Source organism: Monodon monoceros, unplaced genomic scaffold (assembly GCF_005190385.1).
Source record: "Monodon monoceros isolate NGI ecotype Baffin Bay Population unplaced genomic scaffold, NGI_Narwhal_1 Super_Scaffold_20, whole genome shotgun sequence".
NCBI lineage: Eukaryota > Metazoa > Chordata > Mammalia > Artiodactyla > Monodontidae > Monodon > Monodon monoceros.
The window spans coordinates 59,777,398-59,849,486 of NW_021703777.1; the positions used below are offsets into that span (position 1 = coordinate 59,777,398).

At 35.4% G+C, this 72,089-nt stretch overlaps 1 pseudogene; it reads right to left on the minus strand.

Annotated features, from left to right (window-relative positions):
- Positions 1-8,214: 8,214 nt before the first annotated feature.
- Positions 8,215-58,330, minus strand: LOC114902402 (annotated as a pseudogene).
- Positions 58,331-72,089: the final 13,759 nt, after the last annotated feature.

The following is a 72,089-nucleotide window of genomic DNA, read 5'->3' on the forward strand; positions in this document are numbered from 1 at the left end:
CTGTCTTGCGCATAGGTTTTTAGTGACCATTTCTTTTTTTTATTTTAGTTTCCATATATATGTGTTAGCATACGGTATTTGTCTTTCTCTTTCTGACTTACTTCACTCTGTATGACAGACTCTAGGTCCGTCCAACTCACTACAAATAACTCAATTTCGTTTCTTTTTATGGCTGAGTAATATTCCATTGTATGTATGTGCCACATCTTCTTTATCCATTCATCTGGTGATGGCCACTTAGGTTGCTTCCATGTCCGGGCTATTGTAAATAGAGCTGCAATGAACATTTTGGTACATGATTCTTTTTGAATTATGGTTTTCTCAGGGTATATGCCCAGTAGTGGGATTGCTGGGTTGTATGGTAGTCCTATTTTTAGTTTTTTCAGGAACCTCCATACTGTTCTCCATAGTGGCTGTATCAATTTACATTCCCACCAACAGTACAAGAGGGTTCCCTTTTCTCCACACCCTCTCCAGCATTTATTGTTTGTAGATTTTTTGATGATGGCCATTCTGACTGGTGTGAGGTGATACCCCATTGTGGTTTTGACTTGCATTTCTCTAATGATTGGTGACGTTGAGTATCTTTTCATGTTTGTTGGCAATCTATACGTTTTCTCTGGAGAAATGTCTATTTAGGTCTTCTGCCCATTTTTGGATTGGGTTGTTTGTTTTTTTGATATTGAGTTGCATGAGCTGCTTGTAAATCTTTGAGATTAATTCTTTGTCAGTTGCATCATTTGCAAATATTTCCTCCCATTCTGAGGATCGTCTTTTCGTCTTGTTTATGGTTTCCTTTGCTGTGCAAAAGCTTTGAAGTTTCATTAGGTCCCATTTGTTTATTTTTGTTTTTATTTCCATTTCTCTAGAAGGTGGGTCAAAAGGATCTTGCTGTGATTTATGTCATAGAGTGTTCTGCCAATGTTTTCCTCTAAGAGTTTGATAGTGTCTGGCCTTACATTTAGGTCTTTAATCCATTTTGAGTTTCTTTTGTGTATGGTGTTAGGGAGTGTTCTAATTTCCTTCTTTTACACGTAGCTGTCCAGTTTTCCCAGCACCACTTATTGAAGAGGATATCTTTTCTCCATTGTATATTCTTGCCTCCTTTATCAAAGATAAGGTGACCCTATGTGCATGGATTATCTCTGGGCTTTCTACGCTGTTCCATTGATCTATATTTCTGTTTTTGTGCCAGTGCCAGTGCCATACTGTCTTGATTACTGTAACTTTGTAGTATAGTCTGAAGTCAGGGAGCCTGATTCCTCCAGCTCCGTTTTTCATTCTCAAAATTGCTTTGGCTATTCAGGGTCTTTTGTGTTTCCATACAAATTGTGAAATTTTTTGTTCTAGTTCTGTGAAAAATGCCAGTGGTAGTTTGATAGGGATTGCATTGGATCTGTAGATTGCTTTGGTTAGCAGAGTTATTTTCACAATGTTGATTCTTCCAATCCAAGAACATGGTATATCTCTCCATCTATTTGTATCATCTTTAATTTCTTTCATCAGTGTCTTATAATTTTCTGCATACAGATCTTTTGTCTCCTTAGGTAGGTTTATTCCTAGATATTTTATTATTTTTGTTGCAATGGTAAATGGGAGTGTTTTGTTAATTTCACTTTCAGATTTCTCATCATTAGTGTTTAGGAATGCAAGAGATTTCTGTGCATTAATTTTGTATCCTGCTACTTTACCTAATTCATTGATTAGCTCTAGTAGTTTTCTGGTAGCATCTTTAGGATTCTCTATGTATAGTATCATGTCATCTGCAAACAGTGACAGCTTTACTTCTTCTTTTCCGATCTGGATTCCTTTTATTTCTTTTTCTTCTCTGATTGCTGTGGCTAAAACTTCCAAAACTATGTTGATTAATAGTGGTGAGAGTGGGCAACCTTGTCTTGTTTCTGATCTTAGTGGAAATGGTTTCAGTTTTTCACCATTGAGGATGCTGTTTGCTGCGGGTTTGTCATATATGGCCTTTATTATGGTGAGGAAACTTCCCTATATGCCTATCTCCTGGAGGGTTTTTATCATAAATAGGTGTTGAATTTTGTTGAAAGCTTTCTCTGCATCTATTGAGATGATCATATGGTTTTTCTCCTTTAATTTGTTAATATGGTGTATCACATTTATTGATTTGAGTATATTGAAGAATCCTTGCATTCCTGGGATAAACCCCACTTGATCATGGTGTATGATCCTTTTAATGTGCTGTTGGATTCTGTTTGCTAGTATTTTGTTGAGGATTTTTGCATCTATGTTCATCAGTGATATTGGCCTGTAGTATTCTTTCTTTGTGACATCTTTGTCTGGTTTTGGTATCAGGGTGATGGTGGCCTCGTAGAATGAGTTTGGGAGTGTTCCTCCCTCTGCTATATTTTGGAAGAGTTTGAGAAGGAGAGGTGTTAGCTCTTCTCTAAATGTTTGATAGAATTCGCCTGTGAAGCCATCTGGTTCTGGGCTTTTGTTTGTTGGAAGATTTTTAATAACAGTTTCAATTTCAGTGCTTGTGGTTGGTCTGTTCATATTCCATGCAAATGGAAATCAAAAGAAAGCTGGAGTAGCAATTCTCATATCAGACAAAATAGACATTAAAACAAAGACTATTACAAGAGACAAAGAAGGACACTACATAATGATTAAGGGATCAATCCAAGAAGAAGATATAACAATTGTAAATATTTATGCACCCAACAGAGGAGCACCTCAATACATAAGGCAAATACTAACAGCCATAAAAGGGGAAATTGACAGTAACACAATCATAGTAGGGGACTTTAACACCCCACTTTCACCAATGGACACATCATCCAAAATGAAAATAAATAAGGAAACACAAGCTTTAAATGATACATTAAACAAGATGGACTTAATTGATATTTATAGGACATTCCATCCAAAAACAACAGAATACACTTTTTTCTCAAGTGCTTATGGAACATTCTCCAGGATAGATCATATCTTGGGTCTCAAATCAAGCCTTGATAAATTTAAGAAAATTGAAATCATATCCAGTATCTTTTCCAACCACAACGCTATGAGACTAGGTATCAATTACAGGAAAAAATCTGTAAAAAATACAAACACATGGAGGCTAAATGATACACTACTTAATATCCAAGAGATCACTGAAGAAATCAAAGAGGAAATCAAAAAAATATCTAGAAACAAATGACAATGAAAACACAAGAACCCAAAACCTATGGGATGTAGCAAAGGCAGTTCTAAGAGGGACGTTTATAGCAATACAATTCTACCTTAAGAAACAAGAAACATCTCAAATAAACAACTAACCCTACATCTAAAGCAATTAGAGAAAGAAGAACAAAAACCACCAATGTTAGCAGAAGGGAAGAAATCATAAAGATCAGATCAGAAATAAATGAATTTGCATTTTGCATTCACTCAAAAGTGAATTTGCATGTGACATATAGAGGATAAAAGGCCTGCTGTTACTCTAGGCCCCAAATAAATATTCAGAGTATGTCTGCCCAAGCCTGCAATGTTACCTGAGAAAGAATTACAGCATTTTTAAAATAATTAAAATTTGGGTACTGTATTAGTCAGGATTCTCTGGAGAAACAGAACCAATTACATACATATGTATATATAGAGAGAGATCTGTATATAATCTGTATATATCTATATTTTTATAGGAATTGGCTTATGCAGTTGTGGAGGCTGAGAAGTCCCACATCTGATATCTTCCAGAGAACCAAGTCTGAAGGCCTGAGAACCAGGGAAGCCAATGGTGTTTAAGTCCCAGTCCAAGTATAAAGGCCCAAGAAGCGGGAGTGGGGAGAGGGGGAGGATAATAAGTCCCAGTCCAAGTCTGAAAGCCAGAGAACTAAGAGCACCAGTGTTAGAGAGCAGGAGATGATAGACGTCCCAAATCAGGCAAAGAGCAAATTTTCTCTTCCTCCATTTTTTTATTCTATTCAGACCCTCAGTGCATTGGATGATGCCATTTGCATAGGTGAGTGCAATCTTCTTTACTCAATCTATAGATTCAAATGCTAATCTCTTCTGGAGGTACCCTCACAGACACACCCAGAAATAATGTTAGCTAACCTTAACCCTAACCCTAATCCTAACTGGTTAGCTATAAGTTTAGCTATCTGGACATCCCTTAGCCGAGTTATGTTGACATATAAAATTAACCATCACAGGTACTATATTTCACCAAAATGTAGATTATCCTAACTAATGTTACGTGTCGTTCTCAAAACAAAAACTTGCAGTAACTTCTAACTGGAAGTTGTATTTCAAGATCATTTTGTTCAGTTCTGCTCACTGCATTTTAAGCAAAGCATGGACTAATGAGCCTGCACTCAGATGTTTAACCAGACAGATAGTAGACCTAATATAATAAGATATTGGAGAACTGATGACTATTCAACTTGAAGATAATGCTTACAGAGCTCATGACTCTTTTATTCATTCATTCATTCAAAGTTAATTTACTGATTGCCTGTAAGTTTTGATTTTCATTTTAATTCTTTGCCCTGGAATCGAAAAGATGATTTAAGCATGATACCCTTACTCAAGAGGCAGATAGCATTGTGGGTAAAATAAGATTAAATAATTACAATAAATTATAATAGATAAGCTAAGGCATGCAGAGAACTACAACTCGGTAGAAGTCATGATCAACACAGCCAGGATTTGAGGTTTGCAGAATTTTTAGATAGGTAATGTTTGAGTTTATCCTTGTAGGATATGTAAGAATTCAAGAAAAACAAGGCTTAGATGGGCAATTCAAAAGAAAAAGTAGTATATTAAAAGCATAAAATAGCTCTCTTCAAATATTTTCAAGTGCTGTCACATGGAAGAGAGCACAGAATTGTTTTGCTTTGTTCAGAAATATCAGTAAGGGCATTTTCTGTGGGAGACTGAACAGAGGATGTTTAAAGCCAGTCATTTTCATGGTACTAAAACTGGACTTGATAGATGAACACAAAAGGGCCTAGGGAAAAGGCCGGAAATACCAAAAGTGGTTTCCTAGATGATAGCAACCAAGTCAAGCAGAAAAGTGAACCCAAACCTGGTCGTTCATCAAAGGAGCCAGACAAATGCTAAGTATGAAGATGTATTTACAGAATAAGAAGTTGAAGAGCAATTTTTTTAAACAGCAAGATCAAGCATATAAAGAGGAGTTGGTCTAGATTAATTTTGGACAGTGAGTACCAGGGTGGCTTTCAAACACCACCAGCTAGAGTTGGGTGAACAAATGGTCCTCATAAATGTGATGTATAAACAGAGAATCTAGAGAGAGAATTTTTTTCAATATAAAAAAAAATTAATTTTTTAAATGATTTTTCTATTTCTTGCAATATATTTCTTCCTCCAAGGGGTTTCATTGTTATCCCTCAAAAAAGATATGTTGGAGCCCTAACTCCTAATCTCCCAATATCTTTGATTTTGACTTTATTTGGAAGGAATTTTTACAGAGGTAATCAAGTTAAAATGAAGTCATTAGGTGGGCCCTAATTCAATGTGACCAGTTTTCTTATAACACGTGGAAATTAGGCACAGGGACAGACAGGCACACAGGGAGAATACCACGTGAAGATAGAAACAGAGATTGGAGTGAAGTATCAGAAAGCCAAAGAAGGCTAAAGATTGACAGCAATTCACCAGAAGCTGGGAAGGGGCATGGAGCAGATTTTCCCTCACAGCCCTCAGACCGAACCAGCCTTGCCATCACTTTGATTTCAGACATCCAGACTTTGAGACAATAATTTTTTGTTGTTTAAACCACCCAGTTTATGACATTTTGTTATGGCAACCCAAAGAAACTACTAATACAATAATAACTTACTGAAAATTTAACACTTGTTATATGCTCTATTAGGCACTTTCCTATAATGTTATAGGCTATAACTTTATTAAGATATATTAGTACAGTAATTAGCACGTATAAATATTTTACAACTTTATGTAAACGGAATCATAAACTATGTACCAATGATATTGATATTTATCCTTGCTATTGCATGTATCAATAAGCCATTTCTGTAATTTTCTTTTTCCTTTCCTCCCTCCCGCCCTCCCTTCCTTCCTTGCTTCCTTCTGTATTTCCAATTTCTTTGTCAGATTTTAATATCAGGTTTATAATGGCCTCATTAAAAGAACTGATCAGTCATCCCTCCTCATTTATTTTTTGAAAAGATTTATTTTAAATGTGTTATTTCTTCCTTAAGTGTTTAATAAAATTCACCAGCAAAATCATCTGGATCTTGAAAATTTTTTGGAGTTATTATGATAACAGATTCAATTTCTTCAACAGATATAGAGCTCAAATTTTGCGGGGGAGGGGTTGTGTCAATTTTGATAATTTATCTTTTTCAAGAAATATGTCCATTCATCTCAGTTATCAAATTTGTTGGCATAAAGTTGTTCATAGTATTCAGTTATTACATCTTAATTCCTATAATATCTATAACAATAGCCCCCTTAATAATGATGATTTGTGTTACCTCTTTTTCTCTTAATTAGTCTACCTAGGATTTATGGATGCCACTGATCATATCAAAACACATTTTTAGCTTTTCTAATTGTCTTTGTTGCCTGTTTTCATTGCATTTATATATGCTCTTCTATTTATTATTTCTTTCTTTTTTTTTTTTTTTTTTTTGCGGTACGCGGGCCTCTCACTGTTGTGGTCTCTCCCGTTGCAGAGCACAGGCTCCGGACGTGCAGGATCAGCGGCCATGGCTCATGGGCCCAGCCGCTCCGAGGCATGTGGGATCTTCCCGGACCGGGGCACGAACCCGTGTCCCCTGCATCGGCAGGCGGACTCTCAACCACTGCGCCACCAGGGAAGCCCTACATATCTTATTTTAATTTAACTCTCTTTTGGTCAGAGAATAAAATCTTTATGTATTTTATCCTTTTAAATTTAGAGTATTATTTTATAGTCCAGTATATGGTCAATCTAAATAGCATTCTTTTCCATAGAAAAGAATGTGTGTTGAGTATACATTATATTGAATGTGATAATGTAATAAATACTATTTCTAGTGCTGAATAGTGCTAAGATCTCCTATATCTTTAATGATGTATTTGTCTTGTTTTTCTATCAGTTGTTGAGAGAGGGATGTTAATATCTCCTATGTTTGTTGAATTGTCTCTTTCTGCAATTCATTCAATTTTTGATTTGTATATTTTGAAGCTATTTTATTTGAGGTGCATATACATTTTGAATTATGTGTTGTTGAAGATTTCTAACTTTTATCATTATAAAATGTCCTACATTATTTCTGGTAATATTCTTTGTCTTGAAGTCTGTTTTATCTGATGTTAAGACAGCTACTCCAATCTTATTAAGCTTACTGTTTGTATGGTAAGACATTCTACTTCCTTACTTTTAATCGACCTGTGACTTTATATTTAAAATCTTTTTCTTGTAGGCCACATATCATGCAGTTCTACATTTTAATCTACCTCTGTCAGTCTCTGGTTCTTGGTGCTTAGACCATTAAAATTTAATGTAATTATTGTTATGGTTATATATAGTCTCATGTGGTTGATATAGTCTCATTTATTGCTTGTTTTCTGTTTCTCTCTTCTGATTTTTGGTGCTCTGTTTTACCTTTTACCCCTTCTTTTGGATCACTGTATTTTAAGGTATCTATTAGATTTTTGGCTATATCTCTTTGTATAACTTTTTCTTACTCTAGGAATTTAAATACACATATTCAAGTGTTCACAGTCGTCTCAGAATAATGTTGCACTACTTCAATAAAATATAGGATGTTTGCTGCCATTTAAGTCTCTTTATACCCCCATAAGCTTTATCTTATAGTTGTTAAATCTATTACATATGCTGAAAGTCCCATTGGACATTGTTATACTTTTTGCTGTCAATATGTGTTTATATTTTAAAGAAATTAAAACAAAAAATAGTCTACTGTATTTAACTAGGTGTTTAGCATTTCTGGTCTCTCTTCATTCTTAAAGATCCAGGATTCCCTCTGGTATTATTTTCCTTCAGCCTAAAGAAATTTCTTTAACATTTCTCATACAGTAAGTTTGCTAGTGCAAATGCTCTTACTTTTCATTCATTTCAGAATACCTTTTTTTATTCCCTTAATATCTTCATTTCCCTAATGTGCTCGACTTCTCCAAATTTTTTCTTCCCTCTACAATCTGATTATACTTGTTTACATTTATCATAAACAATTATGAGGTAGAGGAGGCTGTAACTGGTGAGGCTCAGGTGAACTGCAGCAGGATCTCCATCTCCATGAGGAAGGTGTCAATGGGCACGTCCCCCGTGAGCTTGAAGAAGAGATGCTCCAGGCATTTCAAGCTGATGGAGTGCAGGACCGGGGGGCACAGCAGCAGTTTTGCAAAGCTGCCTGGTTGTTCCAGATACTTCTGCTTGGTATAGGCCTCAAGAATAACATAAACTTCCACAAACCTCTGGGAGCTTGGGCAGACCCTTGGCTTCTGGGTTAAACGCACAATGGCTTGCAGGATTCCCAGCTACAACTTATCCATCTGCTTCATTTTGAACACCAGCTCAGTCAGAACTCTGTCAAAGATGGAGCCAACTCCAGCATTATAGACACTGCTCAGGTGGATGTATAAGCCTATGGCCAGAAGGATGCCATCCTGCACAGAAACCAAGTGGAAAGAGGAGGTAATCAGTAATCCCTTCTACCCTGCCCAGAACAAAATGACCTGGTCCTCCAACTTGAGGTCAGAGAAGTAGGAAATGTGCCTGGTCCATTCAAAGAATGAAAAGCTGCTTATTAACTTTTTTTTTTCTGACACAGGGCATTAATTGTGTCTTTAAAACATCATAAACAGGGCTTCCCTGGTGGCGCAGTGGTTGAGAGTCCACCTGCCGATGCAAGGGACACGGGTTCATGCCCCGGTCCGGGAAGATCCCACATGCCGCGGAGCGGCTGGGCCTGTGAGCCATGGCCGCTGAGCCTGCGTGTCCGGAGCCTGTGCTCCACAATGGGAGAGGCTACAACAGTGAGAGGCCCGCATACCGCAAAAAAAAAAAATATATATATATATATATCATAAACAGGAATCATCCAGCACCTTACTGTTTTTGTAGCTGGACAACTTAGGTCTTAATCATCAGCCTGCTGAACATCCTTTTTCAGCAACATAAATACTATGCAAAAATTTTCTGATATCGGTGTTTTTAACTGTTGTGGTTTGCTGAATCTGATACAAGTTTAATATCATTTCCTTCAGGAATTAACATATTTTTCTGGTGCTTGAGATACTGAAGAAGCAATGCCTGGCCTCATCTGAACCCTGTGGATATATTTTTGCCCAAGAAATTTGAAATTTTAACAAGAGACCCGTTGTTTTGAATAACGATGCTGATGGGGAAGTGAGTATACACAGGCCTCATCGTGAAACAGAAGGCCAGTGTAATGCCTTTTGATCATGTTCTGTTCATGACTACAGAGAGTGCAAAAGGTAGGTAGTTCCTTTCTATTTCTCTACAATTTGTCAATGCAGAGTCTCTTTTTCTTTCCAAGGAGATTTTTTGTATTTTATCCAAAGATTTAGTTGTAAGCCGAAGAGGCTTCAGTGATTTTATGCAGCCATATCATATGTGTAACTCTAAATAAACCATGTAAGAGTGATGTGGGAATGCAGTGATGGAAGTGTGGGTTTCAGGTATGGGAAAAGGCATGGGCTATTCAGTATGAAAATCCTTATGGAAAAAAATGAAACTTGTGACCCTAACTCACAGCATACATAGAAAATAATTCCACATTGGTCACTGATTTAAATTTAAATACTGTAAGCAATAAAAAATTTTAAATATAATATATGCTATCTTTATAGTCACAGGGTATAAGACACGATGCAAAAGCACAAACTGTAAATGAGAAAAAACAATAAATTAGACTACATTATAACAAACAGCTATCTAACGAGACTATATGAGCCATTGCTTCATTGAACAAGATAGGCGAAATTTACAAATAATATTGAACAAAAGAAACAAAACACTATAATTCTATTTATATAAAATTCCAAAACAGGCAAAAGTGATACAGTGTGTAAGAAGATAGGGAAGTGGTTACCATTCAAAGAAAATATTGACTTAAAGGGGGAATGAGTAGCTTCTTGGGTGCTAGTAAAGTTCTGTTTCTCCATCTGGGGATTGTTGTTATTTTTTGGTTTTTGTATTTGTTTTGCTTTATTGTGTAAGTGTGAAAATCATCAAACTGATCGCTTACTTGTTTCTTATATGAATATTATACTTTGAAAAATATTAAAATGAAAAGTAAGGGAATGATACACACAGCTTGGGAATAATAATTAAAATAAAATGAGGCATTTGATGGTAATTTGGAGAAGCACAGAAGATGATGCAGTGTTATTGGCAAAGTTCCAATTAAGTTGGATTGTGGATTAAAAGATGTTCATTTTAGGGCTTCCCTGGTGGCGCAGTGGTTGAGTCCGCCTGCCGATGCAGGGGACTCGGGTTTGTGCCCCGGTCTGGGAGGATCCCATATGCCGCGGAGCGGCTGGGCCTGTGAGCCATGGCCGCTGAGCCTGCGCGTCTGGAGCCTGTGCTCCGCAATGGGAGAGGCCACAACAGTGAGAGGCCCACGTACCACAAAAAAAAAAGATGGTCATTTCATTGCTTATTTTTACCATGTAGATATATGTGTACCAACTATTTGCACAACTATTACAAAATAATTAATAATCGTATGGTTGCATAATAATGACATAAAAAAGAGAAAGAACCACATGATTGACACAGTGTGGAGTCTCAAAGTATTTGTGAAATAAATGATGAAATATGATTAATTCATTTCAATATGCTTGCATGATAATAAATCATATATTATTACCGCATATTTTAATAAACATCCTGATACTATACTAAGTATTTTACAATGTTTTGTTTGCTGTTTCACACTAAATTCTAAACATCTGTTTGTTGTTGCTACAAATTGATATAGTCATATGGGTGGGTCATATTTCATTTATTAATCTACCAAAGAGGAAGAGCACAAACAATGATGTGAAAAACTGAAAACCTTCTACAGTTGACCTTGAGCAACACTGGTCTGAAATGCGGGTCTACTTGCATGCAGATTTTTTTTTCACTAAATATGTACCACGGGTCCTCAGCTGGTTGGTGTAGAGGGTTGGTGCCCCTAATCCCAGTACTGTTCAAGGGTCAACAGTATATAGATGCCTGTACTGTCCCATTCATGCAAATATGTTTGTGATATTCTAAAGATGAGAATGTGGCAAGCTCTTTAAAATGTTTGTCTTTTAATAAATGATTTAAAATGATGTAGAAATTGAGTTCACATTCCATCAACAGCATATAAAGAGATTTGTTTCTCCATGCCAACAATAATTTTGTCTTTGCTTATCTTTGCCCACCCATATAAGATTGACAAAAATAATTAAGACTGTTGTTGGCATGGAGAACAGAAAGTTCTTTTATGTGACTGTTGACGAAATGTGAACATATATATTGGTATAGAGAAATATAAATAGATAGATAGATGGGGAAGGTACTTTTTGAAATCTATTTTTAACTTCTTTATTAATGAGGTTGATCATTTGTTGTATAATTCATTTCATTTTTTACTCTCATTTATTTGGGATGTTCCTTTTACTGATTTATTACTGTTTATTTTATAATAAAAAGAATGTGCATATTATCTCTTTTAACCATAGAACTAGATTTTGAATTTATCTTCCATAACTTTTTGTGATGATTTTATTTCAACATAAGGCTCTGTTGGAATTTGTGTCACTTTTCCACAATGAATATTCACTCATAATTTATTTAGTAGCTGCCTTTTTTGTTTAAAATTCTGAGTCAGCCAGAATTATTTCTGATATAGAGACAGAGAAATCCAGCTTCATTTTATTCTTCAAATAGTTACCCAGCTAAAATTAGGTATTTATTAGACCTTAATTTAATTTTCACTAATTTCAAAGGTTTGCCGTATATGAAATGTATATATTTTATATTCAAAATCTTCATTTTAAGATATGCATGAATATGCAATTCTTATTTACTTTGTAGTCATAGCAAAGTTTAACCCATTTAAGGTAAAAAAATTGAGCCTATTTTGAAAAGTATATAGTTGTATATCATTGGATTCAATACATTCTTCCATTTCTCCACCCTAAATCCTCCTGCACTTTGAAAATCTTCACTTGTGCATAAATAGTTTTGGTAACAACACACAAACATCTAATGTTGGAAAGGGAACAACAGATTTATAATAAATTTTGTAGATGCTCAGGAAACATAATTTTTTTAGCCTTATTTTTTGATTTACTTTTTATATATAATATATCTATGGAGGAAACAAAACTCTGCAGTAACACAAGTATAGGATCTTTATTCTTACATATGCTTTTTCATCTGATACCTGAAAACAGTCTTGAATTCATTTCAGGGAATGTTTAAGCAAATCTAGCCAACGACACATATTCACAAACGTAAAAATCAGCTTGAAATCTTGTGTTCTTGCCATGTAAAAATTATTATTTTCTTCTCCTTTGCATGATAGTCAGTTTGTAACAAACTTGTATATTAGGAAACAGGGAAAGTACTGAAGATTATAAAGTATGTATCAGTAAATGGGTTGAAAATGTTTTTTGATTGAACCTTTCTTTATAAATATGATTTGGGATTTCAGTAAGGCCATATTGCAAATGCCACCCAGTACATGCAGCAAATGTTACCTTCTATCACAGAAGACAGGCTCCAAATGTGATTTGAGTAAAAAGGAACCATGAGTGAATAGCTTGTAAATGACACTTTAGCTTTTCAGTCTTGATTGATTTCAATACTGAATTTGAGAATATAGCTGCAGTTGTAAATAAAGTTTACTCCTACTTTTATATAACTGTTAAGTGTTTTCTTTAACATTCAGGAAATTATTGCTTCTTCCACTAAAGTCTGTATTTCACTTTTGTACTGTAATAGATTTTAAAACTTTGGATAAGCAGCCTTGAAATCCTGACTGTTCCTGTGAGCATTCCTTGTATTTCCATAAAATTAACTTTGCAATGAAACTTCTTCAAGAATCCTTTAGCAGGAGATTCTCCCACCTTTTCTGGATCTATGTGCTCTTAATACTGTTGCTCACTGCCCTTGCCATCAAAGATACGGAGATAGGAAAATCCTTTAAAGTTTTATTTTGCATTTGTTCCTCTGCTCCATTATTGAGTCTTTGTATTGACAAAGGATCATATCTACAAAATCTATGCAATAATAAAGTTTTAAAATGACAATTCATATAAAAAATAGTGATTCAGTGAAAAACAAACCAAATTATTCTAAGCCATATTCTTTATACCCAGCATAAAATCAGATCTATCTCCACAGATCATCCTCATTTATGATTTTTCTCATTCACATTCTGCTATCACAGCACTCAGAGAAAACAAATTGTGATTATTATTTTTTAAATTCCACTAAGAGTTAGGATAACTTAGAAACTTTGGATTACTCTTTTAGTAATAAAGCAATGACCTGGGCCATCCTTAGGTAATTAAATTAAGATCAACATCTTGAGAGTCACATAATACAAGGTTCTGTACAACAGATGGTTTGGTAGTGGCCTAGGGATACCACTCAAGGGACATAATCAGGTAGCTTAATATGCATGTCTCAGAAAAATCTTTAAGCATCTTATTCATATAATCAACCACCATAATCCTACTTTTAATAATTGGTTGCTGTTGCTTAGGGGTTGCTTTCAGCCCCTTGAGGCTGCTCTATGCTCCATGAACATGGCCCTTTCCATCTTTAAAACCAGCAAAGATGTCTGAAATCTTTTTTTTTCCTTTGAATATCTTTGACTTCCCATTCTGCTACTAGCTAGAGAAGTATCTCTGCTTTTAAAGGGTTCATATAATTAGATTAGACCCACTAGGATAATTTCCATTTTGATTATCTCAAAGTCAACTGATTAGAAACCTTAATTACATCTGCAAAATCCATTTTACTCTGTAATGACATAATCATGGGCAAGATATCTCTATACTTATGGTCATGGGGATTAAAGAGAAAAATATTGAGGGACAATTTTAGAGTTTGCCAACCACAGGAGTTGATCTTCCATCCCCTACTTGGCATAAAGAGGCAATGCTCTAATTATACTACTAGGGTAATGTCAGTGTACCTAAACAGGGAGTAGGTCTTCAATCCTCTATACAGAAGAAGCAATTAGGCAATGCTGTAATTCACCTACTATGGAAATTTCATGAAGGTCCAGCAGGGAGCTGAACCACCAACCACAGTCAGCAGCAATAATACCTAACAATGTGGTAGAAGGTGGGTTAGTTAGCACTCAACTTACCATGTCTCAGTACCAGCAAGGCCTAATGAGGAGCTGAGCCTTCACTCCCATCCAGCAGCAACAAGACTGAATGAGGCTGTGTGAGGCAAGGTTACTCAGTACTCTGATCTCCCTCACCCTACCTTGGTGTCAACAAGAACCAACGAGGAGCTGAACCTTCACCCTCATCTAACTCCAATGTATCCTAAACAGGGCAACTGCCTACTAAAAAGGATTATATGGATTCCAGAGTCTCACAACGTAATATCCAAAATAGTCCACATGACAATAAAAAAATCTCTTTTGCAAATAATTTCTCTTTTACAAATAAACAACTTGTATAAAGTACAATCAAGAGACATCAACATTGAGATTACTGAGAAACTGTAGTTACCAGACAAGGATTTTAAAGTAGTGATCATTAAAATGCTTCAATGAGCAATTATGAGCAGTCATGAAACAAGTGAAAAAACAGAAAATCTTGTCAAAGGAATTGAGAATATAAAAAAGAAACAAAAAGAAATCATAGATCTGAAAAATATAGTAACCAAAGGGGGTTGGGGGAGAACATCTCAATGGATAGGCTCAATAGCAGAATGAGATGATGGAAAAAAGAATCAGTGAACTCAAAGATATGTCAATAGACTTTACCCAATCTGAATAATCTGAAAAACAGAGAGAATACAGATTTAAAAAAAAAAAAAAAAAGAATAGCGCCACAAGGACCTGAAGACAAATACAGGACTCTCTGTCTAGCACTGAAATCCTAGAGAGGAGAAAGAGAATGTGAAGTTCATACAAAAACTTGGATGGATCTCAAGGGCGTTTGCTGAGTGAATAAAAAGCAAGTCTCAAAAGATTAGATATTGTATCATTCCATTTATTTGACATTTCTGGATAGCAAAATTATAGAGATAGACAATAGATTTGTGGTTTACAGAGGTTAGGGATGGAGATGAGAGAACGTTTGGGCGAGGCTATGAAGGGTTAGTCTGATGGACCTTGTGGTACTGTAATAGCTCTGTATCTTGAGTGTGGTGGTAGTTACATGAATCCATACATGTGATAAAAATGCATAGCACTACATATCACACACATACACACACACACACACACACACACACACAAATGAATTCTGTGTAGCATATACCAATGTCAATCTCCTGGTTTTGATCCTATACTATGACTACTCATGATGTTACCACTGGGGAAATGTGGGTGAAGCATGCGTAATCTCCGTGTGTGTGTGTGTGTGTGTGTGTTTGCAATTTCCTATGAATCTATACTCACCTCAGAATAAAAAATTTAAAAAATTGTTGAACAAATACTCTTTCAGATAATTTGGTCTACTCTCTATACCTGTTTACCTGTCCTTTCAAATATTTTCATTTGGTCAAAATTATTTATCAGGACTTTGTCCTAATAAACATCCTGAGAAGCTATGTTGGCTCTTTTCCTTAGACAGCTAACAATAAAATATCCTACTTTTGTCATTTTCATCCCATGACTAAATTTTTTGTGTTTTCTTTCTACTTAATGAATAGGCTTATAATAACTAGATAAAAAATGATGGTTTGAAAATACACTTCAGATGCCTGAGTCTACCTGTATAACTAGCTAACTGGGACACTAGATCTCTGGCGAATCAACATGGTCTACCGCAATTGCCCCTAGATTTGAATAGACCATTTGGAATTTCTAGAATTGCCTCTTTATCCTATTCTTCCTTTTTTAACTATAAAATAGTGATGCTTTCCTTAAAAATTTTGTAGGAAGTTACTATTAAAATGTCGAATGAAATTTTAAAAGTCTGAATGTAGTTTTCATAGCATGCTATAACAAATATAATACGGAGGAACAAATACTACATTATAAACTATCTGCAGATTCTCATACCAAAGGAAATTTAAAAGAGGAATATACATCAAAGGAAAAGTAATTATGATAATTTAAAAGAGAGGTTCAACCCAGTAACATAGAATATAGATTTAAGTTAAAAATCTGTAGTCTCAGGATAAAATAAATGGCATACGTAGACATGTTTAAGCAACTTTATAATCTAATAACAAAAATGTTCAATTAGTAAACTTGGTCAACCCCTAAGTTTTAAATACTGACTTAAAAAATAAATTGTGTTTAGAAGAAAAATCTTTTAACATTTTGTATTTCATGTTGACAAATAGGAAACCTAAGGTAATTTGGCAGATCTTTTCTCGCAAGTTAATATCTCAAGTAAAGTGGACCAACACAACACAAATAGAAGTAAATATACTCAGGAATGTTAAAATTCTTGGAGAGGTTTAAACATTTCCCCAGTAAATCACCAAAGAAAAGTTAAAGGTTTATAACGCATTCTGTTGTATGTATTTGATGACTGTATTTAAGCTTGTTTTGGGGTGAACACAGTGGTGTCCTCAAGTTGTATTAATGAGAAAATTGCAACCTACAAAAGATCAATGCTTCAATACCACTTGACCTGAAACAAAGGCAGGGAAACAGTATAGGGGAATAAAAATTTCTTTATATAGCTATCAACTAACTATTCAATTAGAAAAATCAAAAAATGGAAGTTAACCATAAATTACTACAGTGAAGAATAATTAATTAACTTTTTTCATTTTCTGGTCAGATTATATATATAAAAGAATAACTTTTTAATTTGTGTCCTATAAGAATATCATTTAGATTTGGAGGATATTTCATTATTAGTCTTTCCATAGTTATGTTGAGTCACAATTACCAATAACTTACTAATTAAATATCAAAAATAGATTATTTTTTAAATGATGTATGTTATTTATACTGCATTGTGATACCTAAAATCTACCTTTCCAGATTACAGACTCTTGGTTCTGATTGACTAAATTAGATCTTATACTTTAGTGAGTTTATAAATTCAAGCATCACCTGAACAAATGCTCTGAAAAAGCACAGAAAGAAAACACCTGTGAGAGAAGGCTGTAAGGACAAAGCAGGAAAAAACTCAAATAAACTGTCAGCATCTAGAAAAAATTGTTCAGTGTTTTTGACAAGCAGGTCAATGGTGAATACTCACCTTTTGCCTTTTGAACTTAAAAATATATATAGTCAGCAAGTTGGCAGTTCTTAGATACTATGTAATTCAATGAGAAACCAGAAGAAATGCAGATTCTTCTCTGTTACACTGTGTTTTACAATTTCAGAAAATCTTGGGACACTTGAGCCTGACCTTCATACTCTCATTGTTACTGGACCAAAAAAAAAAAAGAAAAAGGAAAAATTTTTGTTTGATTCTTAAAATAATAATTTTACAGTAATTTAGCAGGGGTAAGAGGCTCACAGAGATTCGGCTTATTTTATTCAGATACAGCATCATTTTTCTCTACACAAAAATGTCTACTACCTTGTAACTTATTAGAACTATTAACCTAATATTCAACATAAACAGAAAAGCCCCCAAAATTGCCAGCTGCAATTTGTAATCAAAACAATCTAGAAAATCCATACTCTAACTATGCTGAAATCTCTACATATCTTTATTGTCTAAGATAAAAATCTCAGCAGAAAGGCAGGGTAGGCTGAGATGGAAAGTTCTATAGCTATACTGTGCAATATGGTAGACATGAATTATTGAACAATTGAAATATCACTAGTCCAAAATGAGCTGTGCTTAGGTGAAAATATGTACTAGATTTTGAAGACAGTATGGAAAGAAAAATATATAAATCTCATTCATAAGTTTATAGTAATTAAATGTTGAAATGATAATAGTTTGAACATATCAAGTTAAATAAAATATATTATTAAAATCCATTTCACTTTTTATCAAGCAACTAGAAAAATTTAAACTACATATGTGGCTTTTATTTGTGGCTCATATTATGTTTCTAATAGTCTGGGTTACTCTGTAGAATACCCATAGTTCTTTCACAGTTCTTTTATTTACAGTTCCTTTGCTATAGTAAAAATCTATCTAAGTTCAGCAATGAGAGGTCTGATCATCAGGGTGGGGCTTCCAATTGACCAGGTAGTTACTTTTCTCCCAACTAGCTTATGCTAATGGCATCTTCCCAATCACCATAACTCTGGAAAGAATAAGGCAGAATGTATAAGTTTCTATATTCCATTTTTGCTCTTCTATAAAACTTTAATCTAACTTTGCCTGTTTATTCATCTGTGTTTCCCACTGTGAATTCCCAAGGATGAAACACTTCTGTCTTTGCATTTCCAAGAGGTGAGATTGCACTTACATATAACAGATGTGAAATAAATACATGTTGAATGAATGCCCCCAAATCCCATTCCCTATTTTATTTGGAATGTTATATATTTATTTCCTTATTGGATTATTTCTGCCTCCCTTCACTAGAAAGTATGTTCTCTAAAGGCAAGGACTTTGTTTACTTTAATAACTGCTACTATATATCTCTATAGTTTAGAATAGTGCCTGACAAAAAATGATGTTCAAAAGTGTCTGTTGAATGAATGAAACTATCAATAGATCCCTTGAGAAGGACCGGGGACAGTGAAGAGTCAGTTTTAGCTATCAAGGCAAACACCTTCCCCCCACCCCACCCCTTTCTTCCCATAATGAGATTTTACTTCCCAAATCATCATAGTTAAGAAGATAGCTCTCTAACTTTTCCTTCTTGATAAGTTGGTGTTTTTTCTTTCTTTTCAGATGGGAAAAGCTGTAGCTAATATTTTTCCGATAAAATAATAAAAAGTTTTTTTCCAATGGCAGTTGAAATTATTTTACCAATAATTAAACTGTCCAAATGAATGGCATACAAATAGCAGACCCATGGAACAAGATGATGGATTATTTAAGGAACTTCTGTCCGAGTGAGTTCTTACAACTAGTAGTACTGTAGCATGCACCTTTCTGTACAAACATTTCTTATTTGTTGCCACTTAGCTGGTAACAGTGCAGTATTGTGAAGAGAGAACTTACTCTTAGGTCTGGCACTAATTAGCTTGTGAACTTGAGCAAGTTATTTCACCAATACACATCTCTGGTTTCTTATATGAAAAATTATTAGGACAGAATAAAAGGTTCCTAAAGTTAATTTTTAGACTAAATGTCCATGGTAAAACAAAATTAAAAAAACAGAACAAAGAATAGTACTACTTTTTTTTACCACATATGTTTAAGTTATTTAAGGGTTTTCATGGATATTTTAGTTAACAATAAGTTATAAAGTGTCTCAGATTGGGTCTTTGGTGAATTCTACCAAACATTTAAGGAAGAAATTATACCAATTCTCTACAATCTCAGAGAACAGAAGCAGAAGACACAATTCCTAACTAATTTAATGAAGCCAACAGTACCCTAATACCAAAGCCAGACAAAAATATTACAAAAATAGAACACTAGACTCATGAAATATAGCTGCAAAAATTTTCAACAAAATATTAGCAAATCAAAATCAACAATGTATAAAAAAAAAGTATACCTCATGACTAAGTGGGATTTATCCCAGGTATGCAAGTCTAGTTCAACAGTTGAAAATAAATTAATATAATACATCACATCAATAGAATATAGAAGAAAAATCACATGACCATATCAATAGGTTCAGAAAAAGCATTTGACAAAAGTGAACACCTACTCATGATAAAAACTCTCAGTAAAATAGGGATAGAGAAGAATTCCTCAACTTGATAAAGAATATCTATAAAAAACCTATAGATAACATAGTACTTAATGGTGAGAAACTCAGTTTTCCCACTAAGATCAGGTTCAAGGCAAGGATATCCCCTCTCACCATTCCTTTAAATATAATATTGGAAGTTCTAGATAATGTAACAAGATAAGAAAAGGAAATAAGATACAGATTGGGAAAAAAGAAATAAAAACTGTCTTTGTTTGCAAATGACGTTACTATTTATGTAAAAAATCTGAAGAATCAACAACAATAACAACAACAAACTCCTGAAATAAGCAATTATAGCAAGGTTTCAGGATACAAAATTAATATACAAAAGTCAACCACTTTCCTATATACCAGCAACAAACAAGTGGAATTTGAAATTAAAGACGTAATATAATCGACATTACAAAAGATGAAATGTTAAAGTATAAGTCTAATAAAAGATGTACAAGATGTATATAAGGAAAACAACAAAGCTTTGATGAATGAAATCAAAGAAGAACTAAATAAATAGATATTCCATGTTCATAGATAGGAAGATTCAATATCGTCAAGAGGTTAGTTCTTCCCAAATTGATTTATAGATTCAATGTAATCCCAACCAAAATATCAGCTAATTATTTTGTGGCTATTGATGAGCTGATTCCAAAGTCTGTATGAAGAGACAAAAGACCCAGAATAGCTAACACGATATTGGAGGAAAAGAACAAAGTTGGAAAACTGACACTACCTAATGTCAAGACTTATTTAAATGACACAGTAACCAAGACAGTGTGGTACTGGCCAAAAACAGACAAACAGATCAATGAAACAGAATAGGGAAAACAAACAGATCCACATAAATACATTCAACTGATCTCTGACAAAGGAGCAAAGGCAGTACAATGGAGGAAAGATAGTCTTTTCAACAAATGGTGCTGGAACGACTGGACATCCACATGCAAAAAATAATTTTTTAAATCTGCAGACAGACCTCACACCCTTCACAAAAATGAACTCAAAATGGATCACAGACCTAAATAAATGTAAAACACAAAACTATAAACTCAAAAAAAAAAAGGAGGAAACCTATATGACCTTGTGTTGATGGCTTTTTAGAGACAACAAAAAATGCACAATCCATGAAAGAAATAATTGATAAACTGGACTTCATTAAATTAAAAACTTTTGCTTTTCCAAAGACAATGCCAAAAGAATAGGAAGACAAGTCACAGACTGGGAAATATTCACAAAGACCCATCTGAAAAAGGACTATTTTCCAAAATATACAAAGAACTCTTAAAAACAACAATAAGAAGAAAATTATCCAATTAGAAAACAGGCCAAAGACCTTAAACAGATGTTTCACCAAAGATATACAGATGGCAAATATGCATATGAAAAGATGTTCCACATCATTTCTCATCAGGAAAATGCTAATTAAAACAACAAAATGCCATTACATACTTATAATGGCCAAAATATAGAACACTGACAACACTAAATTCTGGAGAGGACATGAATTAACAGTAACTCTCATTTATTGCTGGTAGGAAAGCAAAATTGCAGAGCCAGTTTGATGGTTTCTTATGAAACTAAATATACTTTTGCCATATGATCCAGCAATTAAACTCGTTGGTATTTACCTGAAGGAGTTGAAAACGTACATCCACACAAAAACCTGCACACAGATATTTATAGCAGCTTTATTCATAATTGCCAAAACTTAGAAGCAACAAAGATATTTTTGGTAGAGGATGGATAAACTGTGATACATTCAGACTATGGAATATCATTCAGTGGTAAAGAGAAGTGAGCTATCAAGCCATGAAAAGTCATGGAGGAACCTTAAATGCACATTACTAAACAAAAGAAGCCAATCTCAAAAGTCATTATCATGTCATGATTCCAACTACATGACATTCTGGAAAAGGTAAAATCATATGACAGTGAAAAAAAAAAATCAGTAATTTCTAGGGGCTGGGGGTGGGTAGAGGGATGACTAGGCAGAGCACAAGGAATTTTTAGGGTGGTCAAACTCTTCTGTATGATACTATAATGTTGGGTACAGTTATTATATATTTGTCCAAACCCATAGAATATATGACACCAAGAGTGGACTTTATTGTAAACTTTTAGTGATTAGATGTGTGAATGTAGGTTCATCAATTATAACAAATGTGCCACTCTGGTGGGGGATATTGACAACTGGGGAAGCTATGCATATAAGGGGTAGGGAGCATATGGAAAAATCTCTGTACCTTCCCCTCAATGTTGCTTTGAACTTAAAACTGCACTAAAAAAATAATATCTTTTTTTTTAAGTGTGGCAGTTATCTATTTTGAATATGTAAAGACTTCTCTTACTAACTTCAAACACCTAGTGCTGAGAAACCTTGTTGATTAAAACTCTCAGCTGTGAGAAACATAACTGTTTGAAATTAAATCAGTGAAAATAGAACATTCTGTCTTTGCTTAAAGGATCTGATCTATTTTGGATCACAATTGAAGTAGCTTTAATTTCCATCCTCAGTTCTTCAAATAAGAGGGTTTTTTTTTTGGGTTCACTTTTGTTTTTTGTTTTCACAGCATTCCTCATTTACCCTAACTTTGTGGTTTCTGAAGAAACACAACCCAAAGTCATCTTCTTAGTGTGACTAGTAATCAGACTATAGCATTTCTAACGGAAACTAAAAGAATGTTTTCAACTAGACATGGCCAAGGACACATAATTTGAGAAATTATGGCTTCCTTACCAATGATTTCCTTAGCCCTGCTTTGTTTCTCCTGCCTCCTGAATAGGACTGCTGTGACAAACATCTAGCAATGTTTCATGCTTCTCTAAATTGCTCCTTAGAAATAGTCATTAGGCATAAATGCAAGCCATATTAAAAGCCCTTTCCCATTCCCTTTTAGTTATCTGCCCCAGTGTTACTCATGGACAGTGTTTGCCAATACTGCAGAAAATTAAATAAACCAAATTTGTTTTATTGCTGGTGTATTCCTGGTGGTATTATTCAGACAGGTTTTCTCAATATGAAAATGTGTAACTTAAAACAGGTTAGTAGACATTTGCTGACTGCTTCTTCAGGTCCAATTCTTTTTTCTCCATCAACATTTTTTGTTCTTCCCATTCTTAGCTACATGGCTTGAGTAGAACTGATGGCCTAAAACAAACCTCTCTGGCCACTGAAACATGATTCAAATAAATGGAAACAAGTAATCTCCAAGATTTCAAGATACAGCAAAAGACACACACTAATTTCTCTTGGATTGGAAACTGTAAAAATGTGTGGTCTGAATATGCTGTAGTGATTTTACTATCCTAACAGTAGAATCTGGAGCTCTGGTATGGAAACTGACATCATTAAAGCATTCCAGAGAGACAGAGACATGAAGTCCTAGGGGAGACTGGATCCAGTATTGCCTGCCTCTAACTTTTCAGATAAGTAAGCCAATAAAATCCTTTCTTTATTTAAGCTACACTGAGGTTTGTTTGTTTCTTTGTTTTTAACTGAACTTAAAAATCTCCTGTTATAATTATAAATGAATCTCATCTAAAGACATAGAGAATATAGTGAAAGTTCAAAGGAGACACCAACTTTGCTGACTCCACATGCACCATGGCAGAGTAAGATCAATTAGAGACTAGTTTGTTCCCACTACCCTTGACCCACCCACATGGCAAAGAAAAGACATAGTAGCCCAGGAGCTGTGTGTTTGACAGTGTTCCTTAATAACAGCAAAGTCAGATTTTGTGCTCTTCATGAAGCTGGTCTCTGATTGAGAATAAAATTAAAAATGTCAACCTTGATGGTATTAAAAGCCATGAGATTGTTTACTTACTTTGGAAAAGAGAAAATAGAATAGAATCCTAATTATTGTTTTTCAGTGTTGAGATACTCTAAATGGTAAGAGCAATCACTAACTATTCTCTACCTTCAAAGATAAAAACATTTGTAAGTTTTGCAAATTCTATTTTTGAAAATGAGAAAAATGAGCCTCGGAGACCTAAATGGTCATTCATAGCCTGTATCTCCTGAAACAAGAACTAATAGTGAAACTAATAACTAAATTTTATTGTTTCATTAGTCTGTTTTAGAATGTACCTAGTTTATTCCACTTCATGAAGTATTATAGTTATAATCATTTTGATTGTATAGATGAGACACTGAGGTGTAGAGAGCAACTTGTCCACTATTACACAATAGCACTTATAAAAGACAAACCTGGGATTTGAAACCTTGTCTCTCACCCTCCAGGGAACACATACCTAACTACTAGTTATGTTTCATCACTAGGATCCAAATACTTTGATTCTTGCTTAGTATCTCTAAACAGATGGGATCATACATCTCTAAAGATGGGATCAAAGTATCAGATTTGCTTCTCAAGGAAATTATGCATAAAAATCAATAGAAACATATATTTGTCAGATGACTAATTCTATAAATGCTATTTTGTTAGTTACATCCTGTCTTTTTCTATTTGTATGTGTGTGTGAAGGGCCTGGGAGTCCTTTGTTCAATAACAAATAGCAATTATTTACTCTCTTTAAGCACTAATATTTGCTTTGATAATACAGCTTCTCACAGAACTGACACTTTAGTGGGAAAAAAGAGATACTAAGCAAGTAAAATAACAAATATATAATGTTAGAAGCTATTTTTAAAATGCAGTATGGGTAGGAGAACAGAGTAATGTTATTTTGTTACAATAATGAGAGGAGAGAATCTGAAAATGTAAAAAACAAGGAAAGACAAGTGAAGCAACTGAGAAAGTCATTTAAAAATCTGGAAGAAGAGCTCTTCAATTTAAGAGAATAAGAAAAAGACCTTTAGGTGAGAATAAGTTCACAATTTGAAGGGACAGCATAATTCCTAGTGGCTGAAGACAAGGAAGCAACTAGGTAGAGACAGGAGATGAACTTGGAAAGTTGGTAACTTCATCTGCTTTATGAGGACTCAGATCATGCATGGTTTTGTGGGACATGTTAATGTATTTAGATTTTTTTCAAAGTTTTGTGGAAAGGGAGTAGAGTTTCAGTTAAATGTGCCACACAACATTTTAAATCAACTATACTCCAATAAATTTTTTTAAAAACTGGAAAAAAATAAAGTAGTAACATGTAGACAATAAAAAATTGTGCCAATAAATTTCAAGTTTAATAACCAATTTTTAAAATGAGTTGGCACTATAATTATTTCAATAGAATATCTGATCTTGAGTGTAAAAAATGTAAATGTTAAAATGTTTTCTTAAAACATATTTGCCATTTTCTAATATACTATAACTTTACTTCTTTAAGCCTTGTTCTATTATCACATTAGTTCTTAGTTCTACAAAAATTTTAAATGTTATAACCTTTCTTACTTAAAAAAGCCAGAACAAAACATAAAATATTTTTAGAAAATCACAGAAAGTTTTATTGCCCAAAGATACTTTTGAGAAAGTTAAATGCAGTTCAAAGCAAGAATCTATAAATAAAATTACATCCTCTCTTTGCTAAAGTGTTAACAACTGTAGGCATAATATAGTTTAAACTTTTTGCATTCAATAGATATTATCCATTAATCCCAATGAAATATATTTTCCCTCTGGGTTTTGGTAGTTCCAAGCAGAATCTTTAAGAAAACAGAATGTAATCTGCTATTTTGTGGTCCTATACTGTTTCAGCAAAGTTGGGCTTGAGGTCAATTGATATGTCAGATATCAGAGGAAACAAGTTTCTACTATCAGAAAAAAATATTTATCTATTCTTTTCCAGATTGTATCATAATGTTCTCTTCAACCAGTATATCTATACTTTGGCTCCCAGTACATCCTATAGAACCATAGCTAAATCTGAGCTTCTGAACTCAACATTTTTAAGAACTAATTATGAGTAAGTGAAAAAATAAACTACATATCTGTGTATTAAATGTGCATATATGTTGTAATTACTTGATTTGACTTCTGCTTCTGGCATAGATAAAATAAATGACATTAGACTAAATCTCCCACTAATAACAGCTATAAAGTCTGGTTAAAATACAAAAACAGTGTTTGGAGGCATCAGGAATTAAACATGGTAGCAGGTATTGGAGAGACAAAGTTTTTGAAGGATGGGAAATATATTGATGTGACTGCTAAATTTCCACCCATTCCCAGGTTTGAAATTTGATTATTCACTGTTCAGGGGCAACGAGCAAAAACATACAGTGATCTAGAGCTTATAACAGTCTCACTAGTCTGAGGAGACAAAAATTGTCATTGCAGTCTAACAAATAAAGTATGACTTTATGGGTCAAGACACAGAGGAAAGGGAACCAGAGAGAAGCAAGTACAACATTTTGAATAAAATTTATATTTGTTTGTTGACTCCAAAGATTCACATTCTTAGGGTAATATTTGCAAATATCAAATCTATAGCAGCTTCTAAAAGCTAAGCAGAAATTTTAACAGCCTTATCACACTAGGGAGATGAAGTTAGCACTTAAGGCTTTTCAAGTATGAGAGGCCAAGTAAACATCCCAACCTTTCAGTTCAACCTTATAAGTGTTAGGTCCTGGGGACAAAAGGCAAACTGGAAATTTATCAACATTGACTAGGAGGGTGATATGCCCATATTCTAATTACTGGAAGAAAATTAAATCCTTTCTGAAGGAAGATACTATTATGCAGAATCTGTTTTATTTTTATTATGCAATTTCCAGCATGTAAACTAAAGCTTACCTGTATTATAAGACAAAAAATCAAAATATCAAAATTGTGAAAAGTGGATATAGAGAAAATAATAGGTATTGAACTTTTAAATCGTAAGGATTAGGATGTTTATTGAAAGAAATTTTAAAATAAAGAATTTCACAAAGAACAGGAATAAAAACAGCAAAAGGTAAATCTTAAAGCTAAAAAATGCAATAGTTGAAACTAAAATTCAGTAGAAGGATTTAACATCTCATTAGACCCAGCAGAAAAGACAATTTAAAAACTAGAATACGGGTCAGTAGAATTAATAGAGATTGAAGCCCCAAACAAAACATGAAGTGGAAAACAGAAAAAAAATCCACGATGTAAAGATACAAGTGTATATGGAGTAGTATGAAGAAATAAGAGCAATAATAAAGCAAAAGTAAACCTTGAGATGGCACTGCCCATGGATTATCCAAAACCGATGAAATGCATTGTGGTAGTCTGCCTCCAAGTTGACTCACAGTGATACCCAACTCCTGGTATCTGTGCCTTTGTGCTGAGTGTTGGCTGGACCTGGGGGCGCACTTCTAACTAATAGAATGAAGGAGAATTAATGGTTTGATTCTAAGACTAGGCCACAAGAAGCAGTGTGGCATCTTGTTCTCTCTTGTGGTCACTCATCCTGGGAGAAGCCAGCTGCATGAAGAGGGCTACAAAGCAAGGAACTGAAGCCCCTGTCAACTTCCATGGTTGTAAGTGTGGATGTGTATCCTTCAGCAGTCAGATAACTGCTACCTCACCAACAGATTAACTGTAATTTCATGAGAGAGCTTGAGTCAGAATCACCCAGCTAAGCTACCCTTGGGTTTCTGATTTTTAGAAACTTTATGAGATAATAAATGCTTGTTTTGGAAGTAATTAATTAATTTGTTATTAAGCAAAAGGCAACAAATTTTCAGACCAAAAGAAAAATGAAACTGATGGATGGAAAAAACAGTGCCTGAAAGCACTGTTTAGTCAGATAAAAGACCCTTTAAGGACCTAAAAAGTATAATTCACAGATTCTCTGAATAAAAAATAGGGCTCCTAAGAAGCATAAGGACATTATTCCTTAGGAGAAATATAAGTTCTAAAAGTGCTTATTTTGAAGAAATCTACAGGTTTTTTTTTTTTTTTTTTGTCAAATGTGGTGGACAGAAAAAAAGATTAACAGGAGATCTACAAAGTTTTAAAAGATTTCCATATTCAGCAAGATGCCAGCTTGAACTGAAAGAAACAGAAAGAACACAAAATGAACAGAGTCCTATAGACATCCAAAATTCTACTGTCAGGAAACAGATTAAAAAAACTATTCAGCTGTAAACACATGCTAACTTTCATGAAAAAGGAAATATTGTTCAGAAAATGGATCAAGACCAAAGAGTAATTTCAAGACGCATGAAAAGTTATTTCCAGGTATAAGTAAAAGTGAATTATATCCAAGGAATTTCCAACATAAGTCCTGCTTTCTAATTTGCCATCTATTTAAACAACTCAATTAACTAACAAAAATTGTTTTCTCCCGAACTTCAAAAGACATTTTATCTCTTTCAAGAATGTATGCCTTCATGGAGTTTTGTAACCAATAGGAAATTTAGATATCCACTAATCTAACATTTGTGTAAAAGTTAAAAGCTTGTGTACCTACAGAATCAGAATCAAGACCCAGACTAATGTTGTCCATAAAAATGTCAGTATAAATTCAAGGAATGGCCTTCTGCCTTCATTATGGGTACATTTCTCAATCCAATGTGCAATTTCATTAACCCATATTAAACATTTTTCTCAATTATATAACTGGAGCATTTGTTGTGATAGGTTTGTTGTGAGGATTAAATAAAACAAAACATTTAAATGCTTAGAGAACCCACATGTTGTTCACAGCATAGGTCCTCATTCTTGCATTTGGAATATGTGAGGTTCCTCCCTTTCACTTCCACAATGTCCAAAACAAAGAAAAGAAAAACAACAATGTCCAAAAATAGCAGCAACAACAAAAACCACACACCACACCATGAAATAAATTTTTTATTACTAAAAGATGGAAAGGAATTAAAAAATGAAAAAGAAAGGCTTAGAGGAGAGTTTCATTGGATCAGCCAAATTATTATTTAAAATTGGATGACATAAAAGCATAGGGATGTATATAAGTATCAATAATTGCCAACATTTGAAACACCAAAACTGGGATGAATGAGCATTCAGTAAAGAATATGAGGCTAATACAATATATGCTTCATCTTCATAAAGGAATAAATTATCAATTATAAATTGGCAGAAATGCCCATTGATTTTTCAACATCATTAATAAGAAAGATTTGCCCTTCACTTGTTTTTATTTTAATAACGTCTTTCTACTTATAATTAAAACTCAGTACCTTACTTTGGTTGATTAAAGATGGCTACAAATTGTTTGGCATTCCTCTAAGTGTCCTCTTCTTGAATCTTTGCAGGCTCTGAGGCTGCTCTGGCAAATGGCATACAGTGGAAGTGATTCTGTACCTGCTTTCAGGTACTGGCTTCAAGAGACTGACGTCTTCTTCCGCTCTCAGAACACTTGCTCTTGGAATACTGAGCTACCAGGTAAGAAGTTCAACTATCTTGAGGCTATGTTACTGAGGATACCAAGATAAAAGATGATGTGGAGAAACCAAAAGAAGAAACCCTGAGATAATGTGAAAAGAGATGCCTAGCTAGTCCGCAACTGTTCCAGCCTCCAGTTGTTTGAGTTATCCCAAGTGAGAGGCTACATTTTGTGGAGCAGAAGCAAGTCTTTCCCTGTGGGATCTGCCTAAGTCCTGGATGCAAAAAATATAAAGAATAATAACAAGATGGATGTTGTATTAAGCCACTAAATTTGGTGATACTTTGTTGTGGTACAATAGAGAATGAGAGCACTGACCATAATAAAGTCTGGAATTAGGTATTAGTGAAAACCAAGCACCTATTTAGGGAGTTTTCTTAACAATACCATCCCACCTCCAAATGTAAGAAAATGTGTCCAAACTTCAAATATGTCCTAAAACTTGTGATTAGGGCACAATTCCCATAGTCTTATTTGGAAAGCAAAGGTAAAGTAGCAAAAGTTACCATGAATAGGAAAAATGAAAGATCCTTAGGAATACAGCCATCTTCCTACCTGTGTGGTTGATTATTACAAGAAGTAAGATAAACAGTTCAAAATGTCCTGCCAAGCTTTATATCCATCAGATATAATGATGGCTATTTATCAAAAATACCTTTGATGAGGAGCAATTCAGTCAACATATATGTTTACTGAGCATCTACAGTATGACAGACCCCATTAAAGGTATTGGAGAAAAAGTGGTAAACTAGGAGAAAGAGTACCTAACCTCATGGAATGTACACTCTAGTAGAGTAGACAGACAAAGGGACAAATACAAGGCAAAGAAAATACTTTTAGGGTGAATAAGAGCTAAGAAATAAATTAGAAAGGTACGAGATCACTGAGGAAAAAACTACTTTAAATAAAGTAGTGAGGGAGAGTCTCTTTGAGCACATGTCATGTAAGATAAGAATTAAAAATGAAAAAGAAACAATCAGATGAAGAGGAAGTTGTGGGCATGTTTAGTGGGAACTGGGGTCCAACATGTATATTTCCACCCAAAGTAATGAAAATAATTTCACATATTCTCACAACTGAGAAAAGATCAATGTGACTGGGGAAGGAGATGGAGGGGCACAAGTGTGAAGTGAGTTTAGTGATTCACTAGAAGTGAATCATGCCCAACTGTATAGATCATAGTAAACGTTAAATTTTTTCTGAGAGCTTTGGGAAACAACTCAAACTTTTTGGTAGAACAATGTGATCCAACTTACATTTTAAAAGATCACTTTTACTGCCATGTAGAGAAGAAGTTGAAGCAAATGGACAGGAGGTATCTCTAGTAATTCAGATAATAGTTAATAGCAACTCAAGATAAAGAACAATCATGTAGTAAAAGAATCTAAAAATTGGCAGATATTTCCAAAATATAATCAGTATACAATTCAAATATGTAATCAATATATTTCAGAGCTATAATCAATAGGAAAGGATAGGAGGGAGCAATTGTTAGCTTAGAGAATTACTAATATAGTTACTAATATAAATTATTACTACTTTTTTCACATCTTTATTGGAGTATAAACGCTTTACAATGTTGTGTTAGTTTCTGCTGTACAACAAAGTGAATCAGCTATACGTATACATATATCCCCATATCCCCTCCCTCTTAAGCCTCCCTCCCACTCTCCCTATACCATCCCTCTAGGTCATCACAAAGCATTGAGTTGATCTCCTTTGCTATGCAGAAGCTTCCCACTAGCCATCCATTTTACATTCGGTAGTGTATATATGTCAATGCTACTCTCTCACTTCATCCCAGCTTCCCCTTCCCCCCACCCCGTGCCCTCAAGTCCATTCTCTACATCTGTGTCTTTATTCCTGCCCTGCTACTAGGTTCATCACTACCGCTTTTTAAAATTCCATATATATGTGTTAGCATACGGTATTTGTTTTTCTCTTTCTGACTTACTTCACTCTGTATGACAGATTACTATTAATAATAAATGATTATTTCTGAATTCCTGGCCTCAGGTGGGTGATAGTGGCATTTATTGAAAGGAGCAAGATATGCAATTTGAGAGAAACAGATAGTCAAAGGAGATGCCTGTGGAGAGAAAAGATAATTTTTGAGTCATCAGCATACAGATGACACTGGAATTCTTTGGAGTCAATGACATTACTGAGAAGTAATCAAAAAGAAATGAATAAAAGGACCAAGACCAAATTCTGAGGATCTTAACAATTAAAGGTTTGGTTTAGGAGGATGAGTTGGCAAAGAAGATTGAATAAGTGGTAAAAGGAAACCCCAATGAGGTGAATTTTGTAGAAGCCAAGAAAGAAGGTGGAAGGAATATGCAGTCCACAGAACAAATAGGAGCTAGCAAAAATATGTTTTATGCTTGCAGGAATTATCAGCTGGCTATAAAGGAAGAGAATCTAGAGGGAGGAAACAGAAGATATGACAAAAAGAGGGAGTTTTTTTTTTTTTTTTTTTTGCGGTACGCGGGCCTCTCACTGTTGTGGCCTCTCCCGTTGCGGAGCACAGGCTCCGCACGCGCAGGCTCAGCGGCCATGGCTCACGGGCCCAGCCACTCCGCGGCATGCAGGATCTTCCCGGGCCGGGGCACGAACCCGTGTCCCCTGTATCGGCAGGCGGACTCTCAACCACTGCACCACCAAGGAAGCCCAAGAGTGAGCTTTTTGAAAAGGAACTGGATCCAAAGAATGCAGGGATGGACTATTTTTTGATAAGAAGGGTAACACTCTAAACTGTGGTAGGATAGAAAGAGAAGATGGGTGTGGGATAGATAAATCTGTAGATTTTGTGGTGGAATGTTGAAGGAAATGGTTTCTGGTGGCTTCCACTTTCTCAATGAGTTAAAAGATGAATATTCAGCTCAGATTAAAGGTGAAGAAGTTTAGGGTTAAAAGAGAGAAGGAATATTTCATGGCATGAGAACATGAGCCCAACAAGAAAGCCCTATAAGAGAGTTAAGTAGTCTTGATTACCTGCTTAAAATGTGTAATATGAAATGATTCACGTCAACCAAGCAGTTATGTGCTGTAGTACAGATCTGGAGAAAATAAATGGATATTGGGGTTTACATCACTTTAATGTGTTCACCTTAGTACTACGGATGCAAAATAAAAGTAAGAAATAATGACAATGATGGAGTATGAATTGTACGCTAGACTAGGAAAAATGAACACCGGAGAGTTCCGATTAATAATGATAAAGTGGTAAAATAAGTGGACTAGAGATCTCAATGAAATCAAAGAATCACTGCTGTAAAGGTTTTTTAATAAGTAAATTGGATGAATAGGATATGATGAGAGAGAGAGAGAAAGACATTTTTGATACTGAGATTTCAGAAGTGGATCAGATATTATAACCTAAGCAAATTTATATAACTTGATATAAACTGATAAAAATCTAGAAGTGAATTAGGAAAGTATATTACTACCTAAGACTTAACCATACTGTTTCTAAGTGTGTTTTAAAATAAATACTCTATAAATTTTGAAAAAACATCTGGTTAGAATTGCTAATATAAGTAGAGAGAAAGTGGCTAACTAATTTATAAACAATATGTGGCATATAACATGATGGGGTGAGGTCCTAAGTTAGGATCCTTTAATGTGATTATGTTCCATGAGCTGAATATAATACATGGAAAAGATATCAACTCTAGTTATAATTTTAGAAGAGTCCTTTTTTTCTACAGAGAAAAAGATATTGTGGGTTTGTTTTTTAAATTTAAGTAATACATTTGATAACCAATACAAATCATCTGGAAAAAATGAGTTAAAAATGTCTGAGTTTTGTTGCCATTTTTCAGGTATATGAGAAAAAGCAAATAGACAATGACATATTTGACTGTTCAAATGTAATGTAAGATGTGCCTCAGAGGAAACATAGATTTTATTCATAGAAGGTGCATGTCTCACTCCAAAACCAGAAATATGTCAGAAGTGTCATTTTCTTTATTTTTTATAATTCAGTATAATTTTTATTTCAAGCTCCTATTCAGTGGAGACAGGAAAACTTAAAACCAGTCCATTTAAATTCCCTACCCTACTGCCAAGAATTGTGTGTACCCTGCAGAATGGCAAGGATTTTGTAGGTAATATCTTGTCCTCGTAGCCTTCAGTCTCTGTTGACATTCAGTGAAACATTCATCATTCTGAATGATCATCCATCACTGATCCATTCCAGTGCCTCTGCTTCATCCCATGTTAATGTCTGACTAATTGCTCTTACTTTCAGTAGCATTCCTTGTTGGCGTTCACTTTAGTGCTTCACACCATACCAGGACAGGAGAGTATCTCTGTGGATGTCACATGATGTCTAGTTTAATGCCAAATGTACTCTTAAGTTTGTGTAATTATTCAGGTACACCTATACTATATTGGTGCAAGGGAGAACCAAGTAAGCTCATTTCTAGACATTACATATATATTCCTAGAATTGGGTCTTTCTAACTTCCTAATGTTTACCAAGAAATATACACACACCATTTTTTGTTTTTTCGTTTTTTTTTGCTCTTAGATTACACAAACCTAACTGGTTTCTCACTGTCCCACTCCAATTGAAGCTCATCCCACTTGAAGTCTAAACCCTTTTTCAAAGGGATTCTCCCACATCTAATCACTCCCTCTTTCTACTCTGATACTTTTCTTTTTCCATTCTGATCTAGTCTGAAGATAGAATACCTGGCTTTTATACCATAGATATTCTCTCCTATATTTATTTTTCAAAATGTGAGTTGCTTTAATTTCCCTCCAATTACAAGGCTTTTGAAACACAAAAAGCAGATTTTGACCACTGCATTCTCTTAGCCAAATTAGCCCTCCTCTGAGTGAGGAAAAGGTCAAATCATGTAAGAAAACACAGAGAAATTATGGATTAATATTTTGAAAGTTTTTGTCTTGTCATGTGCTAATGATGTAGAACATCACTGCTTAATATTTTCATATAAGCTATAAGAAATCCCCATATTCTGTGAAAATTGTTAGAAATCTTTTTTAAAACAAACTACAGATGCTAAGTTTTTGAGGGGAGGGTTATGGGAGTGGGGAATACACACTGATAGAAAAACATGAGAACTCCTGTGCTGTCGGCTGTGCAGCTTCCAGGTGTCTGCCCCTCTGGTGGGACGGGCCGGGAGACACTCTCCTCAGCTCCTTGCCTGAGTGGGCAAGCCAGGCTCTAGGGCCAGCAGAAATCCTTGCTTGAGGGTCCCACCGAGTTCCCCGGTCACAGTGCTGCAACTGAGTGGAGCAGCTGCTTGGGACTAATGCTCGGGTGCTGCAGAAAGCCTTCTTGGAATCTGACAAGTTATCACTTTGGGATTGGTGGCCAGCTGCTCCTGACTTGGCCACATGCAGGCTCAGACTGTCCCAGTCTCTGAACTGAAGAGAACCAACACTATTAGCATATCTCTCACCACAATGAATGCAAGATGTTTCAATGAAGAGTATAAGGAGGACATCTACAAATCCCAGACTGGCATGTGCAAGTTATGAGGAATGGTGGAATAACCCAATATACCTGGGTGAACCTTTGGAGATAGCTAAGAGAGAGCTACAACAGGGCAGTGGCTGACACCCAACTCATAGCCCATCTTCTCCAGCTGTGTGGCTTACAGGGTCATGGTGATCTGGCCAGCTATCAGGCCTGAGCCTCTGAGGTGGGAGAGCCGAATTCAGAACATTGGTCCACCTGAGATCTCCCAGGCCCACGTAATATCAATCAGCGAGAGTTCTCCCAGAGATCTCCGTCTCAACACTAAGACCCAGTTCCACTCAACGACCAGCAAGCTACAGTGCTGGACACTCCATGCCAAACAACTAGCAAGTCAGGAACACAACACACTCATTAGCAGAGAGGCTGCCTAAAATCATACTAAGTTCACAGACACACCAAAACACACCAATAGATGCAGTCATGCCCACCAGAAACACAAGATCCAGCCTCATCCACCAGAACACAGGCACCAGTCCCCTCCACCAGGAAGCATACACAACCCACTGAACTAACCTTACCCACTGGGGGCAGACACCAAAAACAACAGGAATTATGAGCCTGCAGCCTGTGAAAAGGAGACACTAAGCACAGTAAGTTAAGCAAAATGAGAAGACAAAGAAATGCACAGCAGAAGAAGGAGCAAGGTAAAAACCCACCAGACCTAACCAATGAAGAGGAAATAGGCAGTCTACTGGAAAAAGAATTCAGAGTAATGACAGTAAAGATGATCCAAAATCTTAGAAATAGAATGGAGAAAATACAAGAAATGTTTAACAAGGGCCTAGAAGAACTAAAGAGCAAACAAACAATGATGAACAACATAATGAATGAAATTAAAAATTCTCTAGGGGAATCAATAGCAGAATAACTGAAGCAGAACATACAGGTGACCTAGAAGATAAAATAGTGGAAATAACTATCACAGAGTGGAATAAAGAAAAAAGAATGAAAAGACTTGAGGACCGTCTCAGAGACCTCTGGGACAACATTAAATGCACCAGCATTCGAATTATAGGGGTCCTATAAGAAGAAGAGAAAAAGAAAGTGTCTGAGATAATATTTGAAGAGATTATAGTTGAAAACTTCCCTAATATAGGAAAGGAAATAGTTAATCAAGTCCAGGAAGCACAGACAGCCCCATACAAGATAAATCCAAGGGGAAACACACCAAGACACATATTAATCAAACTACCAAAAATTAAATACAAAGAAAAAATATTAAAAGCAGCAAGGGAAAAGGAACAAATAACATACAAGGGAATCCCCATAAGGTTAACAGCTGATCTTTCAGCAGAAACTCTGCAAGCCAGACGGGAGTGGCAGGACATATTTAAAGTGATGAAAGGGAAAAACCTAAAACCAAGATTACTCTACCCAGCAAGGATCTCATTCAGATTCGATGGAGAAACTAAAACTGTTACACAGACAAGCAAAAGCTAACAGAATTTGGCACCACCAAATCAGCTTTACAACAAATTCTAAAGGAACTTCTCTGGAAGGAAACACAAGAGAAGGAAAAGACCTACAATAACAAACCCAAAACAATTAAGAAAATGGTAATAGGAACATACATATCGATAATTACCTTAAATGTAAATGGATTAAATGCTCTAAACAAAAGACACAGACTGGCTGAATGGATACAAAAACAAAAGCTGTATATGTGCCGTCTACCAGAGACCCACTTCAGACCTAGGGACACATACAGACTGAAAGTGGGGGGATGGAAAAAGATATTCCATGCAAATGGAAATCAAAAGAAAGCTGGAGTAGCAATTCTCATATCAAACAAAATTGAATTTAAAATGAAGACTACTACAAGAGAAAAAGAAGGACACTACATAATGATCCAGGGATCAAGCCAAGAGGAAGATGTAACAATTGTAAATATTTATGCACCCACCATAGCAGCACCTCAATACATAAGGCAAATGCTAACAGCCATAAAAGGGGATATCGACAGTAACACAGTCATAGTAGGGGACTAACACCTCATTTTCACCAATGGACAGATTATCCAAAATGAAAATAAATAAGGAAACACAAGCTTTAAATGATACATTAAACAAGTTGGACTCAGTTGATATTTATAGGACATTCCATCCAAAAACAATAGAATACATTTTCTTCTCAAGTGCTCATGGATCATTCTCCAGGACAGATCATGTCTTGGGTCATAAATCAAGTCGTGATAAATTTAAGAATGTTGAAATCATATCAAGTATCATTCACGACGACAAATCAATCAATTTGATACACCATGTAAACAAATTGATGGATAAAAACCATATGATCATCTCAACAGATGCAGAAAAAGCTTTCAACAAAATTCAACACACATTTATGATAAAAACCCTCCAGAAAGTAGGCATAGAGGGAACTTACCTCAACATAAAAAAGGCCATTTATGAAAAACCCACAGGCGATATCATTCTCAATGGTGAAAACTTGAAACCATTTCCACTAAGATCAGGAACAAGACAAGGTTGCCCACTCTCACCACTTTTATTCAACATAGTTTTGGAAGTTTTAGCCATGCCAATCAGAGAAGAGAAAGAAATAAAAGGAATCTAAATTGGAAAAGAAGAAGTAAAGCTGTCACTGCTTGCAGATGACATGATACTACACATAGAGAATCCTAAAGATGCTATCAGAAAAATACTAGAGCCAATCAATGAATTTGGTAAAGTAGCAGGATACAAAATTAAGGCACAGAAATTTCTGGCATTCTTATACACTAATGATGATAAATCTAAAAGAAAAATTAAGGAAACACTCCCATTTACCACTGCAACAACAACAACAACAAAAATACCTAGGAATAAACATAACTAATGGGAAAAAAGACCTGTATGCAGAAAACTATAAGACACCGATGAAAGAAATTAAAGATGGTACAAACAGATGGAGAGATATACCATGTTCTTGGATTGGAAGAATCAACATTGTGAAAATGACCATACTACCCAAAGCAATCTACAGATTCAATGCAATTCTTATCAAACTACCAATGGCGTTTTTCACAGAATTAAAGCAAAAAATTTCACAATTTGTATGGAAACACAAAAGACCCTGAACAGCCAAAGCAATTTGAGAAAGAAACACGGAGCTGGAGGAATCAGACTCTCTGACTTCAGACTATACTACAAAGATATATTAATGAAGACAGTATGGTACTGGCACAAAAACAGAAATATAGATCAATGGAACAGGATAGAAAGCCCAGAGATAAATCCACGCACATATGGTCACCTTATTTTTGAAAAAGGAGTCAAGAATATATAATGGAGAAAAGACAGACTCTTTAATAAGTGGTGCTGAGAAAACTGGACAGCTACGTGTAAAAGAAGGAAATTAGAACACTCCCTAAGACCATACACAAAAATAAACTCAAAATGGATGAAAGACCTAAATGTAAGGCCAGACACTATCAAACTCTTAGAGAAAATAAAAAGGCAGAATACTTTATGACATAAATCACAGCAAGATCTTTTTTGACCCACCTCCTAGAGAAATGGAAATAAAAACAAAAATGAACAAATGGGACTTAATGAAACTTAAAAGGTTTTGCACAGCAAAGGAAACCATAAACAAGACAAAAAGACAACCCTCAGAATGGCAGAAAATATTTGCAAATGAAGCAACTGACAAAGGATTAATCTCCAAAGTGTACAAGCAGCCCATGCAGCTCAATATCAAAAAAACAAACGACCCAATCCAAAAATGGGCAGAAGACCTTAATAGACATTTCTCCAAAGAAGATATACAGATTGTCAACAAACACATGAAAGAATGCTCAACATCACTAATCATTAGAGAAATGCAAAACAAAACTACAATGAGGTATCATCTCACACCGGTCAGAATGGCCATCATCAAAAAGTCTACAAACAATAAATGCTGGAGAGCGTGTGGAGAAAACGGAACCCTCTTGCACTGTTGCTGGGAATGTAAATTGATACAGCCACTCTGCAGAACAATATGGAGGTTCCTTAAAAAACTAAAAATAATACTACCATACGACCCAGCAATACCACTACTGGGCATATACCCTGAGAAAACCATAATTCAAAAAGAGTCAAGTCATGTACCACAATGTTCATTGCAGCACTATTTACAATAGCCAGGATATGGTAGCAATCTAAATGTCCATCAACAGATGAATGGATAAAGAAGATGTGGCATGTATATACAATGGAATATTACTCAGCCATAAAAGGAAATGAAATTGAGTTATTTGTAGTGAGGTGGATGGACCTAGAGTCTGTCATACAGAATGAAGTATGTCAGGAAGAGAAAAACAAATACTGTATGCTAACACATATATATGGAATCTAAGAAAAAAAAATGGCCATGAAGAACCTAGGGGCAAGACGGGATAAAGACACAGACCTACTAGAGAATGGACTTGAGGATATGGGGAGGGGGAAGGGTAAGCTGGGACAAAGTAAGAGATTGGTATGGACATATATACGCTACCAAATGTAAAATAGATAGCTAGTGGGAAGCAGCCACATAGCAAAGGGAGATTAGCTCTGTGCTTTGTGACCACCTAGGGGGGTGGGATAGGGAGGGTGGGAGCAAGACACAAGACGGAGGGGATATGGGGATATGTGTATATGTATGGATGATCCACTTTGTTATATACCAGAAGCTAATGAACCATTGTAGAGCAAATATACTCCAATAAAGATACTGAAAAAAACCTCATGAATAAGAAATATAGAAGAAAAGATTGCTATGATGTTATGCCAACTTTAACCAAACAATTATGAAGACCTGGGCAAAAATGCCAGTAAATATACTAGATTATCTGTGCTATGTCTGAGATAATTGATAACATTGTGCCTCTGTGTTATGTGATAAACTACATTTAAGTAACAGGTTGCTTAGACAGAATAAAAAAGGTTAGCTCTGACCACGTCATAAAGCTCTGGCATAGAGTCCAACGGGGGATATGAAAGTTTTGATATGAAAGCTATATACTAGCACTGGAGTCACAGTAAAGAAAGATTAATGGTCATATTCTTAAGTTATTAACATGTATGATAATCTAAAATAAGAGAATATGCTTTTTAGGTGGTCGAATGAATATGCTTAGATTAAAACCATGTTATTATGATATCCTTTGGTATGTCAAACTCAATAATGAGATGTGTCAAAAAATATTCCCTTTGGGTCTAATCCTATCTTTTTCCTCTTTCTCCATTTTCTTTTCTCCCCAAAACAAGGTCCTTTTGACCCCAGAGACTTATTGAATATTGTTATTCCTCCTTTGAACACTCCCCCCAATCTGTATTCTTTCTGCGGAGTTGACAACTAATCATCCCATCTTTTATCACTACACCACACACTTTGATTTCTGTGTAGGTTTTTTTAAGAATCTTTGTTCTAACTATTTCTCCTGCCTTGATTATTCTGACTTTAGAATTCTCCTGTGGTTGACTTCCTGAGCTCCTCAAGGAGAAATTTATCATTTCAATACCAGTGCCTGCTTCCACCATTGTGGTCAATTACTAAACCATTATACTCTTTTATTTTCTTCATACCTCTTATTAATAGCCATTATTTTGAGTATTTTTAATGTTTATTTTCTGTTTATTTTCACTGGGGTAAAGTTACAAACCTCACAAAACATTGTTAATAGTTTAATTCAGTCAATTACCTTTTTAAAGAGATGTAAGTAATAAAGGGAAAAGCCTTTATATTTTCAAAAGCTGTTTCCATTTTTTCTGTGCTTCATTTCTTTGTGTAGATCTAGATTTTGATCTGGTATTACCTTCCTTCTGCCCTTCCTTTTTTATAGTACAGCTGTACTGGTGATGAAATCTTTCAGCACTTTTGTATCTGAAAAAGTATTTATTATTTCTTAGTTTTTTGAAGGATATTTTTGCTGGATATAGAATCCCAGATTGACAGTTTCCCCCATTATTTTCAATACGTTACTTTCTGCATGCATCCTCAATGGGGCAAGACCACCCTCAAGGGAGTGAAAGTTTATTCTTGGGGTGGGGGGGTCATATGAAATGATTTGTGTCTCTCAAAAGAGCCACAGTACATACAATATATATATAATTTTGAACAAATATTTGTATGTATACCTGTATATATTGAACAGATATACCTTACATCTGAAGTACTGAGATTTCATCAGGCAGGATTGATTAGGAAAAAATATATATTTAAAAAGTCTTCTGTGTGAGAGGGATAATGAAGACAAAGTGGAAGAACACTGCTCAATTGTCTTCCTACTTGCATCGTTCTGATAAGAAATCTGCTATCATCTCTATATATTTGCTCCTCTGTACTTACTTCAGAGCAATATGATGTTATGATTTAAGGTAGTTTTCTTCATATTTATTTGCTTGGGATTTGTTGAGATTCTTAAATCTGTGGATTTATTATTTTCATAAAATTGGAAAAATTCTAGCCATTATTACTTCAAATATTTTCTGCCCTTCCCCTTTTTCAGGGACCCCAATCAGGCAACTTGAAGTTGTTCCACAGATTTTCTTTCTCTGTCTCATTTTGGATAGTTTCTTTAACTATCTTTTCAAGTTCACTAATCTTTTCTTCTCCATTATTTAATCTTCTATTAATTTCATGTGTGATTAAGATAATTATGTATGTGTGTGTGTTCATTTGAGTAAAAAGAACAGAAGCATAAAATTTCTTGTCTTAATAATGTTAATATTCAAAGTTAGAAATTAAAACATCCCTTCATAGAGGCCAAAAATTTCATGGAGAAATTTTGATGCAGATGGCTATGTTTAGGGACACTAATTTAACTCATGAATTAATTACAGCCCTTCATTTGTTAAGCCATATTACAAATGGGATTCTAAATTCTATTCTAACGTGTGTTTAAGAAGAGTAAGTCCATCTTATCATAAACAATTCATTTAGACTTAAAGCTACATGTACATAAACAAATGATTAAAAGGTGATTTGATTTGAAATTTTAAAAAATATAATGCACACCATATGACCAAGATCTATTTGAAAAGAAAAATGAAAATGAAAGCAAGTTATAAAAGTTGGATAGTGAGGCTAAGAAAATTATATCAATAATCCCTAGCTAAATAATATAATCACAAGTGGGAACTTCCTAGCATTTATAATGAAGAAGAAAGTGAGGTGTGTGCCATTTGTCTTGTTTAAAAAATTATATTACTAAACCTATGAATCTATACATAAAAGTCATTGAGATCAAAGCAAATGATATCCTTAGAGTAGTTATATTTTTAAAAGCAGTGACTTTTCTCATGCATATTGCTTGTACAACATTGTCTAATTGCTACTACTCTAAAATGTAGGCTCATCAGAAGTACCACTGTCAGATGGTTTGTCTCCATGGTGAAACAAAATATGAAGAAACTCCAATGTGCATTCGACATAGCCCTTAGACCTATAATTTTTTTTAACTTTTTTGTTCTATATTGAAACACTCTTATTAAAAGATATATATTATTGTTACTAACTTTGGTTTTGATGTAATTACATTTACATGATGTCCATGATACTAAAAGAAGTGTAGTGTCAGCACTCTGGATGGTGTTAGACCACCTATTTTCCATGACAAGAGAAAAGCATTTATCCAAAATATATATTGAATACTTCATATCCAAGTAAGGAAGAAATGCAGCCATGAAGCACTCCTTAAAACTATAGGAAGTTACTTTGCTAGAAAGAATTGCTAGCTCCATTCTTTCCTAACCTACATATAAATAATTCCTGTTAGTGGAGCTCTAAATAAAGAAGCACATGCTATATCAATCATTGCACAGATGGTATTGCATTTATTTTTGACCAATGTTTTACTAAGTAAAAGAGAGGTAACAAAGGCCGAAAATAAACTAATTAGACCAGAAATCTTCTTATTTCTTCCACAGGATATCAGACCAAGAGCTTTGTAAAAGAAGGAGCTGTTGTGAATTTTGAGGGGAGAGTTAACAGCTAATGGCTCTGCATTTTGGAGAACAAGTAACTACCTTTTGAACATGAGATAGACTATACTTTGGGAACAGCCTCTGCTACAATCATTCCTTTGATGTGTTTCTCTTTGAGAAGATGTGTTAGTTTGGGATACAAATTGAGGACAGAAGGTATACTCCTTTTTACTTTAAAAGAGGGATTATCACCAAAGCTCAAGCATGGATTTGACTTCTTAGTGAAATGTCTTTGTCCACTTCGTCAAGGGGATTGTTTTTATACTAATTCATGTTGTGCTAATAAAATGACCTGGATTGTCATTACTGTTTTCAGGTGAGATTCTTGAGATTGGATTTCCAGGCTATTTAGCACTAAATAATTTCCAACTATAGTTGTAATCTGTTTAGACTTGTGAAATCTTAAATTACCATCCAGGTATAAATGAGCAAACATTTTATTAAAAAATGAAGAGCTTTATGACAATACCTTTCCTTGGAAAATGGAGCCACCTGAGCTTTTCTAATAGCTGGTGACATCTATTAGTGGTTTTCTCTGAAATTGAAAACATTTTCCATCTGTTCATACACACTCATTACAAAGTACTTAAGAGCCTGTGGGATCACAAAGGCACGTTTTGGCAAATTACAAAATATCAAAATGAGTTATTGAAGAGGAAGCAATGACTATATAATAAGCTGCTCAAACCTGCAATTGTCAGGTTTTGTGTAAGAAAAGACATCTGTATGCTAAAATCTAGTTTACCTTTTAATACCTGGGACTCTTCCATTTGATAGAACTCATTTCTGTGCCTATGACCCCAATTTTTTCTTCTAAGGGAATCTGGGTAATTTTGTGGATTTTCAAAAATAAAAACTTTTTTTTCAGTCTTGAGAGAACTGCTATTTAATCGTTTCTCTTCAGAGGAACACATGGAAGCAATGGACTTAAATAAAGGCAGTAGAGGAATCAGACGAGCACCACGAAAAATATTTTGATTGTCAGTTGACTAAATAATGGAAAATAAGCAGGGATAGTGATAGAGGCCCTTCATGTGAATGCCTTCAGGAAGAGAATACATAGCCATTTCTGCTGGATGCTAAAGACATTCTCTTGCCACATGGAAGTTCCAGATGATCTTTGGCAGATGTTTCAGTGATTTCTTTTTCTGCCTTATCCAATAATATACTAATAAAATTCAAACTAAGGTGCAAAACAGAGCACAGCAGTAACAATCTCTGTGAGACAAGAGAAGTGAGGGCTTGGATGACAATATGAGAGCTGAAAATGAAGCAGAGACGAAACACAACATGGCTTCAAAAAGAAAACCTTATTTAGTTTGCAGTGTTTCCCAAGACTTATCTGCAAATATCTACATAGATATAAAACTACAGATATTTTCTCTTTTAAAAATAACACATGTTTTTATGTATTAGAATATTGTTTAAATACATATGTAAATAATGTTTATTTTTATAGCATTGTATAGGATGAATATTAAAATTTCATAAATGAAAGAAATGTTATTTAAGATTCAATCTTCCGAAGAAGAATTTATACTGCATGAATTCTTTATTAAGAACTGGAAAGAAAGGAAAGAAGGAAAAAAGGAAAGAAGGAAGGGGGAAGGGTGGAGGGAGGAATGGGAAATAGAAGGAGGGAGGGAAGAAAGAACGGAGAGAGGGAAAAAAGCAAATACTTATTAAGCAAATATATGAAATTGTAATACTATAATCTCTAGCATTCACCATTTAACATCATGCTTAAACAACTTTTCAGATGTTTTTAGAGATAGAAATCAAAATGAAACTGGAAGAAGAATCACAAAGAATTTTCAGCACCATTTCTCAGTGTTGGGCTTTATGGCTGTTCCTAATCCAAGCCTCGTTAATTATAACAAAGATTAGTTTTAACACTTTTACATTTTAATTTTCGTTTGCCAGCCAAATAGATTTTAATGGCCTTCAATATTATAGATTAGTTCAAATTGTCTGTTAGCGAGCTAATATGTCTGCTATGCCCAAAAACATTCCCTAAGAAAACAAAAAGTCAAAAGACTCTATAGTTAAATATGTAAGAACTCTCATCACAAAGTATTCGGAAGTTTTGATGTGTACAAGGAGTATTGGTTCATGAAAGTATCAATATTTTTGTGTTTCTCTCAAGATTCCTTTCCTTTTCTACACTAAACATTCAATATTCCCTTCTATTTTCTACACCCTTTCACCCATAATACTGTATCTAATATACCTTTCTACCACCCTGTTTTCCATACCACTCCTAAATTATTAATCAAAAGAGGAAATAAGAAAGAAACCAGAGACTTACAAGATGGCAGAAGAGTAAGACTTAGAGATCACCTTTCTCTCCACAAATATATAAGAAATACATTTACATGTGGGACAGCTCCTACAGAACACCTACTGAACACTGGCAGAAGACCTCAGAACTTCCCAAAAGGCAAGAAACTCCCCCATGTACCTGGGTAGGGGAAAAGAAAAAAACAGAGACAAAAGAATAGGGATGGGACCTGCACCACTGGGAAGGAACTGTGAAGGAGGAAAAGTTTCCACATGCTAGGAAGCCCCTTCACTGGCAGAGATGGGGGGTGGCGGGGGGGGGGGAAGCTTCAGAGCCACAGAAGAGAGCGCAGCAACAGGGGTGCAGAGGGCAAAGTGGAGAGATTCCCACACAGAGGATCGGTGCCGACCAGCAGTCACCAGCCCGAGAGGCTTGTCTGATCACACGCTGGGACGGGTGGGGGCTGGGAGTTGAGGCTTGGGCTTCGGAGGGCAGATCCCAGGGAGAGGACCGGGGTTGGCTGCATGAACACAGCCTGATGGGGGCTAGTGCGTCACAGCTAGCCAAGAGAGATTCCGGGAAAAAGTCTGGACCTGCCTAACAGGCAAGAGACCATTGCTTCGGGGTGCGTGAGGAGAGGGGATTCAGAGCACCACCTAAAGGAGCTCCAGAGATGGGCGTGAGCCGCAGCTAGCAGCACGGACCCCAGAGGTGGGCATGAAATGATAAGGCTGCTGCTATAGCCACCAAGAAGCCTGTGTGCAAGCACAGGTCACTATCCATACCTCCCCTCCTGGGAGCCTGTGCAGCCCGCCACTGCCAGGGTCCCGTGATCCAGGGACAACTTCCCTGGGAGGACACACGGCAGGCCTCAGGCTATTACAACAGCACGCTGGCCTCTGCCACCACAGGGTCGCATCATATTCCATACATCCCCCCCCCCCCCCCCGAGTGAGCCAGAGCCCCCTAATCAGCTGCTTCTTTAACCCCGTCCTGTCTGAGGGAAGAACAGAGGCCCTCAGGCGACCTACACACAGAGGCGGGGCCAAATCCAAAGCTGAAGCCCAGGAGCTGTGCAACCAAAGAAAAGAAAGGGAAATCTCTCTCCGCAGCCTCAGGAGCAGTGGATTAAATCTCCACAATCAACTTGATGTACCCTGTATCTGTGGAATAAATGAATAGACAACAAATCATCCCAAAATTGAGGCGGTGGACTTTGGGAGCAAAGATATATATATATATTTCCTTTTTATCTTTTCGTGAGTGTGTATGTGTATGCTTCCTTGTGTAATTTTTGTCTGTATAGATTTGCTTTTATCAATTGTACTAGGGTTTTGTCTGTCGGTTTTGTTTTTTTTTTTTTTTTTAGTATAGTTCTTAGCACTTATTATCTTTGGTGGATTTGTTTTCTGGTTTGGTTGTTCTCTCTTCTTTCTTTTTTAAAATTATTTTTAATTTTTTTATTCTTATAATAATTTTTTATTTTACCAACTTTTTCTTTCTTTCTCTTCCTTTCTTTCATTCTTTCCCTCCCTTCCTCCCTTCCCCCCTTCCTTCCTTCCTTCCTTCCTTTCTTCCTTTCTTTCTTTCTCTCTCCCTTTTCTTCTGGACCCAGGTGTCAGGCCTGTGCCTTTGTGGTTGGAGAGCCAAGTTCAGAGCATTGGTCCACCAGAGACCTCCCAGCTCCACATAATATCAAACGGTGAAAGCTCTCCCAGAAATCTCCATCTCAATGCTAAGACCCAGCTCCACTCAATGACCAGCAAGCTAAAGTGCTAGACACCCTAGGCTAAGTAATTAGCAAGACAGGAACACAATCCCACCCATTAGCAGAGAGGCTGACTAAAATCATATTAAGTTCACAGACACCCAAAAAGACACCACCACATGTGGTTCTGCCCACCAGAAAAACAAGATCCAGCCTCATCCACCAGAACACAGGCACCAGTCCCCCCCACCAGGAAGCCTACATAACCCACTGAACCAGACTAACCTACTGGGGGCAGACACCAAAAATAATGGGAACTACGAACCTGCAGCCTGCAAAAAGGAGACCACAAGCACAATAAGTTAAGCAAAATGAGAAGACAAAGACACACAGAGCAGATAAAGGAGCAAGGTAAAAACCCAACTGACCAAACAAATAAAGAGGAAATAGGCAGTCTACCTGAAAAAGAATTCAGAGTAATGATAGAAAAGATGATCCAAAATCTGGGAAATAGAATAGAGAAAATAAAAGAAACACTAACAAAGACCTAGAAGAACTAAAGAGCAAACAAACAATGATGAACAACACAATAAATGAAATTAAAAATTCTCTAGAAGGAATCAATAGCAGAATAACTGAGGCAGAAGAACGGATAAGTGACCTGGAAGATAAAATAGTGGAAATAACTGCTACAGAGCAGAATAAAGAAAAAAGAATGAAAAGAACCAAGGACCATCTCAGAGACCTCTGGGACAACATTAAACACACCAACATTCGAATTATAGGAGACCCAAAAAAGGAAGAGAAAAAGAAAGGGTCTGAGCTAATATTTCAAGTATTATAGTTGAAAACTTCCTTAACATGGGTAAGGAAATAGTCAAGCCCAGGAAGCGCAGAGAGTCCCATAGAGGATAAATCCAAGGAGAAACACACCAAGACACATATTAATCAAACTATCAAATATTAAATACAAAGAAAAAATATTAAAAGCAGCAAGGGAAAAACAACAAATAACATACAAGGGAATCCCCATAAGGTTAACAGCTAATCTTTCAATAGAAATTCTGCAAGCCAGAAGGGAGTGGCAGGACATATTTAAAGTGCTGAAAGGGAAAAACCTACAACCAAGATTACCCTAACCAGCAAGGATCTCATTCAGATTCGACGGAGAAATTAAAACCTTTACAGACAAGCAAAAGCTAAGAGAATTCAGCACCACAAAACCAGCTTTGCAAACCAGCTTTGCAATTTGTTGTAGCTGTACAACAAATGCTAAAAGAACTTCTCTAGGCAGGAAACACAAGAGAAGGAAAAGACCTACAATAACAAACCCAAAACAATTAAGAAAATGGTAATAGGAACATACATATCGATAATTACCTTAAGTGTAAATGGATTAAATGCTGCAACCAAAAGACATAGACTGGCTAAATGGATACAGAAACAGGACCTGTATATATGCTGTCTACAAGAGATCCATTTCGGACCTAGAGACACATACAGACTGAAACTGAGGGGATGGGAAAACATATTCCATGCAAATGGAAATCAAAAGAAAGCTGGAGTAACAATTCTCATATCAGACAAAATAGATGTTAAAATAAAGACTATTACAAGAGACAAAGAAGGACACTACATAATGATCAAGGGATTAAATCCAAGAAGAAAACATAACAATTGTTAAATATTTATGCACCCAACAGGGGAGCACCTCAATACATAAGGTAAATGCTAACAGCCAAAAATGGGGAAATCGACAGTAACACAATCATAGTAGGGGACTTTAGCACCCCACTTTTACCAATGGACAGATCATTCAATATGAAAATAAATAAGGAAAGAGAAGCTTTAAATGATACATTAAAAACAAGATGGATTTAATTGATATTTATAGGATATTCCATTCAAAAAACAGAGAATACACTTTCTTCTCAAGTGCTACGGAACATTCTCCAGGATAGATCATATATTGGGTCACAAATCAAGCCTTGGTAAATTTAAGAAAATTGAAATTATATCCAGTATCTTTTCTGACCACAATGTTATGGGACTAGATATCAACTACAGGAAAAAATCTGTAAAAAATACAAACATATGGAGGCTAAACAATACACTACTTAATAATGAAAAGATTACTAAAGAAATCAAAGAAGAATTCAAAAAATACCTAGAAACAAATGCCAATAAAAACACGACGACCCAAAACCTATGGGATGCAACAAAAGCAGTTGTAAGAGGGAAGGTTATAGCAATACAATCCCAACTCAAGAAACAAGAAACATCTCAAGTAAAAAACCTAACCTTACACCTAAAGCAATTAGAGAAAGAACAAAACCCACCAATGTTAGCAGAAGGGGAGAAATCATAAAGATCAGATCAGAAATAAATGAAAAAGAAATGAAGGAAACTAGAGCAAAGATCAACAAAACCAAAAGCTGGTTCTTTGAGAAGATAAACAAAATAGATAAACCATTAGCCAGACTCATCAAGAAAAAAAGGGAGAAGACTCAAATTAATAGAATTAGAAATGAAAAAGGAGAAGTAACAACTGACATTGCAGAAATACAAAGGATCATGAGAGATTACTACAAGCAACTCTATGCCAATAAAATGGACAACCTGGAAGAAATGGACAAATTCTTAGCAAAGCACAACCTTCCGAGACTGAACCAGGAAGAAATAGAAAATATAAACAGACCAATCAAAACACTGAAATTGAGATGGTGATTAAAAATCTTCCAACAAACCAAAGCCCCGGACCAGATGGCTTCACAGGCGAATTCTATAAAACAATTAGAGAGGGGGTAACACCTATCCTCCTGAAACTCTTTCAAAATATAGCAGAAGGAGGAACATTCCCAAACTCATTCTACGAGGCCACCATCACCCTGATATCAAAACCAGACAAAGATGTCACAAAGAAAGAAAACTACAGGCCAATATCACTGATGACCATAGATGCAAAAATCCTCAACAAAATACTAGCAAACAGAACCCAACAGCGCATTAAAAGGATCACACACCATGATCAAGTGGGGTTTATCCCAGAAATGCAAGGATTCTTCAATATAGGCAAATCAATCAATGTGATACACCATATTAACAAATTGAAGGAGAAAAACCATATGATCATCTCAATAGATGCAGAAAAAGCTTCTGACAAAATTCAACACCACTTATGATAAAAACCATCCAGAAAGTAGGCATAGAGGGAAGTTTCCTCAACATAATAGAGGCCATATATGAAAAAACACAGCCAACATCATTCGCAATGGTGAAAAACTGAAACCATTTCCATTAAGATTAGGAAGAAGACAAGGTTCCCCACTCTCACCACTATTATTCAACATAGTTTTGGAAGTTTTAGCCATAGCAATCAGAGAAGAAAAAGAAACAAAAGGTATCTAAATAGGAAAAGAAGAAGTAAAGCTGTCACTGTTTGCAAATTATAGGATACTATACATAGGGAATCCTAAAGACCCTACCAGAAAACTACTAGAGGTAATCAACGAATTTCGTAAAGTAGCAGGATACAAAATTAATGCACAGAAATCTCTTGCATTCCTATACACTAATGGTGAAAAAGCTGAAAGAGAAATTAAAGAAACACTATCATTTACCATTGCAAGAAAAAGAAAAAAATACCCTGGAATAATCCTACCTAAGGAGACAAAAGACCTGTAGGCAGAAAACTGTAAGACACTAATGAAAGAAATTAAAGATGATACAAACAGATGGAGAGATATACCATGTTCTTGGATTGGAAGAATCAACACTGTGAAAGTGACTATTCTACCCAAAGCAATCTACAGATTCAATGCAATTCTTATCAAACTACCAATGGCGTTTTTCACAGAACTGGAACAAAAAAATTCACAATTTGTATGGAAACACAAAAGACCCTGAATAGCCCAAGCAATCTTGAGAAAGAGAAACGGAGCTGGAGGAATCAGACCTCCAGACCTCAGACTATACTACAAAGCTACAGTAATCAAGACAGTATGGTACTGCCACAAGAACAGAAATATAGATCAATGCAACAGGATAGAAAGGCCAGAGGTAAACCCACGCACATATGGTCAACTTATTTTTGATAAAGGAGTCAAGAATATACAATGGCGAAAAGACAGCCTCTTCAGTAAGTGGTGCTGGGAAAACTGGACAGCTACATGTTAAAGAAGGCAATTAGAACACTCTTTAACACCATACACAAAAATAAACTCAAAATAGATTAAAGACCTAAATGTAAGGCCAGACACTATCAAACTCTTAGAGGAAAACATAGGCAGAACACTCTATGACATAAACCACAGCAAGATCCTTTTTGACCCACCTCCTAGAGAAAAGGAAATAAAAACAAAAATAAACAAATGGGACCTAATGCAACTTAAAAGCTTTTGCACAGCAAAGGAAACCATAAAAAAGACAAAAAGATAACCCTCAGAATGGCAGAAAATATTTGCAAATGAAGCAACTGACAAAGGATTAACCTCCAAAATGTACAAGCAGCTCATGCAGCTCTATATCAAAAAAACATACAACCCAATCCAAAAATGGGCAGAAGACCTAAATAGTCACTTCTCCAAAGAAGATTTACAGATTGCCAACAAACACATGAAAGAATGCTCAACATCACTAATCATTAGAGAAATGCAAATCAAAACTACAATGAGGTATCATCTCACACCAGTCAGAATGACCATCATCAAAAAATCTACAAACAATAAAAGCTGGAGCGTGTGTGGAGAAAAGCATACCCTCTTGCACTGTTGGTGGGAATGTAAATTGATACAGTCACTATGGAGAACAGTATGGAGGTTCCTTAAAAAACTAAAAGTAGAACTACCATATGACCCAGCAATCCCACTACTGGGTATATACCTGAGAAAACCATAATTCAAAAAGAGTCATGTATCACAATGTTCACTGCAGCACTATTTACAATAGCCAGGACAGGGAAACAACCTAAGTGTCCATCGACAGATGCATGGATAAAGAAGATGTGGCACATATATACAATGGAATATTACTCAGCCATAAAAAGAAATGAAATTGAGTTATTTGTAGTGAGGTGGATCAACCTAGAGTCTGTCATACAGAGTGAAGTATGTCAGAAAGAGAAAAACAAATACCATATGCTAACATATATATATAGAATCTAAAAAAATATTAATATGGTTATGAAGAACCTAGAGGCAGGACAGGAGTAAAGACGCAGACGTGGAGAATGGACTTGAGGACACAGGGAGGGGGAAGGGTTAGCTGGGACGAAGTGAGAGAGTGGCATGGACTTATATATACTACCAAATATAAAATAGATAGCTAGTGGGAAGCAGCCTCATAGCACAGGGAGATCAGCTCAGTGCTCTGTGACCACCTAGCAGGGTGTGATAGGGAGGGTATGAGGGAGACACAAGAGGGAGGAGATATGGTGATATATGTATATGTATAGCTGATTCAATTTGTTTTAAAGCAGAAACTAACACACCGTTGTAAAGCAACTTTACTACAATAAAGATGTTAAAGAAAAAAAGAAACCAGTTGCTTGAGTAGTCATTAATATATCAGTGTTTGCATTATATAGGCAGTCTAATCTACATGGTACATTCTTGTAATGAGGCATCTCCCTCATTTATTTAAAAAGTACTATATGGCATACATACAACTGTGAATAAGAAGAAATATTTTCTGATGAAATCTGCTTTGAGTATTTTCAGGAACATTAACCTTTAAAACCTGAGGATATTTTTATCAAAACTTAAAATAAGATCATTAAACAGAGGTAACGCTGCCTCCACACTGAAATGGAGATTTCAGCCCTAAATTCAGTGCTGAATAGAATATTTTTCCAGTTTGTAGTAAATGCCTTATAAAGTTTTGTAGTACTAATATCAACTCTTATTCAGTGGAAGACAGCTCAGTGTCATTCAAAGTGGACAATACTAAGTACTATGTATTTTGAGGCCATATTCTTTTACATATTTTAAATCATAAAATATATTTGACTTCAAATTGAATTCAGTAGTAAAGTTGCAAAAATCGGTATAATCATATAAATTCTGTCTTTATCAGCTGTGATGACAAATACAGTCTGTATGCTAAAGGCTTAAATGGAATTGAACTGAGCTTGATGGCAGTCGGGCAGGGGAGTAACAAGAATAAAGTAGCAAGCCCAAAAGAAATTCAAGCCACTTCTAAGTCCACAAACTACTTGTTTGGCTTGCATCAGCATGCTTTTGTAAATTCTAAGCATAATTGTCGCAGACAAATGTTAGTGTTGTCTTAGCTTCTTAGAACAAGGAACAGCAGGGGGTACGGATTAAGGGGAGCTATTGATACATAGGGGTGGGCTGAATACATTTTTAGCAGGCCAAGTACATATATGTAAACCTAGTGTTTCTGAGAATGGTTTTAAAGCTGCAGTATATATATATATATATATATATATATATACACACACACACACATATATAAATGTTTTTATTTCCTTAGACAATAAGATGGGCTAGTGAGATAGTTCCAGGAGAGGAAGGGGTCAGGGAAAGTCTTTTTTTAAAAAAATTAATTATTTTTTTTACAGTAGGTCCTTATTAGCTACCTGTTTTAAATATAGCAGTGTGTACACATCAATCACAAACTCCCAACCTATCCCTCCCTGTTATCCTTCCCCCTGGTAACCATAAGTTCATTCTCTAAGTATGTATGTATATATATATATATATATATATATATATATATATATATATATCAACAGTATTAAACAGAAGAGGGCAAGTATTCAAGATAATTAAAGTGAATGACACACTTTAACAGAATAAACCTGAGCCAAAAATTTTTGATGTCAGATATGCTCTTTTTGATGCTGCATAAATATACATTAGAATTATTTTTTTTCTGTAATGAAATAGGTCCCGTTAAATAAAACCCAGATATCTTTAAGATTTTCTATTGGAACACCCAAGCTTTACTTTCAATATTCTTCAAGGCACGGTAAGCACATTTCTGAAGCATAGAGAAACAGATTAATGGATACAGACAACTTTAATTAAGCATCAACAATAAATATTTACTGCTCAATTGTACATTTGTGAAGATCAAATGTAAAATGCTTTGAATTTTTAAAAGACCAAGTTTCAAGTCCAAGATTAATTACTTACAGTTTGTGGGAATTCAGAGAGGTAAAGTAAATTAAACCCTTCAGATTAAAATTTGGGCATTATAATAATTATCACATACAGTGGTTGTGAAAATGATATGATCTTCAAGTATTGCCTAAGTCACTAGTAATTGTTTTTATTCAAGGGATTATAAATGTTGAGTAATAAAATCAGGATAAATAAAACATTTGTGCTTGAAGATGTTTGTTTATCTGACTTTTTTCTTAAAGTAGGCAAAGTACAGTTAATAAGGAAAACTATTAAAACTATTGTTTGTGTGATGTAGCAAAGAACACAATTTAAGCATGATCTTTCATAGGCAATGGAAAACATGATCTCTTTAAGGACAGCAGGCAGCAATAAAGCATTAAAGTTAGGAAAATGAAAGCTTTTGATGAAGTAGAAGGAAAGTGTCAACTATGAAGAAAAATAAACACTTTCTTGTCTAATTAAAAAATAAACGTGATAAGTAGTGACAAACTCTATTTTTAAAACAGCCAAAATATAGGACTACAGATTTTGAAAATCACCTCTAATTGTTTAAACTTAGTTGTGATGAGAGACATCATAGCTACCACAAAAAAGGGATTTTCTAATAAGATTTTTTGTTACATTTTTCTCTCAGCAATAATAACAAATATTACCACATAATGAATGAATGAAGGTATTAAATGAAAACCACTATTCTTTGGAAACTTACTTTACATACCCATTTTTTAAATCACATATATCACACACCAACTCAATGCAACATTAACTAATATTTATAATTATGACAGCAGGAAAAGTCATTAAAACTACTCAATGATAACCTATATGAGAAAAGATTCTAAAAAAGAACAAATATATGTATAAGAAGTATAACTGAATCACTTTGCTGTACACCTGAAACTAACACAACATTTTAAATCAACTATACTTCAATAAAATTACCAAAAAAAAAAAAAACCTCTACAATGGAAAAAGAAAATCTGCTAATTCTCTTCCTGTTAAACTAAGTATGTTTGACCAAGTTCATTGGATGGTTCAGAGAAGGCACTGGCCCACAGACCATATGGCCTGCAGAGATTTTTTAAAAAGGAAATAAACCGTATTATAAATACTTCTGTGACATAAAAAAGTGATTTTGAAAAATTTTTAGGTGTCATGCTCATTGCTATCCAAAAATAGAATTGTCTGTCTACTGCTTTTTAAAAAAACTATTTTAATATGCCTAGTTAAGAGAACAGAAATTTAATGTTAGAGAATAAAAATATCAAATGTTGAGCTATTAAGGAAAAGGAAAATGTTGAGCAATTTAAGGAAAAGAACCAGGATTTTGAGTTCAGCTGACTTGATTCCATTCTTGGTTTTGTCTCTGTTAAAGAAAAAAATTATTCTGACACGTTAAAATGGTAAGGCAAACTTTATTCCAGACTATTGTGATAGGTGTCAAGACTATAGCAATAGAGGAGAGAGACTGAGCTCTACCCTGAATACAATAAGGAAAAGGGAACACAGTAGAGGAGCAGGTTAGTGGCGGCTGTTGGTGGATGGGAAATTTCTAAGAGGAGATATTAAGAGTAAGGGGAATTCTTGCTAAAGTGACTTGGGATTTTTGCTGAAGGCAGGCCAATGTGGGGCATGAGGAATTTGATCAGATATAGAGGGTAGAGGATTCTCTCTAAACTGGCTTAACAGGGTTCTCACTAAAATTGGACTATGCAGGCCTAGCAGGACTGGGGCCACAGTTTGGTCTGGTTGAGAAGAGGGCTTAGAGGAGCTGAATAAAGTTTAGTCAAGGAGAGTCTTTTTCACCACTTATCAGCTGTGTGACCTTCTTAATTTGCCATAACTTTTTAAGCATCAAATTCCACAGCAGCAAAACTGGGGCAATATCGATTTCATGAAGTTGTTACGGGGCAGTTTCTTTGGTACTTGTGTTGGCATGCTGGTCCAGCTAGGCATACAGCTTTCCCACACCTGGATTCCACAAGTTCTTAGGCTGGATTTGAGTCAAGAGAAGAGAGATTCTTCTGACCACAGCACCTTACTTCCACAAGAATTTTAATGAAACATTTTTAACCCTCCAGCTTTAGTATTTACAGTTGTTAATATTTTCAAAGATAGAAACCCAACACGGTATTTCAAACTCCAGAGACTTAGTGTATATCTCACAGTTGCCCAAAGGTAATGGTAACTTAAATTTCAGTTTTCTACTGAATGAGAAAAAGATTAAGATTCCATTAGGAAAAATGTATTGTATTTCATCTCATCTCATGAGTTTATAAATGAGTTGAAACACTAAATGATGGTGGAAGAAGTACAATGTTAGGGAACAAACAAAGCTTGTCTTACATGAACAATGTCAAGTCTTAACAAAGTAAAATTAAGGAAGAAAGGTGAGCATACAGTTCTTCTGTGTCACCTCCTGGTCACCATTCATAGGAACTCTCATTAGACTCTCCTTTCACTGAGGAATCAGTGTGAAAGAACACTCAACGTGCATGTGTGTATATGTTTTCATCCATCTGTCATGTATTATATTTTAAAAAGTCATTTTGTTTTCCGAAAACAAAGTCTGGACTAGACGCTTTCAAGCTGACTTTGCAGAGTATAAAATAAAGACATGTAGGTCTCAAGACATCCCATTTTTTAAGGGTAAAACTCTACATTATTTTACCTTCAAATAAAGATTTTATTCTATATTACTTTATTCTTACACAGTAATAGACAAAAAATTAAATTTTATATAAATGTGTATATCTAGCATTTTAAACAATTTATGGCATTTTGCAAATGAGTGAAAGAATTTATCCATGAGAAAGCAAAGTTTTGAGAATATTGTTTTTCTTAATTTTATATATCTAACTTTTTCTCATCTAAACCAATTTTTGACACATGAACAATGGTTAGTAAAATACTGGTTTTATGAATTTGAATGTTATTTTATCTATAAGTTATTCTTATCTAAAAGTGGAGATATCTGTAATACAAATTTTCAACAAAGATTTCCTCAACATTCTCTGTCAGGTTGGGAGAGAGGAAAATTCTAGTAAGTAGAGAAATCTTTATGGTCTATTCCTGATCCAATAGTTCAGCTCAAGTAAAAATGCTACCTTTTCTTCTAAATTTCTACAATAGTACTCACATTTTAAATAGTTTTTAAAAAGATTAATTCTCTAATTCCTGTGAATTTATGAAAGATAATAACAATGAGAACAATTACTACCTACTGACTACTTACCATGTTCTAGTCACAGTATTGTACTTATGGTATTCATTTTCCCCCCAAATATCTATATGATAGGTAATATTATTTTTATCTTACAGGTGTGGAAATTTCAGCTTACTACACATAAGAAACTTACCCGAGACTGCACAGTAGCCAGGTGGTGAAGTAAAGATTTTAACAAATGTCTAGGTCATTCTTGAGCTCTCTCTTTCCACTATGTAAAACAGCTTTTATAGTTATAACTTTATAGTTAATTCAGCTTCTGCTGACCAAATTATTAATGGTCTGAGAAAACAACTTATAGTTTTACCCTTGAAAAGTTTTTGTTTTTGTGTTTTTGCTTTTTGGTTCTTCTGAGGGGTTAATTATTAAGTGAAGCAAGCAAATAGCTTCAGGCAGAAAAGAAAATAAACTGATATTTTATTCCCAGGAACAAATTAAAAACCCACACTCTCCCTTTGTCACAATGTGCTTCAGTACAGCTTTCTAGCTCAAAAATAAAATAATAATAAATGTCCTGGATAAAATTCTAACCTGAGGTGATTATTCTGGCTAAATAGGACTTTGGGTCTTGCCTGTGCCTTAAGAAAGGGATCTTAAATTTCTGATGAATGGTTATAGAACCTTCAATGATGCCCAGTTAGCAGATAATTGATGCTTTCCAAAGAAACCAATAGCAGAACAGAGAAAGAAATGCACTTAAAAAAAAAAAAAAAGATTCCTAGAGTGGCCAAGATGGCAGAGTAGGAAGATCCTGAGCTCACCTCCTCCCACAGGCACTCTAAAATTACAACTATTTACAGAGCAACTATTGATGAGAAAGGCAGAAGACTAGCAGAAAAGATCTTCTACTACTAAAGATATAAAGAAGGAACCACAATGAGACAGGTAGGAGTGCTGAAGATGCGGTATACTCAAGACCCATATACCTGGGTGGGTGACCCACAAATGGGAGGATAATGACAATTTCAGAGAGTCTCCCTAAGGAGCAAGAGGTGTCAGCCCTACATCAAGCTCTCCAGCCCAGGGGTCCTGCACCAGGAAGATGAGATCTCAGAACATGTTATGAAGGCCAGTGAAGCTTACTCTCAGGAGATGCAGAGGGCTGTGGGAAATAGAGATTCTACTGCTAAAGGGTACACACAAAATCTCACACACTCTGGACCCAGAGCAGAAACAGTAATTTAAAAGGAGTCTGGGTGAGACCCACCTGCTGATCTCGGAGAGCCTCCTGTAGAGGCAGGATGAAACTGGAGCTCACCATAGGGATATAGACACTGGCGGCATCCATCTTTGGGAGCTCATTCTACCGCAAGGACACTGGTGCTGACAAGCACCATTTTGGAATCTTCCCTCTAGCTTATTAGTGATGGGACCCAGCCCTGCCCACCAGCCTGTTGGCACCAGTATTGGGATGCCTCAGGCCAAGCAGCTAACTGGGCAGGGACACATCTCTACCCAACAGCAGGCCAACTGCCCTAAGACCCTCTGAGCCCACAGACATTTTGGGACATGGTCCTGTCCACCATAAAGCCCTAGGACCAAGCCCTGCATACCAGAGGACCAGCAATAGTCCTGGAACTGCCCAGGGACCACACAGTCAGATGTTGGGACCCACTCCCACCCACCAGCAAGATGACACTAACTTCAGGAACCCCAGGGCCCTGCAGCCAGCAGCAATACTATACCTACCAGTGGGCAGGCACTAGCCCTGAGACCATCACAGCCCCTCAGCCTGTCATGTGAGGAAATAGCCCTCCCACCAGCAGAATGGCACCAGCCCCAGGACCCCCAGGACCCAGTCCCACCCACCAGTTGACCAACACCAGCTCTGGGACACCCTGAGCCTTTCAGCCAGCAGCCCCAGGATCTGCCCAACCCACCAGTAGGCCAACACCAACTTTGGAAACCCCTGGACCCTGCAGCCAGAAACCCTGGGACCTAGATCCATTCACAACTGGCCTGGGACTAGCTCTGGGACACCCTGTGCCCCAGCCCCACCCACCAGCAGGCTGACACTTGTTTTGAGACACCTTGGACACCTCAGCCGGCTGCCCCAGGATCCAGTCTCACTCACCAGCAGACTGATATCAGCTTTGGGACTCCCCAGACTCAGCAGCTAGCCATGTCAGGAACCAGTCCCACCCACTAGCAGGCTGATATAGATCCAGGGTCCCCGGCCCTGCACTACCCACTCTGGAACCTGGCTACACCCACCAGCAGGCCAGCACTAGCCCTGGTAACCCCCAAGGATCTGCAGCCAACTGCTTCATGACCTGAACCAACCCATCTGTGACTGGCAGTCTCCACACGAGTCAGAGCCTGGCAGTCAACCAGACTGGGGGTCAGCCATGCCTATCAGACCACCCATAGTAGTCAGCTTGCTACAACAGAAGGACCCATGCAGCGCACATATGGGACACACCTAGAACATATAGCTCTGGTGTCAGAGAGGAGTGCCCTGCTGGGACACATAGGACATCTTCTACAAAAGGTCACTTCTCCAAGGTTGAGAAACTTAACCAGCTCACCAAACACATAGAAATAAAAGCAGCAAATCAGGCAAATTGAGGCGACAGAAGAATACGTTCCAAATGAAGGAATACGATAGAACCCAAGATGAAGAATGAAGTAGAGGGACTTCCCTGGTAGCACAATGGTTAAGAATCTGCCTGCCAATGCAGGGGACACAGGTTCGAGCCCCGGCCCAGAAAGATCCCATATGCCGCAGAGCAACAAAGCCTGTGCGTCACAACTACTGAGCCTGCACTCTAGAGCCCACAAGCCACAACTACTGAGCCCATGAGCCACAACTACTGAAGCCCATGCGCCTAGAGCCTGTGCTCCACAACAAGAGAAGCCACTGCAATGAGAAGCCCACACACCAAAATGAAGAGTAGCCCCCTCTCGCTGCAACTAAAGAGAAAGCCCGTATTCAGCAATGAAACCCCAATGCAGCCAAAAATAAATAAATTTATAATTAAAAAAAAAATGAAGTAGAGATAAGCAGTCTACCTGATAAAGAGTTGAAGGTAATGATCATAAAGATGCTTCAAAGAACTCAGGAGAAGAATGGATGAAAAGAGTGAAAAATTAGAAGTTTTAACAAAGAGTTAAAAATATAAAGAATAACCAAATATATATGAAGAATATGATAAGATTATGTAGATTAGATGATGCAGAGAAATGGATCAGAGATCTGGAAGCCAGAACAGTGGAAATCACTGAAGCTGAACAGAAAAAAGCAAAAAGAATAAAAATAAGGACAGTTTAAAAGACCTCTGAGGAAAGATCCAGCATACTAACATTCATATTATAGGGGTCCTAGAAGGAGAAGAGAGAGAGAAAGGCACAGAGAACATATTTAAAGATATAATATCTGAAAACTTCCTTAACCTGGGAAAGGAAACAGATATCCAAGTCCGGTAAGCACAGAGATACAAACAAGATCAACCCAAAGAGGACCACATCAAGACACACTGTAGTTAAAATGGCAAAAATTAAAAATAAAGAGAGAGGGACTTCCCCTCTCTCAAATTCCCCTTTGATGAATTTAATATTCATCAAATCAGTGGTTAAGAATCCGCCTGCCAATGTAGGGGACATGGGTTCGAACCCAGGTCCAGGAAGATCCCACATGCCAAGAAGCAACCAAGCCCACGTGCCACAATTACTGAGCCCATGTGCCACAACTGAAGCCTGCAGGCCTAGAGCCCGTGTTTCACAACAAGAGAAGCCACCGCAATGAGAAGCCCATGCACCACAACGAAGACCCAATGCAGCCAAAAATAAATTAATTAATTAAAATAAATAAATAAAGAGAGAATATTAACAGCAGAAAGGGAAAAGCAAAAAAGTTACCTACAAGGGAACTCCCAAAAGTCTATACGCTGAATTTTCTACAGAAACTCTGCAGGCCAGAAGGAGTGGAATCATATATTTAAAGTGATGAAAGGAAAAACCCTACAACCAAGAATATTCTATCCAGCAAGAATTTCATTCAAATTTGATGGAGAGATTAAAAGTTTTAGAAACAAAAAAAGCTAAAAGAGTTCACCAAACCAGCTTTACAAGAAATGTTAAAGGGACTTCTTTAAGCAAAAAAGAAAAGGCCACCACTAGAAACATGAAAAGGAAAAAGTTTATTGGTAAAGGCAAATATACAGTAAAAGCAGTAAATCAACCATGTACGAAGCTAGTAGGAAGATTAAAGACAAAAGTAGTAAAATCTATAACCTCAATAAGTAGCTAAGGGATACACAAAAGAAAGACATAAAATATGATGTCAAAAACAGTAACTGTGAGGGGGAGGTGAGTAAAAATACACAGTTCTTAAAATGTGTTTGAAAGTAAAATAATCATATACATATACACACACACACACACACACATATAAATTGCTAAATATAAACCTCATGGTAACCACAAGCAAAAAATGTATAATAGATAATACACAAAAAAGACAAAGGAATCCAAACATAATACTAAAGATATTCATCAAATCACAAGGAAAAAAGACAAAAAAAGAAAAAAGGAAAAAAAAGAACTAAAAAATCAACCCCAAACAATAAAATGGCAATAAGTTTATACCTATCAATAATTACTTTAAATGTAATTGGACTAAATGCTTCAGTCAAAAGATACAGAGTGCCTGAGTGGATATAAAAGCAAGGACCATTTATCTGCTGTCTACAAGAGACTCATTTTAGATCTAAATACACTAAAAGTGAGGGTATGAGAAAAGGGTCACTGACTAAATCAAAGAAGAAATTAAAAAATACCTTGAGACAAATGAAAACAATTAAACAACAATCCAAAATCTATGGGATGCAGCAAAAAAAGTTCTAAGACAGATGTTATTGAAAGAAGCCCACCTCAGGAAACAAGAAAATCACAAATAAACAACTTAACCTTACTAAGGAACTAGAAAAAGAAGAACAAACAAAACCCAGTGAGTAGAAGGAAAGAAATCATAAAGATCAGAACAGAATTTTTTTAAAAAGGGACTAAAAAGCAATAGAAAAGATCAATGAAACTAAGGGATGGTTCTTTGAAAAGGTAAACAAAATTGGTAAACCTTTAGCCAGACTCATCAAGAAAAAATGAGAGAGGGCCCAAATCAATAAAATCACCAATGAAAAATAAGTTATGATTGACACCACAGAAATACAAAGAATTATGAGATTACTACAAACAATTATATATCAATAAAATGGACAACCTAGAAGAAATGGACAAATTCCTAGAAATGTACAATCTCCCAAAGGCTGAACCAGGAAGAAATAGAAAATATGAACAGACCAACACCAGTAATAAAATTGAATCAGTAATTAAAAAAAAAAAAAAAAGAAAAGAAAAACTCCCAACAAACAAAAATCCAGGACCAGACAGTTTCACAATTGAATTCTATCAACATTTAAAGAGTTGTTAACACCTATCCTTCTCAATCTATTCCAGAAAATTGCAGAGGAAGGAACACTTCTGAATTAATTCCATGAGACCAGCATCACCCTGATACCAAAACTGGACAAAGACACTACAAAAAAGAAAATTATAGGCCAATATCACTGATAAGCATAGATGCAAAAATCCTCAACAAAATATTAGCAAACCGAATTCAACAATACATAGAAGGAATTATGCACCAGGATCAGCTAAGGTTTATCCCAGGATGCAAGGATGGTTCAGTATCTGTAAATAAATCACATTTACTAATTGAAAAATAAAAATCCTATGATCATCTCAACAGATGCAAAAAAAGGTTTTGGCAATATTCAATATCTATTTATAAAAATTCTCCATGAAGTGGATATAGAGGGAATATACCTCAACATCATAAAGACTATATACGACAAGCCCACAGCTAATATCACTCTCAATAGTGAAATGCTAAAAGCACTTTCTCTAATATCAGGAACAAGAGAAGGATGTCCAGTTTTGACACTTTTATTCAACATAGTATTGGAAGTTCTAGTCACAGTAATTAGACAAGAAAAAAAATAAAATAAAAGGAATCCACATTAGATGGAAAGGAGTAAAACTGTAACTATTTGTAAATGACATTTCTGTATATAGAAAATCTTAAAGATACCACCAAAAACTATTTGAACTCATCAATGAACTTGGTAAAGTTGCAGGATACAATGTTAATATATAGAAATCTGTTGCATTTCTATACACTAACGATGAGCTATCAGAAGTTAAGAAAAGAATACAATCTAATTAAAAAGAATAAAATACCTAGGAATAAATCTAATCAAGGAGTTAAAGACCTATACTCAGAAAACTACAAGACACTGATGAAAGAAACTGAAGACAACGCAAACACATGGCAAGATATACTGTGTTCATGCACTGGAGGAATTAATATTGTTAATATGACCATACTATCCAAGGCAAGCTACAGATTCAATGCAATCCCTATTAAAATGCCAACAGCATTTTTCACAGAACTAGAATAATTGTAAAATTTGTATGGAAACATAAAAATCCCAAATAACCAGAACAATCTTGAGAAAGAAGAACAAAGCTGGAGGTGTCAGGCTCCCTGGTTTCAAACTATACTATAAAGCTACCGTAATCAAAACAGTATGGTACTGGTACAAAAACAGACACATAGATCAATGGGAAAGAATAGAGAGCCTGAAATTGAATCCACACTTATATGGACAATTAAATCTACAACAAAAGAGGAAAGAATGTACAATGGGGAAAAGATAACCTCTTTAATAAATGGTGTTGGAAAAACTGGACAGCTGCATGCAAAAGAATCAAACTGGACTACTCTCTCACACCATCCACAAAAATAAATATATAATGGATTAAAGAATTAAATGTAAAGCCTGAAACCATAAAATTTCTGGAACAAAATATAGGCAGTAAGCTCTCTGACATCAGTCTTAGTAATATTCTTTTGGATATGTCTCCTCAGGCAAGGGAAACAGAAGCAAAAATAAACAAATGGGACTATAACAAACTACAAAATATTTTCACAGCACAGGAAGCTATCATGAAATGAAAAGGCCACGTACTGAATGCGAGAATATATCTGCAAAAGATATTTCCAATAAAGGGTTACTATCCAAAATATACAATAAACTCATACAACTCAACATCCAAAAAAACAGACAGCCCAATTTAAAAATGGGCAGAGGACCTGAACAGACATTTTTCTGAAGAAAATATACAGATAGCCAATAAACACATGAAAAGATGCTCAACATCACTAGTCATCAGGGAAATGCAAATCAAAACCACGAGTTTCAAGTAGACAACAAATAACAAGTGTTGGCGAGGACGTGGAGAAAAGGGAACGCTTATGCGCTGTTGGTGGGAATGTAACCTGGTGCAATCACTATGGAAAACAGTATGGAAGATCCTCAAAAAATTTAGAATAGACTTACAATAGCAATTCCATGCCCAGTATTTATCAGAAGAAAATGAAAACACCAATTTGAAACACACTTGTGTTCATAGCAGCATTACTTACAATAGCCAGATATAAAAACAACCTAAGTGCCATCAATAGATGAATGAACAAATGAATGAATAAAGAAGGTGTGGTACATATATACAATGGAATATAACTCAGCTGTAACAAGAATGAAATCTTGGCATTTGCGACAACATTGATGGACCTAGAGAGTATTATGCTAAGTAAAATAAGTCATACAGAGAAAGACAGATACTGAATGATTTATTTTATATATGGAATCTAAGAAAACAAATGAACAAACATAACTAAACAGAAATAGAGTTATAGATTCAGAGAATGAACAGGTGGTTGCCTGAGGGCGGGGTGGCAGGTGAGGGGAGAAAACAAATAGGTGAGGGAGATTAAGAGGTAAAAACTTCCAGTTGCAAAACAAATGAGTCACGAATATGAAATGTACAGTGTAGGGAAAATAGTCAATAACTATGCAATATCCTTGTATGGTGACATACCCTAACTAGACTTATTTTGGTGATCATTTTGAAATGTAAAGAAATATTGAATCACTATAGTGTACACCAGGAACTAATATACTTCAAAAACAAACAAACTCATAGCAAAAGAGATCAGATTTGTGGCTACCAGAGGCAGGGGAAGGAGGGGGAATTGGAGGAAGGCAGTCAAAATTACAAACTTCTAATTATAAGATACATAAGTACTAGGGAAGTACTGTACAACATGACAAATATAATTAACACTGCTGTATGTTATATATGAACGTTGTTAAGACAGGAAATCCAGTGTTCTTATCACAAAGAACATTTTTTTTATATTTCTTTAATTTTGAATCTATATGAGTTGATGGACATTCACTAATCTCACAGTGATAATAATTTCATAATGTATGTAAGTCAAATCATGCTGTACACTTTAAACTTACACAATGATGTATATCAATTATATCTCAAAAAAAGCAGAAGAAAAATAATAAAATTTTTTAAAAAATGATTCCCATCACCTACATATGGTAGCCTACACAACCTATGTTCCACACAAGGCCAAGGCTCAAATGTGTGTGTTCCATGAGAGACTGCTGTTTGTTTTAGTCAGTGCTGTATCCCTAGAACTTTAGTAGCTTCCCAGTAAACATCTGTATAATAAATGGTTTATTATTCATTTTCAGCAGCAATTTAAGGATGGAAGTATTGGAAGAGGGAGAGGGCACTGTATATTTTTTTCTGGTTTTCAACAATCAATTGTATTGTAGAGAGATTTTATTTTAAAATTTTATTTTAATAGTCTGAGAAGCAATGAAATTGAGACCATGAACAGCTTATGTAAATCAGTCTACTAAGGATACTCTTGGCATTTAGGTCCCTGGGCTTTCTGCTGGAAGCATTCTAAAACAAACATGAGAATTAGGAACATGGAAGACAGGAGATCCCAGATGCAGGGATCATATCTAACTCAGCATTGTATTTCCAGTCCCTTCCACCTTGATTAGTCACAGATTTGAAATACAAAACTACAGTTCAGAAAAAATGGGGAAGGTCAGTGGAGGAGACAACTGAGCTTAGCATAAAGCTTTGACAGAAAAACAGCTCCTTTCCCATTTTCTGGGAGGACATGATATAAACTCCTCACAGAAAAGTAAGTAAGGCTGAAAGAACAAGGTTACCTTGTGAGACCAAAAGAACATGAATCAATTAGGGTATCTAATAGCAACCAAAAAAAATGACAGTTCTTTCTACTTGGGGTGGGATAATTTTTACTAACAGCTATTATAGAATGACTCTATGTTCCAGGTGCTCTGTATCCATTATTTCTAATCTACCAGCAACCTTCCAAGGTCACATTCCTTTTTATATAAGAGGAAACTAAAACCTAGTAGGCCAAGTAACATTCCCATAGCCATACAGAGATGGGATTAAAAATCTATGCCTGTCTGGTGCTTTACATTATACCCTGATGCCTGTGAAATATGTAACTCTTAGTGGAAACAATCCTAGTTTATTGATTGCCCCAGATACTGGAGGGCATCTGCCCATTGCTGAAAGGAGTCTTATAGTGCAAAGACTACTTAGATTTTTTATATTACCCTTTCATTCAATAAATAGTTTTCTAAGCATTCTATAACTGTGATATGCATATTTCCTTAAATAAGTTGCCCTTGATAGAGAGAAAAAGAAGTTAGAAGGCATTCCAGCATCACAAGCAGCCACTTGTGAAGACTGGTGGAATTAGAACTTCAGTAGAGTATTAAAAAAAAAAAAAAGAATTTAAAGCCATTGATTTAAGTTGGGTACTTGATTTTTTTTCCTTAGGTCTGAGTTAGCCTGTGGCAATCTAAGGTTACATTAAATAGAGTCATCAACTCTCTTTTCTTGATTCTCTTTTTTCTGACTCTACAAATTCTATTGCATAAATCTTACTAAAGGAAATATGAAAAACCTCCAGGCTTTGAAAAATGCCATTCAAGTATGCAATAAAGCATGTAATAAAGACCAGATGTAGATGCCATGGTTTAAATCACTACCAATGATGCATAACTCAAACATGAGGAATGGTATAAAAGGAAAAAACAAGGACATTGTGTTTAAAATCTATTTCAAAAAAAAGAACTGGAAACTAGTTGATTAGTCCCTGCGGTAGAGTTAAAATAACTCAGGATTTTATCCTACTCTTTTCCGAATGACTGAAAATTTGTTTTAGGATTTTACTTTTGTTTCCAATTTATCTACCTTTCTTCCAAGAACATCTAAGTAATGTGTAGGCATAGAAGAAAATGAGCATATATCCTTATGCAGCCATATGATTTAAGAAAGCCAATTATTTAACAAAAATTACATGTTGCTTCATTCTTCTTCCAAAAACTAGCTCACTAATTTGTAACACTAATAATATATAGAAGAAATATAAATTAATTCTTTACCGCTGCTTGACTTCTTATCAGGAACAAAATTCAAATGTAGGCTCTCTTAAAATATGGATGCAGTTACATAGTAACCTTTTGGAATTGCGTAAGACTTGTGTTTTAAGTTTATGTATGAGTTAGCATAATACAGTCCATTCTTTACAATGTTACTCTAGATCATGAATAATCTTAACCATTAGAAAGATAAGTGAAAGAGCCCATTATCCACTCATCACTTGGAATTTTCAGAGTACACTGAGAATATCACTGGCATGAACTTTTATCTTCTCATTGTACCTTCCAACTAGAAAAGATACTCAAAGGAGAATCTCTCTCATGAAATTTTACCATAAAGATTGATCTTGGGAATAATTAGTTCAACTTTTAGTAGCCTTACTGGCTGGGAGACAGTTCATTCAGGCTTACCTGTCACAAGCACATCAAACTGTTCTGTGGAATAAATTAAAAAGTGCATTATGAGACGTATAAAGATTAATAATATGCTCAAACCATTTTTTCAAATACAGAATGATATATATCAAAAATATATTTAATTTGTAAAATAGGAAACCAGTAAATGAAAAAGCTGGTTGAAACAGCATTTTGAGAAACTAGTATTTTGGGGAACTAGAAAACTAGGAAAGACACAAAACTGATTAATACTTGCAGAGAATTAAAAATATAACATCTGGGACTTTTTTCTAATGGACAGAAATTATTTGAAACTCTACTTGACAAGATCTAGGTCTTTAATCAGTAATAACCCGTAAGGTAAACACAGGTACCTTTCTGGCTTAGAGCAGGGGTTACATGCTCATAACCGTCAATTAGAATTTTCCTTTTAGATCAAGATTTGAAAGAATCCTCCTTGGGAGCACAAGAGAAGATGGATCTCCCAAGTGAGTTTTCAGCTCCAAGAAACTTGTTTTCAGCTTTATAAAAGAGAGGGATAGAATACCATTATTGAAAAAAATTTGAATGAAACTCAAAGGTATAGCTATCATTTTGCCCCCCAGTTTCAGTGACTTTCCTTACACACTGACAATTTTTTAAAGCTACAGGTCAAAAATAAACAAAACCCCACTGTGTACTAGGAATTTGTCACAAAAGATCCTTCAAAAACTCTTTTATGAAAAAGTTCTACAACAATATTTCAGAGAACCATAGGATCTACCTGAATGACCCAGAAGTCTTCTAGGAAACTATGTTTTTGTGAGTTTATGAATTTTGTTTGGTATTTAAGTATGACACAGCAAGTGATTTTCAAATGAGAGAACACCTTACCGTATGTATTTTCTTCAAAAAATATATTTGGAGTGGGGAATTGTTTAAAATATCTGCTAGTGAAAATAACCAAAGAGATTTGAATACAAAACAGGAAACAATGTATATCATTTAAATACCCAATTATATTATAAAGACAAGTGGAAATTTCAGTTAATGAAAAAATAATGAGAAATAATAAATACATGGGGATTTCAATACAGTTCAGAAAAGAGTTAATGCTACACTCACGTTCTTTATGCAGGTGATACATTGCTAAACAGCCATCTGTCTTTTGATAAAATACACTTGTTCTAGGAGTACAGAAAGACACATGGGTTCACTTTATCTCTCAGTTCCAAGGCCACTATACAGTGCAGATTCATTTAATTTAATCTGATGGCAAAATGACATTTTACTAATTATCTGTTCATCTTGTTTATAATTAAGAAAAAAAAATGTGTGTGTGTGTGTGTGTGTGTACATATGTGTGTCCATTCCAAAACTTTTGGAAAACCGCAACGAAAAATTTGAAATTGTGCCAGTAAAACAAAAAGATTATATAGATCTCAATGTAATAAAAAAGTTCCTAATTCTAAAACTATTAATAATATCAAAATATGTCTATCAAAATGTATTCCTATTTTCAACAATACTCCAAATTCATGGTTACAACACACTATTTGATAGTTTCAATGAGAGATTTGATTTGATTTTCATTTTTAAATGTTTTTTTCCTCAAAGAAATTTTCTTCCCATATTAGCTACACATACTCTGCTCCTCTTTGAAACCTAGAGATAACAAGGAACACTTTATGTGTTTTAACTAATTTGCCCGGTGGACATATTAGACAAACATAAATCACCACATTCAAATAAAGAACTCTTGAGAGTAGAAACATATACAAAGCTTGGGTACAGTTACCCTATACATTTGAAGTTTTCCTTTGCCTGATTAAATTCTCTTTTGTTAAGGTGTTGAATCATACCCAGAGACATTCCTAAATAAATCCAAAGGTATTATATGTAATTATTTAGAGTTTATCAGAGAAAATTGATACATAATAGTATCTAAATATAAAAAAGTAATTACACAAGTCGGATGATGTCTAGCTATTCTTTTCCATCAATAAATGAAATTTTTCTACAAGACACTCAGAATGAATGAGAAATAAGAATGTTTACATTTATAAATAGCAGGCAAGGAGAAAGAATAACTCTTTTCTTTATTTACCTGTTTATTGTGTGCCTACCAGAGAGAATCTCAAGTAGTCAGAACATGAAAACCATACAATGAACTTCCTAAAAAAAAACCATCTAAATTTCCTATTGAATCCTCATCTCAGAGTGTACATATTTTGAGGACCCCTCACAGTGATCCCGCCAGGAATGATAATCATTGGTGCAGTATGTGCTTGGCACATCATTTTGTTGCAGGGACACAGGATGTGTAAAGCATAATCTTGCCTTCAGGAAGCTCATTGTGTAGCAGGAAAGATAACCATATAAGAAATGCAGCAGGAAAAGAGCTAGGTATAAGTAAAAATAGATGGTCACACAGAGGTGAGAATGATTAATTTTGTCCAAGTCTGTCAGAAAAGAGTTTTTAGAAGGGAATCCAGGAAAAAACGAGTCGGAATTTTTCCAGGTAATAATAGAATGGTAGCAAATACCATATACCAGGCAATACCCTAAAGGCTTTTCAAGTATTAATTCTACTGATCCTTACAATAACCCATGATATAGACACTATTCTTTTCCTTAGTTTACAGTGAAGACACCGAGGCACAAAGGAGTGAGGCACAGGTCATACAACTTGAAAGTGGCTGTGAGAAGCCTGGAATTCTGGTTGTCTAAGTGCAGTACTCAGTTCTTAGCCCCTACACTACACTATTCTTTCAAAGGTGAGAACGGTAATACAAATAAAAGTAACAAAATATACAAAAGAATGTTTAGAGTACTGTAAGCATAGATATATCCCTTTTTTAAAAGGGGGGCATGTGAAAAAACACTTTGCAATGACTCATGACATTTTGTTTTACCAAAGGATTATTTTGTGTAGATGAAAATAGAATAATGGTGGCATATTCTAGCAACTTTTCACTGATATGCCAATTTATACAACAAAATACCAATTTCCATGTGTAACTTAATTTTAAAAATTTATTCTCCACAAGTATGACCCTGTTGCTGTCTTGAAAGATAATTTGTCATTCTCTGGCTGTGAGATTACTGAAGTCTGAGATTTTCAGCTTCTAAGAAGAGGTACCAAACATGTTTCAAGAGAAGTGAATGACATTTATATTGCTCAGGAAAGAGCTACTCAGTTACCCTGACAATCATGAAGTAAAAAGAAGTAGACACTTTTAGAAAGAGAATAAGAGGGAATGTGTGAAATGGGTCACGAAGATTGATACTCCCTCATTTATTAGGTAAGCATTTCTCTTAGCTCTTGCTTTAGGTGAAGTTAAAATTTTTACTAGACATCACTGTGATTTTTAATTGCTTGCTTTTTTCATAATTATACTCACCTAACAGAATAATGTGGCCTCCTAGTACATATCTGCGAAAGGTTTTAAAGTCCTTGTCAGGTTCACTGATTTGGAGCTTCAAATAAAAGTGGGAGAAGTTGGGTCTAACTAAGTCATATCTGCCCATGCTCTCTTTGCCTTTCATCTCTTATTTTTTTGAAATATAGTTTTCACTCCTCAGGAACATCTTAACTTTATTTATTCAGTTAAACACATATATTAGGTTGGCCAACAAGTTTGTTTGGGTTCTTCCATAACATGTTACAGAAAACCGGAATGAACTTTTTGGCCAACCCAATATAAATTCACCCCTTTCTTAAAGCTTTGCTTCTCTGGTCTAATCTTTAACCTTCTCATGAAAATTAATAACATATAGATTATGTGACATATTTTGACCATTATTGATAATAGTATTAACTCTCTTGTATGTTCAATTATATGTTAAGACATGTCTCCTCAACTAGATTACATATTCAGCAAGAGCAAAATTCATGTTATATATAACACCTAAAATGATGAAGATAGTAAGTTCTATAACTGATTGATGAATAATGTGATTCACTGAGGCATTGATGTAAGTTATCTAAATGGAAATAATGAGTTTACTTGAATTCCAAGAACTAATAGGAAAAATTAGTTCATTGTAAATATGTTGCTTTTTCAGCTCTACTTATGATAAAGTTTAATCAAAGTCCAGGTAAATCTTTCAAGTTGCAGGGTTCATTTATTTTTTCCCCACCAATAGCATCTAGCTGAAGAGGATAAAACAGTTTTAATTCTGGGGAAAGAAATGGGAAATTTGAACTTTATATAAATAACAGCAAAAAAATGAACACAATACATCTTTGTTGTAAGCTGTATCTTTGAATCATCTTGTTATATTTCTCCCTATAGGCAGAAATTCTCAGGT